Source organism: Taudactylus pleione, unplaced genomic scaffold, assembly GCF_031769625.1.
Source record: "Taudactylus pleione unplaced genomic scaffold, aTauple2 ptg000674l, whole genome shotgun sequence".
NCBI lineage: Eukaryota > Metazoa > Chordata > Amphibia > Anura > Myobatrachidae > Taudactylus > Taudactylus pleione.
Window position 1 is genome coordinate 494,807 of NW_028285076.1, and position 70,194 is coordinate 565,000.

At 46.7% G+C, this 70,194-nt stretch overlaps 1 pseudogene; it reads right to left on the bottom strand.

The window, feature by feature from the left end:
* Positions 1-50,509: 50,509 nt before the first annotated feature.
* LOC148478155 (forkhead box protein L2-like) lies at positions 50,510-51,337 on the bottom strand (annotated as a pseudogene).
* Between the last annotated feature and the right edge of the window lie 18,857 nt (positions 51,338-70,194).

A 70,194-nucleotide genomic window follows, 5' to 3' on the forward strand; every position in this document is an offset into this window, starting at 1 on the left:
CACTCCAAACAAAATAAAAAAATATATTTTTTGTGTTTGTGAATTGTGTGCGCAGTAGCCGCACGTGCATCAACAAAGTAGTGCCAAGTGTGCGCCTGTGTCCCATAAATAAAGGGCCGGCTGGATTGACCGCTAAAGGGTGCTGTAACCCCCAAAGGGCACTCCAAACAAAATAAAAAAATATATTTTTTTGTGTTTGTGAATTGTGTGCGCAGTAGCCGCACGTGCATCAACAAAGTAGGGCCAAGCGTGCGCCTATGTCCCATAAATAAAGGGCCGGCTCAATTGACCACTAAAGGGTGCTGTAACCCCCAAAGGGCACTCCAAACAAAATAAAAAAATATTTTCTGTGTTTGTGAATTGTGTGGGCTGTAGCTGCATGTGCATCAACAAAGGAGCAGCGCCAAGCGTGCGCCTGTGTCCCATAAGTAAAGGGCCGGCTGGCTCATTTCTTAAAGGGTGGTGTAACCCACAAAGTGCACTAGTCTCCAACAAAAAAAATATATATTTTCTGTGTTTGTGTGCGCCTTAGCCGCAATCAATATAACATAAATGGAGGAGCAAACTATCTCCGATAAAAATAAAATAGGGAAAGATCAAGAACCACTTCCTCTTAGTGCTGAAGCTGCTGCCACTAGTCATGACATAGACGATAACATGCCATCATCGTCGTTTGCCAAGGCCGATGCCCAATGTCATAGTAGAGGGCACATACAATCCCAAATGACAAAGTTCAGGAAAATGACCTTGAAAAAAACATTTAAATCATCTGAAGAGAAACGTAAACTTGCCAATATGCCATTTACGACACGGAGTGGCAAGGAATGGCTAAGGTCTTTCCCTATGTTCATGACTAGTAAAGGGCCGGCTGGCTTGACCGTTAAAGGGTGCTGTAACCCCCAAAGTACACTCCAAACCAAATAAAAAAATATTTTCTGTGTTTGTGAATTGTGTGCGCAGTAGCCGCACGTGCATCAACAAAGTAGTGCCAAGCGTGCGCCTGTGTCATAAGTAAAGGGCCGGCTGGCTTGACCGTTAAAGGGTGCTGTAACCCCCAAAGTACACTCCAAACCAAATAAAAAAAAAATTTCTGTGTTTGTGAATTGTGTGCGCAGTAGCCGCACGTGCATCAACAAAGTAGTGCCAAGCGTGCGCCTGTGTCATAAGTAAAGGGCCGGCTGGCTTGACCGTTAAAGGGTGCTGTAACCCCCAAAGTACACTCCAAACCAAATTAAAAAATATTTTCTGTGTTTGTGAATTGTGTGCGCAGTAGCCGCACGTGCATCAACAAAGTAGTGCCAAGCGTGCGCCTGTGTCATAAGTAAAGGGCCGGCTGGCTTGACCGTTAAAATGTGCTGTAACCCCCAAAGTACACTCCAAACCAAATAAAATTTTTTTTTCTGTGTTTGTGAATTGTGTGCGCAGTAGCCACACGTGCATCAACAAAGTAGTGCCAAGCGTGCGCCTGTGTCCCATAAATAAAGGGCCGGCTGGATTGACCGCTAAAGGGTGCTGTAACCCCCAAAGGGCACTCCAAACAAAATAAAAAAAAAATTTCTGTGTTTGTGAATTGTGTGCACTATGGCTGCACGTGCATCAATGAAGGAGCAGCGCCAAGCGTGCGCCTGTGTCCCATAAGTAAAAGGCCGGCTGGCTTGTCCATTAAAGGGTGCTTTAACCCCCAAAGGGCACTCCAAACAAAATAAAAAAATTAATTTTTTTGTGTTTGTGAATTGTGTGCGCAGTAGCCGCACGTGCATCAACAAAGTAGTGCCAAACGTGCACCTGTGTCCCATAAATAAAGGGCCGGCTGGATTGACCGCTAAAGGGTGCTGTAACCCCCAAAGGGCACTCCAAACAAAATAAAAAAAAAATTTCTGTGTTTGTGAATTGTGTGCACTATGGCTGCACGTGCATCAATGAAGGAGCAGCGCCAAGCGTGCGCCTGTGTCCCATAAGTAAAAGGCCGGCTGGCTTGTCCATTAAAGGGTGCTTTAACCCCCAAAGGGCACTCCAAACAAAATAAAAAAATTAATTTTTTTGTGTTTGTGAATTGTGTGCGCAGTAGCCGCACGTGCATCAACAAAGTAGTGCCAAACGTGCACCTGTGTCCCATAAATAAAGGGCCGGCTGGATTGACCGCTAAAGGGTGCTGTAACCCACAAAGGGCACTCCAAACAAAATAAAAAAAAAATTTCTGTGTTTGTGAATTGTGTGCACTGTGGCTGCACGTGCATCAACGAAGGAGTAGCGCCAAGCGTGCGCCTGTGTCCCATAAGTAAAAGGCCGGCTGGCTTGTCCGTTAAAGGGTGCTGTAACCCTCAAAGGGCACTCCAAACAAAATAAAAATATATATTTTTTTGTGTTTGTGAATTGTGTGCGCAGTAGCTGCACGTGCATCAACAAAGTAGTGCCAAGCGTGCGCCTGTGTCATAAGTAAAGGGCCGGCTGGCTTGACCGTTAAAGGGTGCTGTAACCCCTAAAGTACACTCCAAACCAAATAAAAAAATATATTTTTTTGTGTTGGTGAATTGTGTGCACTGTGGCTGCACGTGCATCAACAAAGGAGCAGCGCCAAGCGTGCGCCTGTGTCCCATAAGTAAAGGGCCGGCTGGCTCATTTCTTAAAGCGTGGTGTAACCCACAAAGTGCACTAGTCTCCAACAAAAATAAAAAATTATTTTCTGTGTTTGTGTGCGCCTTAGCCGCACGTATATATCAATATAACATAAATGGAGGACCAAACTTTCTCCGATAAAAATAAAATAGGGAAAGATCAAGAACCACTTCCTCCTAGTGCTGAAGCTGCTGCCACTAGTCATGACATAGACGATAACATGCCATCAACGTCGTCTGCCAAGGCCGATGCCCAATGTCATAGTAGAGGGCACATACAATCCCAAATGACAAAGTTCAGGAAAATGACCTTGAAAAAAACATTTAAATCATCTGAAGAGAAACGTAAACTTGCCAATATGCCATTTACGACACGGAGTGGCAAGGAATGGCTAAGGTCTTTCCCTATGTTCATGACTAGTGGCTCAGCTTCACATGACGATGGAAGCCCTCCTCCCACTAAAAAAATCAAACGAGTTAAGCTGGCAAAAGCACAGCGAAGAACTGTGCGTTCTAAGAAGATATCACAAATCCCCAAGGAGAGTCCAAGTGTGGTGGCGGTTGCGATGCCTGACCTTCCCAGCACTGGACACGAAGAGGTGGCTCTTTCCACCATTTGCACGCCCCCTGCAAGTGCTGAAAGGAGCACCCACAGTCCACTTGCTGATATGCAAATTGAAGATGTCACTGTTGAAGTACAACAGGATGAGGATACTGGTGTAGCTGGCGCTGAGGAGGAAGTTGGCAAGGAGGATGGTGATGTGGTTTGTTTAAATCAGGCTCCGGGGGAGACAGTTGTTGTCCGGGGGATGAAAAAGCCCATCACGGTCATGCCTAGGCAGAAGACCAAACATTCCACCTCTTTGGTCTGGCAATATTTCTATCCAAATCCGGACAACAACTGTCTTGCCATATGTACCATATGTAAAGGTGAAATAAGTAGGGGTAGGGACGTTAACCACCTAGGAACATCCTCCCTTATACGGCACCTGCAGCGCATTCATAAAGAGTTACTGTCAAGTTCAGAAACTTTGGCTAAGACCGTAAGCAGTCCAGGGACACCTAAATCCCGTTGTCCTGTTGTATCCAAGCGCCTGCAAACCACACCATCAACTCTGTCCTCGTCAATTTCCTCCTTAGTCAGGATCGGAAGTAGTCCTGCAGGCCATGTCACTGGCATGACTTACTCTCCTATCCGGAATTCCTCCGGAGGATCCTGCATTGCTATGCCTACTGCTGCCACTGCTGCTGTTGCTGCTGGGAGTCGTTCATCATCCCAGAGAGGAAGTAGGAACACCACTACTTTTACTAAACAATTGACCCTCCAACAGTCCTTAGCGAGGAGGATGAAGTACGACAGCAGTCATCCTGAAGCAAAACGTATAACTGAGGCCTTGACTGCTATGATGGTGTTAGACGTGCGTCCGGTATCCGCCATTTGTGCAGAGGGATTTAGACAATTGATGGAGGTAGTGTGTCCCCGGTTTCAAATTCCATCTAGATTCCACTTCACTAGGCAGGCGATACCGAGACTGTACAGAAACGTCAGAAAAAGTGTCCTCAGTGTCCTGAAAAATGCCGTTGTACCCAATGTCCACTTAACCACTGACATGTGGACAAGTGGAACAGGGCAGACTAAGGACTATATGACTGTGACAGCCCACTGGGTAGATGTATCACCTTACGCAGCAACAGCAGCAGCATCACCAGTAGCAGCATCTCAGAAACGCCAGCTCGTTCCAAGGCAGGCTACGCTGTGTATCACCGGTTTCAGTAAGATGCACACCGCCGACAACCTCTTAGAGAAACTGAGGGAAATCATCGCCCAATGGCTTACCCCACTTACCCCACTTAGACTCTCCTGGGGATTTGTGATATCTGACAACACCACCAATATTGTGCGGGCATTACATCTGGGCAAATTCCAGCACGTCCCATGTTTTGCTCACACAATAAACTTGGTGGTGCAGAATTTTCTGAAAAGCGACAGGGGCGTGTAGGAGACACTTTGGGTGGCCTGAAAAATTTCTGCCCACTTTCGCCATTCAGCGACTGCGTGCCGAAGACTGGAGCACCAGCAAACACTCTTGAACCTGCCCCGCCAACACCTGAAGCAAGAGGTTGTGACGCGGTGGAACTCAACCCTCTATATGCTTCAGAGGATGGAGGAGCAGCAAAAAGCCATTCAAGCCTATACATCCACCTATGACATAGGCAAAGGAGGGGGTATGCACCTGACTCAAGCGCAGTGGAGAATGATTTCCGTGTTGTGCAAGGTTCTCCAGCCCTTCGAACTTGCCACACGTGAAGTCAGTTCAGACACTGCCAGCTTGAGTCAGGTCATTCCCCATATCAGGCTTTTCCAGAAGCAGCTGGAGAAAGTGAAGGAGGAGCTAGGACAGAGCGATTCCGCTCGGCATGTGGGACTTGTGGGTGAAGCCCTTCATTCGCTTTGCCAGGATTCCAGGGTGGTCATTCTGTTGAAATCAGACCACTACATTTTGGCCACCGTGCTCGATCCTAGGTTTAAAGCCTATGTGGTGTCTCTCTTTCCGGCTGACACAAGCCTGCAGAGGTGCAAAGACCTGCTGGTGAACACACTGTCAGCTGAAGCGGAACGTGACACGTCAACAGCTCTTTCTTCATTTTCTCCCGCTACTGGGGCTGCCAGGAAAAAACTTAGGTATCCTAAGCAACCCGCTGGCGGTGATGCAGGTCAGGCAGGACCAAGTTTGGACATCTGGTCCGGACTGAAGGACCTGGCAACAATTTCTGACATGTCTACTGTCACTACATATGATACTGTCACCATTGACAGAATGGAGGAGGATTACATCGGTGACAGCATCCAAGTAGGCATGTCAGACAGTCCATACCTGTACTGGCAGGAAAAAGAGGCAATTTGGAGGCCCCTGTACAAACTGGCTCTATTTTACCTGAGTTGCCCCCTCTCCAGTGTGTACTCCGAAAGAGTGTTTAGTGCAGCCGGGAACCTTGTCAGCGAAAGGCGTAGGAGGTTGCTTCCACAAAATGTGGAGAAGATGATGTTCATAAAAATGAATTATCAACTCTTCCAGGGAGACCAGCCTCCAGAACGTACAGAGGGACCTGTGGTTGTGGATTACAGTGGGGAAGAGTTAATACTCTGTGAGGATGAGGATGTACACAACACTGAAGAGGGTGAGGAATCGGTGGATGAGGAGGATGAGGACGACATCTTGCCTCCGTAGAGCCAGTTTGTGCAGGGACAGATTAATTGCCAGCTTGTTTTGTGGGGGCCCAAATGAACCAATCATTTCAGCCACAGTTGTGTGGCAGACCCTGGCGCTGAAATGATTGCTTTGTTAAAGTGTGCATGTCCTGTTTATACAACATAAGGGTGGGTGGGAGGGCCCAAGGACAATTCCATCTTGCACCTCTTTTTTTTCTTTGCATTATGTACAGTTTGGGGCCTAGTTTTTCAAGCTGTCATCCTGTCTGCCACTGCAGTATCACTCCTAGATGGGTCACGTGTTTGTGCCGCCCACTCGTGTCGCTTAGCATAGTCATCCAGCTACCTCGGTGCAACCTTTTGGACATAAAAACACTATTGTGAGATGTGAAGTGTTCAGAATAGACTGGAAATTAGTGGAAATTAAGGTTATTGAGGTTAATAATAGCATAGGAGCAGAAAAACCAACACATTCTGTGATTTTAGCTGTTTTTATGCTTTTTAAAAAAAAAAATACAGATCCAAAACACAAAACCCAGAACCCAAAACATGGAAGGGTGGTTTTGGCAAAACCAATCCAGATCCAAAACACGAAGAAAGATCCAGATCCAAAACCAAAACATAAAACACGAAAAGTGGCCGGTGCACACCCCTAGTGCCAACCTATTAAATCCTTAGTGGGAGGAGTGGGACAGAGCTTATTTAAGGCCAGGCTTACAAGCCTGTGGCCTCTTTCCTGTATCGTTTGGGTCAGGTACTGTGTGCACAAACATACTATTCTTCTTTTACACTTCCACCTTGCAAAAGTCTTTATTTTCATCTTCCCTAATTCTGTCTCTGTCCCTCTCTCTCTGTATCTCATCTAGCTGCTCTTCTCTCCCTGTGTCCCTGCGCCTGAGCCAGCTCCCCTGTGCGGCTTCCCCGTGTCACTAGTGCTGTGACCAAGCTTCTCCATGGACCGCCCGCGCCGTTCCACTCACCCTCCTGCCCGTTTCTCTCCTGCTCCAGCGGCTGCTGGTCTGGACCCCTCCGTATTGGTGAGCCCTGCGTCTGCTCCTGCCGGACGGCGGGCATCATGGGGCTCACTTAGCCGCGCCCGTAGTGCGCGCGTTACCCGGCGCCGGACCCGGCGCTCTGTGAGTGGGAGCAGTGCCTCCTCATGTGTGGTCTCCCCCCGTGCTGCCGGATGTTCCCGGGCTGCTAGCGGAGGTAGCGCGGATGACGCTGCCTCCTCTGTTAGCGGCCGCCATGTTGGGACTCGGCGGGGGGCGGGGCTTATGTTGGCTAATGCTGCAGCCCCACATGTAATGCCTGGGGCTGCTGCTAGGCTTGATGGGCCCTCTATGTCTGCCACTGTCCCTGGCCCTCTGCCTATTGCTGGCATGGTGGCTCCCTCCCCTCTGCTATCAGCTGGCCAGCATGCATTTGACCCCACTGCTATGATGGGGCTTTTTGTTAGTATGGCCACCACCTTGGCTCCAACGTTTGCAGCCTTGCTGCCTTCTACTGCGCAAACAGGGCCAAGCACCCCGGTTGCGCCCCCCGCTGCTGCATCCACGTCGCAAGATGCGTCGCGGATAAATTACGCTTCAGATATCCGCATGCCTTACAGCGTTTCAGGGTCGGGTCCTCCTGGTGGGCCTCTGGCAGTTGGGGTCCCACAACCTTCCCTGGCCCCGGACGGCCTTTCTACATCTCTTGCAGGTTCCATGGACTCCTCCCGGGATGCTGGTGACGAGGCGGCTTCTGGTTCTCATCAATCCGGTAGCCGTGCTGATCCCACAGCGGGGACGGTTGGTGAGTGTTCATCTAGTTCCTATTCTACGTTTAGCGACGTCAGTTATTCTACCTCTGACGACTCCAGTGATAATAGCCCCTCCCAGAAAGCTCGCAAGGTACGCAAGCATGCAGCTAAGTTCGCTAGAATTGAGGCTGACAGGCGCTTGCATAAGCCTCGCCATAAGCGCCACGCCCCGTGTGATGACAAGGCGTCCGCGGACAGTGCTGACGCCGGGGTGGTACATTGCGCAAACACCGCTGTTCTGCGGGGCCTCAGCCCGTGCGTTAAAGACAGGATAAGGAAGGGTCGTTATGTGGATATATTCTTCCTTACAGATAACATGCGCAAGGAGTTGCGAGCCGCTAAGCGTAAGGGCGGTATTGGCTTGGAAGCTTTCCAGACTTATTCTAATTGGCAGGCTGGGATATTCGTCTTCTCGGCATGCTATTTGGAAACCCGCCCTGCAGAACACCCCAATATCATTCGGTACTTTCACCTTATTCATAATATGCAGAGGTCCGGCCGAGGGGCTGTTTGGCGCGTTTACGATGAAGAATTTCGTCGTAAGCAGGATCGGCTGCACATTATTGATTTTGGCTGCAAGGATGTCAAGGTCTGGCTCGATGTCACACAGGGACCCAAATCTTCCCCGGCTGCAGTTGGCCAACGGAGAAAATTCGGTGCTAGCCGGCCGGGCCCAGCCAACCATAGTAAGGGTAAGTGCTTCGCATTTAACTCGACGCAGTGTTCATTTGGTCAGCGATGTCGTTTTCGCCACCTCTGTAGCAAATGCGGCGATGCCCACCCAGCTTCTGGCTGCTCGAAACCTATTGCCTCCCCAGCTCCCAGAAAGCCTGCCGGCCCCGGGCCTGCTAGTTAAAGCTTTCTCCCCTGTTAACCTTGATGCCATGGCAAAACGGCTCACTTGGTACCCTGACACAGTTGCGGCGCAGTTTTTAAGTGAAGGTTTTAAGTTTGGTTTTCGTTTGCCGGTAGCTTCAGTGGTGCCTGCGGGTTCTCCACGGAACCTTCGATCTGCACTAGAGCTGCCGCACATCGTTAGGGACAAAGGGCCTGATTCAGAGCTGCTCGTAAGCGGCCGCTCGTTCGCTCCGAGCGATGTTTGCCCAACTGCGCATGCGTACGGATCGTTATACGCATGCGCAAACCAGTCAGTGCGGTCGAAATTCATGTGCTCGCAAAATAGCGAATACCTGATAATTTGAGTGACAGATTGAGGCGTATGTGGGTGGTAACAGGGGAAGGTGCTTGAAAATGGGGAGTGGAGATCCGAACGCAGGCGTGCTTAAAGGTCAAAACGGGCGTTTTATGGGTGTGCATAATTTTTTTTTTATTTTATAGCCAGAACTGCTCGCAAAATTGTGGTAGCAAAAACCAACCCGAAGAATAGCGAGCAGTTCATACCCTGGTCGATGTACTCGATTAATCTAATAAATAGTGGACATGACGTAGGATGCGAGCGGCAAGGGGGCATAGTTTACCAAAAAATGACCGCAAGTTTTGTTCGCTTGTTCAGACCTAGAGGCGTGAACAAACCGCAAAGAGCGAACGGTTGATTTGAATAGCCACCCCTATTTTCTGGACGAGCGAGCGCTAATTGCGTCCGGCTCTCAATCAGGCCCAAAGTCCTTAAGGAGGTGCGGCTTGGTCGCATCATTGGTCCTTTTCTCGTGCCACCTATAGCTGACTTGGTGTTGTCCCCTGTAGGGGTGGTCCCTAAGAAGACGCCCGGTGCTTTTAGGCTCATTCAGCATCTATCTTTCCCATCTGGCCGATCGGTTAATGAAGCCATTCTGCAGGAGCTTTGCTCGGTCTCTTATCAGTCTTTTGATGAGGCGCTTGAGCTAGTCAGGGCTCACGGACCCGGCGCATTGATGGGAAAGGTGGATGTGGAATCGGCTTTTCGCTTGTTGCCCCTGCACCCGGACTCGTTCAGGTACATGGGTTTTCGTTTGGACGACGGATACTACATAGACAAGTGCTTGCCTATGGGGTGTTCCGTGTCCTGTGCCTATTTCAAAGGTTCAGCACCTTTCTGCATTGGTGCGTCGAGGCTGGTACCGGTGGGCAGGGCGTGGCCCATTACCTGGACGACTTTCTGTGCGTCGGCCCTGCTGATTCCCCCCTTTGCCGATTTTTGTTAGAGTCCATTCAGGCACTTTTTTCCTTTTTTGGGGTTCCTATTGCCAGCGATAAAACCTTGGGCCCGGTCTCCCGGCTGTCCTATCTGGGCATCGAAATTGATACCTTGGATGGCTGCTGCAGGCTTCCAGCTGATAAAATTCTCAAATTAAAACATGCCATTCAGGGTTGCCTGGCTGCGGGTAAGGTGACATTGCGGCAAGCTCAGTCTCTCCTGGGTTTGCTCAATTTCTTGTGCCGGGTGATCCCCATGGGTAGGGTATTTTCTAGGAAACTACAGCGAGCCACCGCAGGTGTTCGCCGGGCGCACCATTTTATTCGGCTCTCTGCCGAAATAAAAAGGGATTTAGCTATTTGGCTCTCGTTTTTAGCCGACTTTAATGGTGATCGCTTGTGGCTGCCTCCTCCTGTTCCCAGCTATCAGTTGCAGTCGTTCACTGACACAGCCGGCTCGTCGGGTTTTGGTTGTTACCTCCGAGGGTCATGGTGCGCTGCCCCCTGGCCTGCGGAGTGGTTTTCAAGGGGTTTAACTAAAGACCTAATCCTCCTGGAATTGTTTCCCATTATGGTGGCGCTGGAACTTTGGGCTCCTGAGTTGCGTGATAGGAATATTGTTTTTAGATGCAACAACCTAGGCATTGTTCACGCTGTTAATGGACAGCGCGCCTCTTCCTTGCCGGCTTTGTGCTTGCTCGCGCAGCTAGTGCTGCGTTGTTTACAATGTAACATCTTGTTCAAGGCAATTCACATTTCAGGCTCGGACAATAACATTGCTGTCGTGCTCTCCCGTTTTCAGTGGGATCGGTTTAGGTCGCTTGCTCCGGAGTCTTGTTTAGTTGGTGAGCCTTGCCCCCCCTATGTTTGGCAGGTCATCGAGCCGGCATGGAGGGTCTAGCAGATCAATCCCTTGCCCTGACTACGTTGCGGGCCTATCAGAAGGCTTGGTCCGAATGGGAAAGCTACCTACATCATCGCGGAAGCCAAGGTGAGAGCATGCATTGCTCAATGCTTTCTTTTGTTTGGAGCATGTATGTCTCTGGTCGGTCCCGCGCGGTCGTTTCGCGCATGCTGGCTGGCATTTCTTTCTTTTCAAGACTGAAAGGGTGCACAGACCTTACGAAGAGTTTTGCAGTTATCAAGGCCCTTAAGGGTTGGGCTCGTGCCTCACCTCGGCCAGTCGATAAGCGAAGACCGATTGATATTTCCCTATTGATTAAGTTGCTAGCTGCGGTTCCTCATGTGGTGATTTCTCCTTTTGAGGCTAATCTTTTTTGTTTAGCATTTTCGATGGCATTTCATGGTGCCTTCCGTATTTCAGAACTAGTTGCCCTTTCTAGATTAGCGGTTTCACCCATGTCCCGTATTAGTATTGGGGAGGGGGCTTTGTTGTGCAAAATACGGCGATCTAAAACTGATCAAATGGGTCGCGGATGTTGGGTCTCCCTAAGGGCCTGCGTGGATGACCATGTTTGCCCGGTACATCTGGCTAAGCTTTTCATGGCATTACGGCCTGTAGTTGGCGGCGCATGGTTGCTTCATGCTGACGGTTCGCCTCTTACTAAATATCAGTTCCAATTCATTTTTAGACGCTGTTTGCTTCACATTGGCCTCTCCCCTGGGGATTTCGGTAACCATTCATTTAGAATTGGCGCAGCTACTTCGGCCGCCGCGGCTGGCTTGTCGGGTCCGCAGATCATGGCTCTGGGGCGTTGGAAATCGGCTTGCTATAAGCGTTACGTTAGGCCGGGGGCCACTGTCTAAATTGCTGTTACGTTTTCTGTTGATGGTATGTCTGCCTCTGTCTCATGTGTTCGTTCATTTTGTTCTTCGTGTTCGTTACGTTTGTCTTGTTTTTGTCTCCCCTGTCCATCCTACTTGGGTAATACTTGCCACTTGTTGTTTTAAATAAGTGGGGGTCTTGAGGGATTTTATTTTACCTGGCTAGACGGACTAATTCGGCCAAACATACAGTCCCTCAGCAGGTTTTTGGTTTACCTCTCGTCGAGTTGTTTTATTTTTTCCTGTTTCCACCCAACCCCCCCCCTTCCCTTCCCTCCCTGGTTTACCCCTATCGTTCTCTATTGTTGTCCAATGCTAATTTAGATTCAAAACTTAAACTTAAACTTTGTTTGTTCAATGTTTTCTTAGGCAGCCAAACTTAATATGGTTATAAAATTAGTTAATGTAAATTTAAGTTAAAGTTTGTTATTTTGATTAGTCTATTCAAACTAAACATTGTTGTGCTTAGTTTACAATCTAGTTATAATCAGTTTCTCACGGCTGCTAAAATATTTGTGTTACGTCCCTGTCTGTCTCTCTCCTGTTACTCTATTTTAATTTACTAATTTTTCTTTTACATTCTTTTCCTGCCCATTATAGGTCCGATGTTTGATGTTAGGGATGTTTGGATCGTGGGCCACTCATTTGTGTTTTGGGCTGCTAGGGCCTCCCATGCCAGGGACCAACTGTTACGGCCTGAGTCCGCGACGATTCGCTGGTTAGGTTTTAGTGGTTTGCATTGGGAGTCTCTTAACCCAAGATTGGTAGCCGCACTACGGCAATTTGGTGTCCCCAAAGTGCTGGTAATACATCTTGGTGGGAACGACATTGGTTACAGGATTGCCCTTGATTTACGGCTTGACATAGTGTCAGACCTCCTCCTCATTATGGGTGCTTGGCCTTTCTGTAAGGTGATTTGGTCCTGCATCGTCCCTAGGCTGCAGTGGCATGGCGCTCGTTCTCCTAAAGCTTTGGACGAGGCTCGTAAGAAGATCAATGCTGCTTTAGGGAAATTTATGCTGTCTCAGGGAGGTCTTGTAATTCAACATCCTTTAATTAGGTTTCGTGATAAACATCTTTATAGGCCTGATGGGGTGCATTTGACGGAGGCCGGTTTGGTCTTGTTTGTGGGAAGTTTGTTTGATGGTATAGGTCAGGTGGTTTAGTGTATGGTGGCGGGCTGCGGTTCTCTGAGGTAGATCCTTGCTTTGGCGAGAAGTACGGCTTATCATCAGCCCGGGTGTAGTGTGTGTGCATTGGGTGTGCTTACCTTCTATTAAGTCTTGAGAAGTACTGTACCACCTCTACGGGGGCAGTACAGCCATCTAAGGATGGTGTTGTGTTTGGTAGAAGGTCTATGATTAATACTCATGTGCAGGTTTTGACATCCATAGGGCAGATATACGCCCGCAATGCTGTGTTTTGTTGAGTTAGCATTGTTGGGCTGCTCTGTGTAAGTGCCGTCCTTCCAGCCACCATACAATATTTAAAATATTTAAATAAATAAATTAACTTTCTTAAATAAATAGCTGACCTTTTTTAAATCCATTACTGTCTCCATGTCTTTATTATTAGATAAGTTTGAAGTGTTTATATTGTTATGGTTAATGATCACATACACTGGGCAAAACATCAGCCGTTACTAGGTTTAGAATAACGGAGGGCTTGAATAAGACAGAAGTGTCTTAAACCAGGAGGCTGGGCTTTGGCCTGGGGTAGTGATCATGGGGTTGGGTGCCAACCTATTAAATCCTTAGTGGGAGGAGTGGGACAGAGCTTATTTAAGGCCAGGCTTACAAGCCTGTGGCCTCTTTCCTGTATCGTTTGCCCGCCCTCCCTTGCCCTAGGGTTGTTTGTTAGCTATAGTCTGTGTGGCGAGAAGTACGGCTTATCATCAGCCCGGGTGTAGTGTGTGTGCATTGGGTGTGCTTACCTTCTATTAAGTCTTGAGAAGTACTGTACCACCTCTACGGGGGCAGTACAGCCATCTAAGGATGGTGTTGTGTTTGGTAGAAGGTCTATGATTAATACTCATGTGCAGGTTTTGACATCCATAGGGCGGATATACGCCCGCAATGCTGTGTTTTGTTGAGTTAGCATTGTTGGGCTGCTCTGTGTAAGTGCCGTCCTTCCAGCCACCATACAATATTTAAAATATTTAAATAAATAAATTAACTTTCTTAAATAAATAGCTGACCTTTTTTAAATCCATTACTGTCTCCGTGTCTTTATTATTAGATAAGTTTGAAGTGTTTATATTGTTATGGTTAATGATCACATACACTGGGCAAAACATCAGCCGTTACTAGGTTTATAGTTCACTCCAACAGTAGAAATCCAAAAAGAGACCAAGAAAACAATCTTTACCCCATGGATCAAATAAAAATATTTAGAGGATTTATCTCGTTAAGTCCTTTAGGGGCCACAGTGTCCAATTGATGGATCCATCTTGCTTCTCGAGTCAAAGATGGAATCCAGTCTATAATCATGTATCTCAGAGTACTCAATTGATGATGTTCCTTTAAAAAATGTAACGCCACTGGCTTATCTGTGGTACCTGTGGCATAAGCCAAACGTACGGAAGAGCGATGTTGCGTCATTCGCTCCTTAAAAGTACGTATCGTTTTCCCCACATACATTAGCCCACAGGGGCAAATGAGGAAATACACAACATGATCCAAATTGCACGTCAATCGGTGCTTCAGATAAATTTTTTGTCCACTTTGAGGATGGCAAAAGAATCGTCCAGTTATAAGGGATCTGCACGTCATGCACCCCAAACATTCATGACAGCCTTTACTCATGGACAACCAATTGTCTCTACTGGATTTGTTAGGACGTAAATCTGGTCTAAGCAATATGTCCTTTAAGTTCCTTGGTTGTCTTGGTTGAATGGCCTCCGTTGTCTGACGAGGCTATTTCAATAGTCTTAAGATTGGCGACCAATGAGTTCGCCACAGTGTTAGTTTGACTATCTCGGGATCCATACATGCATATGGTCACTTCCGGTTTGCGTTCCAGCTGGTGACACGCACGCCGGAGAGCCGTTTAGACACATGGGGCCAAATGTAATAGGTAGTCTGTTTTGGTAAATGGCGAGTTTGGTGCTAAACTAAGTGGACGTAATCTACGCATAGGAGAGGTGAGTATGGATTTTTTTTTTCAGGTAGACCCCTATGGATTACTTTGGATACTAGGTGAGTATGTGTGAGCGTGCATGTATGTTTTATTAAAAATATACTTTCACGGTGTATGTTTGTTTATTTACGTATTTCTTTAGTTGTGGAACTACAAGTGCCAGCGGGCCCGTAATGCCCCGCATGCTGGTATTTGTGGTTCTCCAAATACCAGCATGCAGGGGAGGCTTGCTGGTACTTGTGGTTCTACAAATATAGACAATATGGAAAATTTAATTTTACACTTTACACTTTACGCTATCAACCCGGCACCCACCGCCCTAGGGTGCCGGGATAGCCCCGGGCTATCAGTCTAGGCCTGGGGTGCCCTGGAGAGGGGTACCCCTTTATTTGGGGGGTACCCAACTCCCCAGGGATCCCCGGCCTGGACTGACTAGCAGTCAGGGATAATGCTTTGGCCGGGGAAACCGGTGAAAGGTTTTCCCTGGCTGTGGCATTATCCCCCTGCTAGAAAGAGTTCGGTGCTGGTTCTGGAATATTCAGGGGACCCCTACTCGTTTTGTCCCCTGATTTTCCAGAACCAGGACCAGCTCAACAAAGCCCTGTGCTGGTTCTTAATATACAGCAGTCCCCTACGCATTTTGGCCCCTGTATTTTTAGAACCAGAACAGGCTTTATAAAGCCCGGGGCTGGTTATGCTTTTGGGGAGGGGGTGCACGTTTTTTTTTTTTAACACACACAGAAGCCATCACGGATCTCACTGATCTGTGATGGCTTCTCTAAAACTCGCACCTTTTAATGCTACTCGCATTAAAAGGTGTCAGTTTACATAGTCCTAAACTCGCCTGCACTCGCAAATGCAGTAGCCTCGAGCTGAAAAGTTCGCAGGCTATTGAATTTGCGAGTTTCAGTACAAACTCGAACTTTTTAAAAGTGCGAGAAAGTGCGAGTTTGTACTGTTACTAAAACTGACTACCTATTACATTTGGCCCATGGAGTCCGTACATCATGAAGTTTGTTTCATCGGACTATGCCCATGTTGGTGTGACTTTGGCTACCAGGTAAAAGCTTATGTATCAGCTGCATGATTGCCTGTGAAGGTTATTTTTGGACATCTCACTTTAGCGGTGTTATTTCATTTATTTAATTGGGGGTGTGTCTATCTAAGGGGCCTCTGGGGTATTTATAGACTCATTTGCTCTGGTGGTGGGACTTGCTACCTGGACGATTGGGGATGTGATATTCTGGTCTTGACAAAGGGCCCTGAGTGGCCACAAAACGTCGACTTTTTTTGTATTTTCTCATGTGATATTGTGAATTATTAAAGTTGTCTACCCACTGTATGAAGATTGGTGAGTGCTCTCTCTTCCTTTGCATATATATATATATATATATATATATATTGTGATAGGATCACTGGTAAAGTGGTCTGTGTCCCAGATTCCTGTCTTTTGTGTTTTAAACCCCCAGGAGAAAGTCTGCAATGTAGCAGGCTTGAGTTTCGGCTTTTTGAAAAGCCGGTTTGGGACCTGGGGGTTGTGGGTGAGATGAGAGGGAGGGGAGCACCCACGGCCACTCCAGGTTTTGGTTCTCGCAGCCTGGTAACAGGCTTGTTAGTTTTCCACCTGAGAGTGGCCAATATAAGCCTAGTGTGTTTAGGGCTGATTGTCTCACCTGGGAGAGCAGACAGGGAGTTTGCTCAGAGACACTTGAAAACCTAACTGTAAGTGTTGTGCTGTGCTTTTGTTGCTGGTGAGGGCATTAGGCCCTGCCAGGTTCTGGTAGTGAGGGAACTACCTGTGAAGTTAGTGCCCCGACAGGGCTAGGATTTACATTTATGTTTTCTTTGTGTTATTTCTGACATTGCACAATAAAGACTGGCGCCGACCAGCTTGTACTTGCATCCAGTCTGGCGTACTGTTTCCCAGCTGCTGTGTGTGAAAGGAAGGAGTCCTCTACCCAGGAGAGGGACCCCCTAACCTAACTGTGTCACAATATATATATATATATATATATATATATGAACTTGCCAAAGTGTTAACCAGAATTATATACCTTTTAAATCATTTGGATAATAACATTGCACACAAGATGTGTTAAAGTAAAGTGTTTTTATATTCATCAAATCAATTCTCATAAAACAGTATTAATTAAATCAATGCTTGTTAAAATACAATATAAATGATACAAAGATGAGAGAGAAATAGGGGAGAGAGAATAAGAGAGAAAAGTGTATGGGAATGTGGATGCGTGGGGGTGGGATGGTGCTTTTGTCCAAACCTCATGGCACAGGGATAACCTCCATTTTGAAAACTCCCATAATACACTACATTTTGAATGTCAAAAAACTCACATAATGTTGTAACTCTGTAAATCATATATCCATTAATGTTCATAATTATAATTACTATAACAAACCTATTTGAACTTTACAACATCAAAACTGGGTAGAATTATAACTATGATCACAAGACTAGTAATCTACAACTTCCATTGAATTAAGCACATGGTTCAATGGGGGGAGGGGTAGGGGAGTATCACATGTAATTCCATTGTCTAACCCACATGCTGGCAGCCATATTGACTGCAGACTCCTTTACACACGGTTATTATTACTTATAAAAAACCTATTTGCACTATACAATCCCAAACTATGATAGTATATAACCTCACAATATTATCACAATGCGGCTAGCAGTCCACAACTCCCATAGAACCACAACCACTAGCCGATTTCAACCTGGAATATACACATTCCATAGACTACAATATTTCAACCAGATTCCATTATATAATATTACAGAAAGTATAAACTACTAAACAGTGTACATTACTTATAGGCTTATTACAATATAATTGACCACTACAGAATTACAAATTCCTTCATCACCTGAAATCTACACCATGTTACAAAACTGTAGCTTCCACTAAACACATGGGAATAGAGAGACTACACCATATCATCCACTGTATGCATTGCTAACACCAATCAATTACAAATACCATAGTTCTGTTTTGCCCATTAAACAATAATACAACAAGTAAAAACTAGGGGTGTGCGCCGGCCACTTTTCGTGTTTTGTGTTATGATTTTAGATCTGGATCTTTCTTTGTGTTTTGGATCTGGATTGGTTTTGCCAAAACCACCCTTCCATGTTTTTGGTTCTGGGTTTTGTGTTTTGGATCTGTATTTTTTTGGGATAAAAGCTTAAAAACAGCTAAAATCACAGCATTTGTGGGTTGTTCTGTTCCTATACTATTATTAACCTCAATAACATTTATTTCCACTCATTTCCAGTCTATTCTGAACACCTCACAACTCACAATATTGTTTTTAGGCCGAAAGGTTGCACCGAGGTAGTTGGATGACTATGCTAAGCGACACAAGTGGGCGCCACAAACACGTGGCCCATCTATTAGTGACACTGCAGTGGCACACAGGATGGCAGTTTGAAAAACTAGGCCCCAAACAGTACATAATGCAAAGAAAAACAAGAGGTGCAAGATGGAATTGTCCTTGGACCCTCCCACACACCCTTATGTTGTATAAACAGGACATGCACACTTTAAGAAAATCAATAACTTCAGCGCCAGAGTCTGCCACCCGACTGTGGCTGAAATGATTGGTTCTTTTGGGCCCCCACAAAACAAGCTGCCAATTAATCTGTCCTTGCACAGACTGGCTCTACGGAGGCAAGATGTCATCCTCATCCACCAAATCCTCAACCTCTTCAGTGTTGTGTACATCCTCATCTTCACAGAGTATTAATTCGTCCCCACTGGAATCCACCACCACAGGTCCCTCTGTACGTTCTGGAGGCTGGTCTCCCTGGAAGAATTGATAATTAATTTTGATGAACATCATCTTCTCCACATTTTGTGGAAGCAACCTTCTACGCCTTTCGCTGACAAGGTTCCCGGCTGCACTAAACACTCTTTTGGAGTACACCCTGGAGGGGGGGGCAACTTAGGTAAAATAGAGCCAGTTTGTACAGGGGCATCCAAATTGCCTCTTTTTTCTGCCAGTACAGGTAGGGACTGTCTGACACGCCTACTTGGATGCTGTCACCGATGTAATCCTCCAATATTCTGTCAATGGTGACAGTATCATATGCAGTGACAGTAGACATGTCAGAAATTGTTGGCAGGTCCTTCAGTCCGGGCCAGATGTCCAAACTTGGTCCTGCCTGCCCTGCATCACCGCCAGTGGGTTTCTTAGGATACCTAAGTTGTTTCCTGGCAGCCCCAGGTGCGGGAGAAAATGATGAAGGAGCTGTTGACATGTCACATTCTAATTCAGCTGACAGTGTTTTCACCAGCAGGTCTTTGCACCTCTGCAGGCTTGTGTCGTCCGGAAAGAGAGACACCACATAGGCTTTAAACCTAGGATCGAGCACGGTTGCCAAAATGTAGTTGTCTGATTTCAACAGATTGACCACCCTTGAATCCTGGCAAAGCGAATGAAGGGCTTCATCCACAAGTCCCACATGCCAAGCCGAATCACTCCATCTTAGCTCCTCCTTCACTTTCTCAAGCTGCTTCTACAAAAGCCTAATGAGGGGAATGACCTGACTCAAGCTGGCAGTGTCTGAACTGACTTTACTTGTGGCAAGTTTGAAGGTATGGAGAACCTTGCACAACACAGAAATCATTCTCCACTGCGCTTGAGTCAGGTGCATACCCCCTCCTTTGCCTATGTCATAGGTGGATGTATAGGCTTGAATAGCCTTTTGCTACTCCTCCATCCTCTGAAGCATATAGAGGGTTAAGTTCCACCGTGTAACAACCTTTTGCTTCAGGTGATGGTAGGGCAGGTTCAAGACTATTTGCTCATGCTCCAGTCATTGGCACGCAGTCGCTGAATGGCGAAAGTGGCCAGGAATTTTTCAGGGCACCCAAAGCATCTCATGCACGTCCTTGTTGTGTTTCAGAAAATTTTCCACCACCAAATTTATTGTGTGAACAAAACATGGGACGTGCTGGAATTTGCCCAGATGTAATGCCCGCACAATATTGGTGGCGTTGTTAGATATCACAAATCCCCAGGAGAGTCTAAGTGGGGTAAGCCATTGGGTGATGATTTCCCTCAGTTTCTCTCAGAGGTTGTCGGTGGTGTGCCTCTTACTGAAACCGGTGATACACAGCATAGCCTGCCTTGGAACTAGCTGGCGTTTCTGAGCTGCTGCTACTGGTGACGCTGCTGTTATTGCTGCGTAAGGCGATACATCTACCCAGTGGGCTGTCACAGTCATATAGTCCTTAGTCTGCCCTGTTCCACTTGTCCACATGTCCATGGTTAAGTGGACATTGGGTACAACTGCATTTTTTAGGACACTGAGGACACTTTTTTTTACTTCTCTGTACATTCTCGGTATCGCTGCCAAGTGAAGTGGAATCTAGACGGGATTTTGTAACGGGGACACACTACCTCCATCAATTGTCTAAATCCCACTGCACAAATGGCGGATACCAGACGAACGTCTATCACCAACATAGCTGTCAAGGCCTCAGTTATCCGCTTTGCTTCAGGATGACTGCTGTCGTACTTCATCCTCCTCGCTAAGGACTGTTGGAGGGTCAATTGCTTAGTAAAAGAAGTATTGGTGTTCCTACTTCCTCTCAGGGATGATGAACGACTCCAAGCAGCAACAGCAGCAGTGGCAGCAGCAGGCGTAGCAATGCAGGATCCTCCGTAGGAATCCCGGATAGGGGAGTCAGTCATACCAGTGACATGGCCTGCAGGACTACTTCCGATTCTGACTAAGGAGGAAATTGATGAGGAGGGAGTTGACGGTGTGGTTTGCAGGTGCTTGGATACAACAGGACAAAGGGATTTAGGTGCCCCTGGACTGCTTACGGTCTTAGCCAAAGTTTCTGAACTTGACAGTAACTTTTTATGAATGCGCTGCAGGTGCCGTATAAGGGAGGATGTTCCTAGGTGGTTAACGTCCTTACCCCTACTTATTCCACCTTTACATATGGTACATATGGCAAGACAGTTGTTGTCCAGATTTGGATAGAAATATTGCCAGACCAAAGAGGTGGAATGTTTGGTCTTCTGCCCAGGCATGATCGTGATGGGCTTTTTCATCCCACGGACAACAACTGTCTACCCCGGTGCCTGATTTAAACAAACCACATCACCATCAGAATCCTCCTCGCCAACTTCCTCATCAGCGCTAGCTACACCAATATCCTCTTCCTGTTGTACTTCAACAGTAACATCTTCAATTTGAATATCAGCAAGTGGACTGTGGGTGCTCCTTCCAGCACTTGCAGAGGGCGTGCAAATGGTGGAATGAGCCACCTCTTTCCATGCAGTGTTGGGAAGGTCAGGCATCACAACCGCCGCCACACTTGAACTCTCCTTGGGGATTTGTGATATCTTCTTAGAATTAGAAAGCACAGTACTTTGCTGTGCTTTTGCCAACTTAACTCGTTTGATTTTTGTAGCGGGAGGAGGGCTTCCATCGTCATGTGAAGCTGAACCACTAGTCATTACCATAGGGAAAGACCTTAGCAGTTCCTTGCCACTCCGTGTCATAAATGGCATATTGGCAAGTTTACGTTTCTCCTCAGATGATTTAAATGTATTTTTTAAGGTCATTTTCCTGAACCTTGTCATTTGGGATTTTATATGCCCTCTACTATGATATTGGGCATCGGCCTTGGCAGACGACGTTGATGGCATTTTATCGTCTATGTCATGACTAGTGGCAGCAGCTTCAGTACTAGGAGGAAGTGGTTCTTGATCTTTCCCTATTTTATTTTTATCAGACAAATTTTTGTCCTCCATTTATGTGATATTGATATATACGTGTGGCTAAGGCTCACACAAACACAGAAAAATATTTTTATATTTTTTTTGGGATGGAACGCACTTTGGGGGTTACAGCACTCTTTAACAGATGAGCCAGCCGGCCCTTGATTTATGACACAGGCACACGCTTGGTGCTACTACTTTATTGATGCACGTGCGGCTACTGCGCGCACACTATTCACAAACACAGAATAAAATATATATATTTTTTTGGAGTGCACTTTGGGGGTTACAGCACCCTTTAACAGACAAGCCAGCCGGCCCTTGATTTATGACACAGGCGCACGCTTGGCGCTACTTTGTTGATGCACGTGCGGCTACAGCGCACACAGGGCCTGATTCAGAGTCGGGCGCTCTGACAAAGCGCTCGCTCTGAATCAGGGCCGTCCCTCTGCTTTTTAGAGCGGCCTCCTGGCCACTCGCATAGCTGTGGTTGACCACCCACAGCTATAGCGAGCGTGCAGGAAGATGGTCGCAATGGCCAAGACCATCACGACCATCGGGCTTGCTACGAGACCCTTGTGGTAGGGTCTCATTGCCGCAAGCCCTAGAGTACTTTGTGCTCGCGAGCGGATATGAATCAGGCAAACAATTCACAAACACAGAAAAAAAGAATGTTTTTTTATTGCACTTGGGGGGGAGCACCCCTGATGGACAGATCACCCCCTGGACAACACTACAGCACCCTTTTAGGACTACAGCCTTAATGGGACACTGCACAACACAGCCCAGCCAGCCCCTATAGACTTTGGAGTGGACACAGCCCCTATGGACAACAGCAGCACAACACAGCCCAGACAGCCCCTATCGACAACAGCAGCACAACACAGCCCAGCCAGCCCCTATGGACAACAGCAGCACAACACAGCCCAGCCAGCCCCTATGGACAACAGCAGCACAACACAGCCCAGCCAGCCCATATGGACAACAGCAGCACAACACAGCCCACCAGCCTCTATGGACAACAGCAGCACAACACAGCCCACCAGCCCCTATGGACAACAGCAGCACAACACAGCCCAGCCAGCCCATATGGACAACAGCAGCACAACACAGCCCACCAGCCCCTATGGATAACAGCAGCACAACACAGCCCAGCCAGCTGCTATGGACAATAGCAGCACAACACAGCCCACCAGCCCCTATGAACAACAGCAGCACAACACAGCCCACCAGCCCCTATGGACAACAGCAGCACAACACAGCCCATCAGCCCCTATGGACAACAGCAGCACAACACAGCCCACCAGCCCCTATGGACAACAGCAGCACAACACAGCCCAGCCAGCTGCTATGGACAACAGCAGCACAACACAGCCCACCAGCCCCTATGGACAACAGCAGCACAACACAGCCCAGCCAGCCCCTATGGACAACAGCAGCACAAAACAGCCCAGACAGCCCCTATGGACAACAGCAGCACAACACAGCCCAGCCAGCCCCTATGGACAACAGCAGCACAACACAGCCCACCAGCCCCTATGGACAACAGCAGCACAACACAGCCCAGCCAGCCCCTATGAACAACACAGCCCACCAGCCCCTATGGACAACAGCAGCACAACACAGCCCAGCCAGCCCCTATGAACAACACAGCCCACCAGCCCCTATGGACAACAGCAGCACAACACAGCCCAGCCAGCCCCTATGAACAACAGCAGCACAACACAGCCCAGCCAGCCCCTATGGACAACAGCAGCACAACACAGCCCAGCCAGCCCCTATGGACAACAGCAGCACAACACAGCCCAGCCAGCCCCTATGGACTTTGAAGTAGTGGACACAGCCCCTATGGACAACAGCAGCACAGCACAACACAGCCCAGCCAGCCCTAACTCTCACCCTCCCCCTTCACTGTCCACAGCCGGAGTGAAAAATGGCGCCGACATGGGGACCTTTATAGAATCCAATAGATCCGACAGCGGGATGATGACATTTTGCCTCAATTTCAGATCCGAGTCAGGCGGGAAAACCCGAGCCTGACTCGGATCCGACTTGGATCGGGGGGGCTCGGATTCCATAAATCCGAACCCGCTCATCCCTAGTATAAACAGACTATTGTACACTACAGCATATGCTACATTACTCACCCATATAGCTAACTACAGTAACAAATCACTACATTATTAACTACAACCTTGTTACAGATTCACTACTTGAACAGACATTATTAACACAGACTTACACCTATTTAACCAATGCTTAATTAACCCTTAAAAAACATGATGTCAACATCTTCCCTGTAAGCCATATGTGGTTGGAGAGACATATAATTATCCTCCAGGTAGATAAGCGGCTAGCTTCTCCATGCCTCCAAGAGATTGAGGTTGCATCTTGGCAGCCTTCTGGGGGGAAGTCTGCTCTGCCAGTGTTCCTGCTCCAAGTGTTCAGCTATATGTTTCTGTGAGAGACCCTTTTTCTGATCTGTGTGAGACTCCAACCGTTTTGCTATTACCTGATAGGTGTGTTCAAAAAGGAGTATCCTATCGGTCAATTGAAACTACTGCTCACTTTAAACTTGTGGGCTATTGTTTAAAGTCTTCATGTATTTAGACTGTGGGCCTGATTCAGAGCCGGACGCTCTGACCAGAGCGCTCGCTCTGAATCAGGGCCCTCCTACCTCTTATTGGAGCGGCTACCCCGTCGTTATTCGGGTCTCGCGCATGCACACGACGGAGCTCCCTCCGTCATGCGTATGCGCACTAGGGCACCATCGACCCGCTTGCGAGCGGGTCTGAATCAGGCCCTGTGTGAACTGTGGCTCTAGCGAGGGTAAACAAATGCTAATTATGTTTTATTGTGAGCTGGTTTTGTCTATTCATAAACTGGTTTCTGTGTTCCCTCTGATAAACTTATTCCTAAGCTCTCTCTAAATATGTGATTACATATATTTATTTTGGTTTTAATATATTCTACATACATGGTGATATTTTAATATACATACCGTCACAGGGATGATGACGTTTTGCCTCATTTTGAGATCCGAGTCAGGCGGGAAAACCAAAGCTGACTTGGATCACCTAAGTTCGGGTGGGTACGGATCTCTGAAATCTGAACCCGCTCATCTCTAATATAAATGAGTATAAATTCTCATTACTTGCGTGAGAATGTATGAGCGTATGTCTGACCTCTATGATATAGAGGGATAAAGAATTACTGTGACATCTATTAGACCACATGTCACACTAACTAGCCTGTGCGGTTACCATTGTAGGGGAGCAGGCTGCAGTACAGGAGACTACTGTGGAGATGACCATGCCGGAAGTTACTGCTAACATGTATGCAATGTTTCAACACGTATGTAATGTTCCTCTATTCTCAGTCTGTGACCCAGGCACAATATTAATGTAACGTCCCCAATAATTAAGAACTTGCCAGATTTGTTGTCTGTCTAAGGCTGTTTCTAACCCACTTTAAATGGGTGTGGTATGATATGTCGGGATACACAGATTTCACCATGGGCCAAATGTCAACATTTTACATATGGATACTCAGAATGTCGATATATAGCTTTTTGCATATTTAACCCTATCCCTAAATATAACAGTAAAATGTCAATAATTTAATTTCCATCATGTGCTTAATTATTAAATAAAATTGACATTATACTGCATTCCTGGGACTGTAGTGTAGAAGCCATTTTGGAATAAGAATCCATTTTGTATGCCATGTATGCATGAAGGGTGGGTGCACAGGACTGGATGGAGTTAATTCATTGTACAGACCCTGTTATAAGTGCACAGAAGAGCATATGTACATATATGGTAAGGTATGCGATTCCAATGTTTAAACAGAGCCATAGTCTCACTGCAGATAATGCATACCATGTGTTAGACGGAATCTATAAATGTGGGCTGTTCTGTTAAAAATAAAGCAGAGATGGAGATGCGTGTGGTGCATACAGCTGTGTCCCGTGTCTTCTTCTCTACACACATGATCATATGTAGCCTTTAGCAAACAAGACTCTGAGGGTGACCAATAAAGAACTAATTCGCTGGCCATAGCTAGTGAGGAGAATTGACAGTAGTACATTCACTGCAGTGCACTGTTGTAATCAATCAGGTATATTATCATGCATGCACTATCAGTATTTATTATATATATTTATAAAGGGACCCAGACCATGCACTCTCTAATAGTTAGCCACGCCTCTTTGTTGGCTGGCCACGCCTCTGTGTTGGCTAGCCACACCCTTTAAGCATGGGACGCTACATCTGCATTCCCCCTGGTGGGCCCTCCATGCCCCAGTCCAACACTGATGGGTGTAGACCTGATACGATTGTGTGTAGTTAGTGTATTTTGATATTAGCAATACCAAGGATTTTTTGGGCTCATACGTCTCCCTGGATTCCTTCATGTAGTGCTGAATTTGGGGGTATAGGTAGGGCCATCTTAACATATGGTCACACAAAGCAGCTGCCTAGGGGACCATGATTCTAGGGGTCTTCAAGCAGGGGCAGGCTGGGCCTGGGGGCATTTAGATGGAGTGTGCGGCCAATCGCTCTGTGCATAGGGCAACCGGCTGAGAGCCAGGTAGAGAAATACGCTCCCAGGCTGCTCTGATTGTGATTTACACAAAGCATCCAGGCACCATTCCCTACCTGCCTCCCAACCTCCAGCTACTTAGCCAGATTAGGGTAAAGGGGTACACCCCCCAAGCCCCCCTCACTCACAGGCACCCACATTTTAATCACAGCTGCAGTGCAGAGCAGGAACTGCACTGTGAGCTGGAGAAGAGAAGAGGGAGGTGAATTCTATAATCCTCACTTTACATCTTGTTTCTTATGTTTAAACATTGATTTAGTTGAAAATACCAATAAATCTAAAGATTTTATTTTGTTGAATGTTTACATCTTTATTCCCGTAAATTGGTGGGTAGGTGCCCCAGTGCATTGCTTTGTCTAGAGCCTGCAATGCTGTTAAGACAGCCCTGGGTATAGGGTAAACCCCCGTGTTTTGGTTTTGGATCTGTATCTCCTCGTTGTTTTGGATCTGGATTTGGTTTTGGCAAAACCACCCTTGCGTGTTTTGGATCTGGATTTTTTTCTAATCCTAAAAACAGCTAAAATCACATAATTTGTGCCTTTTTTTTGTTCTTACAGTAATTTTAACCTCAATAACATATATTTCCAGTAATTTCTAGGCAATTTTAACCAAATCATAGCTCACAATATTGATTTCATCCAATTAAGGCCAAAAGGTTGCATCCAACTAGCTGGCTGACTAGGCTATGTGACAGCAGTGGACGACAATAACATGTGGCAGTTCAGCTTTCAACATGTCACAGAGTGGCATTGTAGTGGTCGACAGGATAGCAGTTTCAGAAACTACACAATTAAAAATATCAGGCAGAATTGCCCAAAACAGCACATAATGCAAAGAAAAGAGGTGCAAGATGTAATTGTCCTTGGGATAAGTATACAAGACATGCACAATTTAACAAACCAATCAGTTCAGTGACAGGGACTGCCACTTGTGACTGAAATGATTGGTTTGTTTGGGCCCCCACAAAACAAGCTGCCTATACTTCATCGTCTTCCTAACATCTTTTTAAAGGTGAATTCACCTTGAAAAATACGTCAGGAGGAAGTTGAAACATGTAGGTGCATTTCTCAAGCTTCACCATGTCCTGTGAGAACCAACTGTAAGCATTTACACTCCACCCAGAGAGATCGAGACAGAGACACTATCCCTCATTACCAGGGTCTCTGAATGGCTTCACTAACAGCCTATACTAGCCTTACAATCCACCTGTGGGCTAAACCTCTTGAGACTCTCTGGCTCCTCCCAGCTACACCAAACCCCCAAAGCGGCTACTTACATCACCACCAGTGTGCTCCCCGCAGGTCGGATCAAGCAACGGAGCTAGCCATCCATGGACGCGGTCTGCCACCACCACTACTGCCGTACTCTCATTCAGCTTATTATGGGGCATTTCTACTAGGGATGAGCGGGTTCGGATTTTCGAAATCCGAACCCCCCTGGGCCCCCCTGATCCGGGGCCATATCCGAGCCGACTCAGGTTTTCCTGCCTAGCTCGGATCTGAAATCGAGGCAAAACGTCATCCTCCCGCTGTCAGATTCTCAGGGGTTTTGTATTCTATAAAAGGTCCCGTAATTGCCGGCATTTTTCATTCTGGCTGTGGTGATTGAAGAGGGAGGGAGCTGGAAGCTGTGCTAAGGGAGCTGGGAGCTATTAGCTGTTCTGTGCTCAGTCAGGATCAGAAGTAGTCCTGCAGGCCATGTCACTGGCGTGACTGACTCCTCTCCTATCCGGGATTCCTCCGGAGGATCCTGCATTGCTACGCCTACTGCTGCCACTGCTGCTGCTGGGAGTCGTTCATCATCCCAGAGAGGAAGTAGGTACACCACTACTTCTTTTACTAAGCAACTGACTCTTCAACAGTCCTTAGCGAGGAGGATGAAGTACGACAGCAGTCATCCTGTTGCAAAGCGGATAACTGAGGCCTTGACTGCTATGTTGGTGTTAGACGTGCGTCTGGTATCCGCCATTAGTGCAGTGGGATTTAGACAATTGATGAAGGCCGTGTGTTCTCAGTACCAAATCCCGTCTAGATTCCACTTCACTTGGCAGACGATACCGAGAATGTACAGAGACATCAGAATAAGTGTCCTCAGTGCCTAAAAAATGCTGTTGTACCCAATGTCCACTTAACCACGGACTTGTGGACAAGTGGAACAGGGCAGACTAAGGACTATATGACTGTGACAGCCCACTGGGTAGATGCATCGCCTTACACAGCAACAACAGCAGCGTCACCAGTAGGAGCATCTCAGAAATGCCAGCTCGTTCCAAGGCAGGCTATGCTGTGTATCACTGGTTTCAGTAAGAGGCACACTGCCGACAACCTCTTTTAGAAACTGAGGGAAATCATTGCCCAATGGCTTACCCCACTTAGACTTTCCTGGGGATTTGTGATATCTGACAACGCCACCAATATTGTGCGGGCTATACATCTGGGCAAATTCCAGCACGTCCCATGTTTTGCTCACACAATAAATTTGGTGGTGCAGAATTTTCTGAAAAACGACAAGGGCATGCAGGAGACTCTTTTGGTGGGCCGAAAAATTTCTGTCCACTTCGCCATTCAGCCACTGCATGCCGAAGACTGGAGCGCCAGCAAACACTCTTGAACCTGCCCTGCCATCACCTGAAGCAAGAGGTTGTGATGCGGTGGAACTCAACCCTCTATATGCTTCAGAGGATGGAGGAGCAGCAAAAGGCCATTCAAGCCTATACATCCACCTATGACATAAGTAAGGGGTATGCACCTGACTCAAGCGCAGTGGAGAATGATTTCCGTGTTGTGCAAGGTTCTCCAGCCCTTCAAACTTGCCACACGTGAAGTGAGTTTAGACACTGCCAGCTTGAGTCAGGTCATTCCCCTCATAAGGCTTTTGCAGAAGTAGCTGGAGAAAGTGAAGGAGGAGCTAAGATGGAGCGATTCCGCTCGGTATGTGGGACTTGTGGAAGAAGCCCTTCATGCGCTTTGCCAGGATTCGAGGGTGGTCAATCTGTTGAAATCAAACACTACATTTTGGCCACCGTGATCGATCCTAGGTTTAAAGCCTACGTGGTGTCTCTCTTTCCGGCGGACACAAGCCTGCAGAGGTGCAAAGACCTGCTGGTGAAAACACTGTCAGTTAAAGCAGAACATGACATGTCAACAGCTCCTTCTTCATTTTCTCCCGCAACTGGGGCTGCCAGGAAACAACTTAGATATCCTAAGCTACCCGCTGGCGGTGATGCAGGTCAGACAGGACCAAGTTTGGACATCTGGTCCGGACTGAAGGACCTGCCAACAATTTCTGACATGTCTGCTGTCACTGCATATGATACTGTCACCATTGACAGAATGGTGGAGGATTATCGGTGGCAGCATCCAAGTAGGCATGTCAGTCAGTCCCTACCTGTACTGGCAGAAAAAAGAGTCAATTTGGAGGCCCCTGTACAAACAGGCTCTATTTTACCTAAGTTGCCCCCCCTCCAGTGTGTACTCCGAAGGAGTTTTTAGTGCAGCCGGGAACCTTGTCAGCGAAAGGCGTAGGAGGTTGCTTCCACAAAATGTGCAGAAGATGATGTTCTTCAAAATGAATTATCAATTCTTCCAGGAAGACCAGCCTCCAGAAAGTACAGAGGGACCTGTGGTGGTGGGTTCCAGTGGGGACGAATTAATACTCTGTGAGGATGAGGACAACACTGAAGAGGGTGAGGAATCGGTGGATGAGGAGGATGAGGACGACAACTTGTCTCTGTAGAGCCAGTTTGTGCAGGGACAGATTATTTGCCAGCTTGTTTTGTGGGGGCCCAAACAAACCAATCATTTCAGCCACAGTCATGTGGCAGACCCTGGCGCTGAAATTATTGGTTTGTTAAAGTGTGCATGTCCTGTTTATACAACATAAGGGTGGGTGGGAGAACCCAAGGACAATTCCATCTTGAATCTCTTTTTTTTCTTTGCAGTTTGTACTCTTTGGGACCTAGTTTTTAAAACTGCCATCCTGTCTGCCACTGCAGTGCCACTCCTAGATGGGCCATGTGTTTGTGCTGCCCACTTGTGTTGCTTAGCATAGTCATCCAGCTACCTCGGTGCAACCTTTTGGCCTAAAAACAATATTGTGAGGTGTGAGGTGTTCAGAATAGACTGGAAATTAACGTCATTGAGGTTAATAATAGCGTAGGACAAAAAAAAACAAATTCTGTGATTTTAGCTGTTTTTATGCTTTTTTCCCAAAAAATACAGATCCAAAATACAAAACACAGAACCCAAAACACGGAAGGGTGGTTTTGGCAAAACCAATCCAGATCTAAAACACGAAGAAAGATCCAGATACAAAACCAAAACACGAAAAGTGGCCGGTGCACACCGCTAATTTGTACCCGATTTGCAGGTAAAGCCTATACCACTATAAAATGTCCACACAATACAACTGAAATACTGCAGTTTAAGTACATGTACTACCGCTAATGTACTTCTAGCTTGGAACTGCCTCCTATTTTACACTGGGGGAGTGCACCACTGAATGAGGCAGCAGCCCCTTGATAAACGATACAGGCAGCAACCCTGCACAGCTACGTTGCTGATAAGTATGGCTAATGCGCACACACACAGAAAACAAAGCACTTTTTGTTTTTTGCACTGGGGGGGTAAAGCACCCCTGAACAAGGCAGCAGCCCCTTGATAAATGATACAGCCAGCACCCCTGGCGCAGCCACATTGCTGATTGGTGTGGCTAACACGCACACACACAGAAAACAAAACACCTATTAATATATTTTTGTTTTTGCACTTGGGGGGAAGAGCACCCTAAAAAAGGCAGCAGCCCCTTGATTAACGACACAGGCAGCATGTTTGGTGCAGCTACGTTGTTGTTAAGTGCGACTAACGTGCACACACAGAAAAAAAAAACACACTTTTTTATTTTTCCCACACTGGGGGTGAAGAGCACCCTTAATGGACAGAGTACCCCCTGGACAACACAGCAGAACCCCTTTATGGACTGCAGTGATAGAGAAGCCACTGATGCCCCCCTCTTCTGCTGTTTGCAGCACAGCTCCTATAGACAACAGCATAGCACAGCACAGCCAGCCCCTATGGACATTAGCCAGTACCTATAGACAACAGCACAGCACAGCCAGCCCCTATGGACAACAGCCAGCACCTATAGACAACAGCTGCCATCCCCTATGACAACAGCAGCCAGCCACTATGCACAGCAACAGCACAGTCACTATGGACAACAACAGCACAGCCCCTCCCTAGCTTCCACTTCACTCTCCACAGCCGGAATGAAAATGGCAGCGAGAGCAGGGACCTTTATAGGATCCAAAACCCTGCGAGAATCTGACAGCGGGAGATGATGTTTTGCCTCATTTTGAGATCTCAGTCTGTAGGGAAAACCTGAACCGGACTCATTTCTCGCCCCGGATACCAAAGTTCGGGTGGGTCTGGTTCTCGGGGAACCAGTATCCGCTTAACTCTAGTATAGGGTGATATAAATTGGTGTAATAATCTTGTATTTGGGTCATGAATTCAGGCAATATTATGTGTATTCAGTTAGTAAGAGGGTTTTTGATTGCCGTGATGAATGTGCCCATTTTCCAAAGTTTAGCCACAAAGGCTAGGAGCTTGCTGGTTTTATTACCCCCCATTAGAAGTGTTAGAAAGGTCTCTAGAGGTTGCTTAGAGTGACAGTCAGCTGTGAGATTAGTTTGCTGGTTACAATAATCTGTAGCTGCTGAGGAAAATTCTCCTATACTGAATGACAGTGTTGTTTTACCTCTTTCATTTTCTTTTTTTCAACATAGTTAATTATATGGCCCCTTATCAGCGGCTTTGATGCTTCCCAGAACAAGACCCAGTCATCCCATTGTTTTACTGTTCAAGGTTTTGTGCCTATTTGTCTTGCAGATTTGTTTTGAAGAATTGTTACAATACAGATAGTCATGTAATCGCCAAAGGGGCCCGATGTTACTGCTATGATAATGTATCCCAGGGATGGTCATTTTATAACCGGGTCACCAATTTTGTTTTTGCAGATCTGGGAGCTGATCAAATTTATAGATTATGGTCAACTGAAGATGACCTGCATAGAGAGGCTTAGGGATTGTATTTGTCTCCAGATATTACAATGTGGTCTGTAGATCGAGAGCCATCGGAACTGCATGCAGCCCTTGAGGTAGACCCCTACCCCGCCGCAAGCACTGCAATCACTACAGGCTGAAATACAACCAGGTGACATGCACAATGACGCTGCCATGCTAATTATGCACACCCAAAGAATGGCGTTTTGACGCTTAGACACGCCTGCACTCCCTCGTTTTCCAGCACCTTCCCCTGTTACCACCCACAAATGGCACTATCTGTCACTCAAAGTAGCACAGACTGGTTCGTGCATGCGTATTTTGCCGTATACGCATGCGCAGACGGGCGACAATCGCCTATAGCGAGTGATCGCGGCTTAACGTCCGGGTCTGAATCAAGCCCTAAGCCTCCCATTTGTCACGTGGCAACATGAGTAGCGACACATAAGGAACAGACGTGAGAGCTGATATCGCATGTTGCTTACACCGTCTGGCCCAGAGCCGGCCCTAGGCATAGGCATAATAAGCAAATGCCTAGGGGTGACTGGAATGCCCAGGGGCATCCGATGGCTCTGCTGCTGCCCCCCCGCCTGCCGCTGCTCTCCCCCCTTCCCCGCCTGCCGCTGTCGCTATTGGAGCTCAGCTCCGATCGGCAGCTCAGCACAAGGCCAGGTCAGAATGAGCTTCTGTACAGAAGCTCATTCTGGCTAATTTAGCCAGATCCAGGGGGAGCGATAAGGGTGATCACCCCCCGTAATACTTATCCTACAGGCAGCAGAAGCTGGGGTCAGCTGCGGGTACCAGCCGGGACCTGGCCGCGCTATCCATATACAGTTAGGGGTGGGCACTGGACAGCTGAGACGAGTCAGCTGTCAGACCATGCACCCGACCGGCCAGAGAAGAAAGTGGAGTGATATGGGATTTGAAGTTTTTTTTTTACAGCTCAGAGTCTCAGCAGTAAAAGAGAAACTAGAAATACCATGAGTCATTGCGTCCCTCTCAAAGATGGCCGCCGCTGGAGTAGCCCAGTATGTGAATTGTGAATAGGGGCCAGGGAATAAAGTAACTTAGGCGAGTGACATCCTGACTGGACTGGGACCGGGACTGGGACAGAGTGGAACACATGAAGACTTAGAACTTGAAGAGGGAGGACCCTCTGCCACCAGGTAGGACCATCCAGTGGCTGATCCTAGGGGGGGCATGGGGAGGAGGAGTCCCCTATAAGTTTGCAGACAGACACTGGACACTGACTGGGGGTAAACATGTATATAATACAATGTATGTGTATATATATATATATACGTGTGTGTGTAATATATAAAATATGTGTGTGTATATATACATATATATATATATGTGTGTGTGTGTATATATATATATATATATATACACAGTATGTGTCAATTTGAAAAAGACGGGCACTCACCAGAGTTAATATAAACAGCTACAGGTTTTTATTTCTTACATATCTAGTTTGTCAAACTTTGACAATCTGGATATGTAAGCAATAAAAACCTGTAGCTGTTTATATTTACTCTGGTGAGTGCCCGTCTTTTTCAAATTGACTGTGTTTATCTGGACCTGGATTGGTGCCAGCGAATTCTGATTATCTTGTGAAGATGTGAGTGCGGATTGATTTTGCTATATATATATGTGTGTGTAGGGGGCACCAGTCAAAATTTTGCCTAGAGCACCAAATTGGCTAGGGCCGGCTCTGGTCTGGCCTGTCAGAGAGCAAAAATTAATAATAAAAAAACAAGATTCTACAGTTAGCGGCCGCTGATTGGCTGGCGGGACGTGCAAACCCTGTGCAGTCCTATCAGCTGGCATTTGCGAGCTCTGTATGTGTGGCAACACATATACAGATAGTGGGTCCATGGCTCAGGTAAGTCGTTTTGTTTTTTTGACAAGTCCTGGGGAAGGTGCGGAGACCAGCGCCAGGATGAAGGGGAGTATAGATTCTTTATTTGCAAGGCCAGTCATTATGGATTCTACATGGGAAAAGTGGACAGATTTGCTGGTACAGGTAAGTTTGTGTGAATGGTTAGGTGTATGCAATAAACTTTTACTTTTCATGGTGTGTGTGTTTTGTCTTTATATAACTATTTATTATACAATTGGAGATACAGGTGCTGCCCGACTGCTGGCACTTGTATTTCCACAAGTGCCAAAGGGCAGGCATGATGGCACCTGTAGTCCCACTGTAAAATACAGTAGTTTCATTCTATTCTTTATATTATTACCCCCGTATTCAACGCTCCAGGGGTGCGGGGAAAAGCCCCGGGCTTCAGTTCAAACCTGGGGTTTTGGGGGGTGGAACCCCTTCTTGGGGGGTCCCCACCTCCCCTGAGATCCCCAGCTATGCCTGACCAGCTTGGGCTGATAATGCTTTGACTCTGGAGCCCCAGCGAAAGGGTCTCCGGGCTGTGGCATTACAGCACAGTCATTTTGGGTCTGGTGCTGGATTTAAAAATAGGGGGGACCCTATGCAATTTTTCCCCCCTATATTTAAAACCAGGACTGGCCCTACAGCCTGGTGTTGGTTTCTAAATTACAGTGGAGCCTTACACATTTTGTTCCCCATAATTTTAGAAACCAGGACTGGCTGGCAAGCCTGGGGCTGGTTAAGCTTTTGGGGGGGGGGGACCCTATGTCATTATTTTTCTGATATTTCATTTTTTTCTACATTTACATGCAGAAACATTTTCTGCAAAACTCTCAGATCACAGGCAGGTGTATTTATTTCAAAAATTTTATAGGAGAGTTTTCCCACCTCATGAGATTTTAGAAACTCTCTGCTTGGTAAATTCCAGAATCCTATCTTCACTAGTGAAAAGGTTCTCGAGTTTTACCGATGGTGAATTGAAGAGAGTTTGCTAACTCTCCAGTATTTTCCTGTAGCAAAGGAAATCTCTCTCCTGAGTTTGACATTAGTAAATTTGAGAGTGGGAAAAAATGCCCAAACTCTCCAGAGTTTGCAAACTCTCCCAAACTCTCAGCTTAGTAAATTTACCCCTTAGAATTTCCACACCCATCAGGAAACAAGGTAAATCTAACCCCCTACACTAACCCTCCCTCCTTGGTGCCTAAACCTAACCCCCCCCCCCAGTGCCTAAGCCTAGCCTCCCCCACCTAACCTACCCTCCAGTGTCTAAGCCTAACCTCCCCCTCTCTGCACCCTAACTCTCTCTCCCCGGTGCCTAAACCTAACCTCCCCCCAGTGCCTAAGCCTAGCCTCCACCTCTCTGCACCTTAAACCTAACTCTCTCTCCCCGATGCCTAAACCTAACCTCCCCCAAGTGCCTAAGCCTAGCCTCCCTCTCCCTGCATCCTAACCCAACTCTCTCTCCCCGATGCCTAAACCTAACCTCCTGCCCAGTGCCTAAACCTAACCTCCCCTCTCCACACCCTAAACCTAACCCTCCCTCCCCAGTGCCAAACCTAACCCTGCACCCTAAACCTAAGCCTCCCTCTAGTCCCTAACCCCGCACCCTAACCCTCCCCTAACTTGTGATACTTACATTCGGGATGCCATCAGTAGGGATACTGTCAGGATTTTGGCGCCGGTATTCAGACTGATGGCATTCCGCGCGCCGGGATGTTGACTACATCCTGTCTTTTCTTATGGCGCACTGATTCTTAACTAAAATATAACTTTTATTTCCTTTTTAATAAACAATATATATGGACACATACAGTGAAATATTTAAAAGAAACAAGTTGTTTCTGGACACAAACATACAGATATTGTGTTGACATACAAATAAAGAGTGAGTCCCACTGTGTGTTTTTTGTGGATATTATTATCAAATATGCCTTAATTATGTATCCAGGTGCACTCTGCCATATTAATAATAATTAGTATCAAAGCTTTATATTGTAAAGTATGAAATTGGATAATAATCAATAACCATAATCATTCACTGGGTGGTACAGGGTAAATCAAGCATTGATGTTCACTCTAAAAATAAACATAAACCAAGGAACAAATATTCATATGCATCCTATTCATCATTAGGGGCACAGATCCAAATACCTAATATTTATTGAGTGGATTAGTGTGGGAGAACTAGTCAAACAATGTATCCCAGGATTATACCTGGGGGATAAAGTAGTCTTTGTTTCTTACACCTCTAATTAGTCCACTAGCACATGGACAAAAATATATATTGAGGTCCAAGATAATTCTTTTCCATACGGATAATCCTCCACTCTACCTGTACCAGTATCTTGTCCTATCCAAATATTCCAATCTGGTTCCCACACACACTAAAGTGTGCTTATAGATGGCTGACTTAGGATTTGCTATTAGACCTCCAGAATGTAGTCAGGTAGCCGAAATTCAAAATGCCGACCGCCGGCTTCCCGACTGTGCAATCATTATAGGGGACTAATGATAGGCATCAAAATCCCGACGCCTGTCATTATCCCCGCGCCGGGAGCCTGGCATACCGAACAAAGGTAGGGGAGGGTTAGGTTAGGGGAAGGGGGAGTTAGGCACCCCTGGGGGGAGGTCAGGCTTAGGCACTAGGGGGGAGGTTAGGGTTAGGCATCCCTAAGGGAGGGTTAGGGGAGGGAGAGGGTTAGGTATAGTTACTTTACTTGCCTGTCGGGATCTTCACTGCTGCCGGTCTCACGGCGTCGGTCATTCATACCGATCCCTAGACCTCCCAGTGAACTCCCGAATCCGATATCATGAATAGTATCAGTTTGGATAATTAATAATTTATAATCCCTTATTTCCTGTATTTCCAAGTGTACTATGTTCAAAACATCAGGTGAATTACTGAGTGTACATGACATACTGCACTGCTTAGTATTAGTTTCAGATTAATTTCTATAGTAATAAATGTACAGAACGGATATGGAATAAATGAATATATAGTTCTATATATTTCTCACAAATTTCTGTAAGATATTATAGTTTATAAGCAACCTATGGAATTAAGGCCCTCATTCAGAGCCGCTCGTTAGCGGCAGTACGCTCGTTCCGAGCGATGTTTGCACATCTGCGCATGCGTACGCTTTTTAGTACGCATGCGCGAACCAGTCAGTGCGGCCGAAAATCGTTTGTTCGTTATATAGCGAGTGCCTGCTACTTTGAGTGACAGAATGAGGCGTATGTGGGTGGTAACAGGGGAAGGTGCTTGAAAATGGGGAGTGGAGATCCGAACGCAGGCGTGCTTAAAGGTCAAAGCGGGCGTTTTATGGGTGTGTATATTTAAAACAGCAGCGTCATTGACCACGTCACTGGGTTATTTTATAGCCAGAACTGCACGCAAATTTGTGGTAGCAAACACCAACCACAAGAATAGCGAGCAGTTCATACGCTGGTCGATGTACTCGATTAATCAAATAAATAGCGGACATGACGTAGGATGCGTGCGGCCAGGGGGCGTTTTTAACAAATAAACGAGCGTATGTTTTGCTCGTTCGTTCAGACTTAGAGGTGTGAACAGACTGCAATGTGCGTACGGATCATTTGAATAGCCACCCCTTGTTTTTAAACGAACGACCGCAAATAGCGTACGGCTCTGAATGAGGGCCTAAGGCATTAAATTACTCCACAATGTTGCAATATCTTTGTAACATTTAATTTCTAATAAACTCAATAAACAGGCTGTCTGTGTCTGCTCAGACTGTCAGATGGACTTGTAAGCTTTACGTGTATTCGTTTAATGTCTGGCTACTACAATGTGCCGCTAACTGATATGATTTAATATATTTGAAACAATCTGTCCTTTCTAACAAGACAGATGTATATTCGTTAGGGGTGTGCATCGGCCACTTTTCGTGTTTTGTATCTGGATCTTTCTTCGTGTTTTGGATCTGGATTGGTTTTGCCAAAACCACCCTTCCGTGTTTTGGGTTCTGGGTTTTGTGTTTTGGATCTGTATTTTTTTTAAAAAAAGCATAAAAACAGCTAAAATCACAGAATGTGTTGGTTTTTCTGCTCCTATGCTATTATTAACCTCAATAACCTTAATTTCCACTAATTTCCAGTCTATTCTGAACACCTCACACCTCACAATAGTGTTTTTATGTCCAAAAGGTTGCACCGAGGTAGCTGGATGACTATGCTAAGCGACACGAGTGGGCGGCACAAACACGTGACCCATCTAGGAGTGGCAGACAGGATGGCAGTTTGAAAAACTAGGCCCCAAACTGTACATAATGCAAAGAAAAAAAAGAGGTGCAAGATGGAATGGTCCTTGGCCTCCTCCCACCCACCCTTATGTTGTATAAACAGGACATGCACACTTTAACAAAGCAATCATTTCAGCGCCAGGGTCTGCCACACAACTGTGGCTGAAATGATTGGTTCATTTGGGCCCCCACAAAACAAGCTGGCAATTAATCTGTCCCTGCACAAACTGGCTCTACAGAGGCAAGATGTCGTCCTCATCCTCCTCATCCACCGATTCCTCACCCTCTTCAGTGTTGTGTACATCCTCATCCTCACAGAGTATTAACTCGTCCCCACTGTAATCCACAACCACAGGTCCCTCTGTACGTTCTGGAGGCTGGTCTCCCTGGAAGAGTTGATAATTATTTTTTATGAACATCATCTTCTCCACATTTTGTGGAAGCAACCTCCTACGCCTTTCGCTGACAAGGTTCCCGGCTGCACTAAACACTCTTTCGGAGTACACACTGGAGAGGGGGCAACTCAGGTAAAATAGAGCCAGTTTGTACAGGGGCCTCCAAATTGCCTCTTTTTCCTGCCAGTACAGGTATGGACTGTCTGACATGCCTACTTGGATGCTGTCACCGATGTAATCCTCCACCATTCTGTCAATGGTGACAGTATCATATGTAGTGACAGTAGACATGTCAGAAATTGTTGCCAGGTCCTTCAGTCCGGACCAGATGTCCAAACTTGGTCCTGCCTGACCTGCATCACCGCCAGCGGGTTGCTTAGGATACCTAAGTTTTTTCCTGGCAGCCCCATTAGCGGGAGAAAATGAAGAAGGAGCTGTTGACTTGTCACGTTCCGCTTCAGCTGACAGTGTGTTCACCAGCAGGTCTTTGCACCTCTGCAGGCTTGTGTCAGCCGGAAAGAGAGACACCACATAGGCTTTAAACCTAGGATCGAGCACGGTGGCCAAAATGTAGTGGTCTGATTTCAACAGATTGACCACCCTGGAATCCTGGCAAAGCGAATAAAGGGCTTCATCCACAAGTCCCACATGCCGAGTGGAATCGCTCCGTCTTAGCTCCTCCTTCACTTTCTCCAGCTGCTTCTGCAAAAGCCTGATGAGGGGAATGACCTGACTCAAGCTGGCAGTGTCTGAACTGACTTCACGTGTGGCAAGTTTGAAGGTATGGAGAACCTTGCACAACACGGAAATCATTCTCAACTGCGCTTGAGTCAGGTGCATACCCCCTCCTTTGCCTATGTCATAGGTGGATGTATAGGCTTGAATGGCCTTTTGCTGCTCCTCCATCCTCTGAAGCATATAGAGGGTTGAGTTTCACCGTGTCACAACCTCTTGCTTTAGGTGATGGCGGGGCAGGTTCAAGAGTGTTTGCTAGCACTCCAGTCTTCGGCACGCAGTGGCTGAATGGCGAAAGTGACCAGAAATTTTTCGGGTCACCCAAAGCTTCTCCTGCACGCCCCTGTCGCTTTTCAGAAAATTCTGCACCACCAAGTTTATTGTGTGAGCAAAACATGGGACGTGCTGGAATTTGCCCAGATGTAATGCCCGCACAATATTGGTGGCGTTGTCAGATATCACAAATCCCCAGGAGAGTCTAAGTGGGGTAAGCCACTGGGTGATGATTTCCCTCAGTTTCTCTAAGAGGTTGTCGGCGGTGTGCCTCTTACTGAAACCGGTGATACACAGCGCAGCCTGCCTTGGAACGAGCTGGCGTTTCTGAGATGCTGCTACTGGTGACGCTGCTGCTGTTGCTGCGTAAGGTGATACATCTACCCAGTGGGCTGTCACAGTCATATAGTCCTTAGTCTGCCCTGTTCCACTTGTCCACATGTCAGTGGTTAAGTGGACATTGGGTACAACGGCATTTTTCAGGACACTGAGGACACTTTTTCTGACGTTTCTGTACAGTCTCGGTATCGCCTGCCTAGTGAAGTGGAATCTAGACGGGATTTGGAACTGGGGTCACACTACCTCCATCAATTGTCTAAATCCCACTGCACTAATGGCGGATATCGGATGCACGTCTAACAGCAACATAGCAGTCAAGGCCTCAGTTATACGTTTTGCTTCAGGATGACTGCTGTCGTACTTCATCCTCCTCGCTAAGGACTGTTGGAGGGTCAATTGCTTAGTAAAAGTAGTGGTGTTCCTACTTCCTCTCTGGGATGATGAACGACTCCCAGCAGCAGCAACAGCAGGAGGAGTAGCAATGCAGGATCCTCCGGAGGAATCCCGGATAGGAGAGTCAGTCATGCCAGAGACATGGCCTGCAGGACTACTTCCGATCCTGACAAAGGAGGAAATTGACGAGGAGGGAGTTGATGGTGTGGTTTGCAGGCGCTTGGATACAAGAGGACAACGGGATTTAGGTGTCCCTAGACTGCTTATGGTCTTAGCCAAAGTTTCTGAACTTGACAGTAACTTTTTATGAACGCGCTGCAGGTGCCGTATAAGGGAGGATGTTCCTAGGTTGTTAACGTCCCTACCCCTACTTATTCCACCTTTACATATGGTACATATGGCAAGACAGTTGTTGTCCGGATTTGGATAGAAATATTGCCAGACCAAAGAGGTGGAATGTTTGGTCTTCTGCCTAGGCATGACCGTGATGGGCTTTTTCATCCCCCGGACAACAACTGTCTCCCCCGGAGCCTGATTTAAACAAACCACATCACCATCCTCCTTGCCAACTTCCTCCTCAGCGCCAGCTACACCAGTATCCTCATCCTGTTGTACTTCAACAGTGACATCTTCAATTTGCATATCAGCAAGTGGACTGTGGGTGCTCCTTTCAGCACTTGCAGGGGGCGTTCAAATGGTGGAAAGAGCCACCTCTTCGTGTCCAGTGCTGGGAAGGTCAGGCATCGCAACCGCCACCACACTTGGACTCTCCTTGGGGATTTGTGATATCTTCTTAGAACGCACAGTTCTTCGCTGTGCTTTTGCCAGCTTAACTCGTTTGATTTTTTTAGTGGGAGGAGGGCTTCCATCGTCATGTGAAGCTGAACCACTAGTCATGAACATAGGGAAAGACCTTAGCCATTCCTTGCCACTCCGTGTCGTAAATGGCATATTGGCAAGTTTACGTTTCTCATTCTTCAGATGATTTAAATGTTTTTTTCAAGGTAATTTTCCTGAACTTTGTCATTTGGGATTGTATGTGCCCTCTACTATGACATTGGGCATCGGCCTTGGCAGACGACGTTGATGGCATGTTATCGTCTATGTCATGACTAGTGGCAGCAGCTTCAGCACTAGGAGGAAGTGGTTCTTGATCTTTCCCTATTTTATTTTTATCGGAGAAAGTTTGGTCCTCCATTTATGTTATATTGATATATACGTGCGGCTAAGGCGCACACAAACACAGAAAATAATTTTTTATTTTTGTTGGAGACTAGTGCACTTTGTGGGTTACACCACGCTTTAAGAAATGAGCCAGCCGGCCCTTTACTTATGGGACACAGGCGCACGCTTGGCGCTGCTCCTTTGTTGATGCACGTGCAGCCACAGTGCACACAATTCACCAACACAAAAAAATATATATTTTTATTTGGTTTGGAGTGTACTTTGGGGGTTACAGCACCCTTTAACGGTCAAGCCAGCCGGCCCTTTACTTATGACACAGGCGCACGCTTGGCACTACTTTGTTGATGCACGTGCAGCTACTGCGCACACAATTCACAAACACAAAAAAATATATATTTTTATTTTGTTTGGAGTGCCCTTTGGGGGTTACAGCACCCTTTAACGGACAAGCCAGCCGGCCTTTTACTTATGGGACACAGGCGCACGCTTGGCGCTACTCCTTCGTTGATGCACGTGCAGCCACAGTGCACACAATTCACAAACACAGAAAACATTTTTTTATTTTGTTTGGAGTGCCCTTTGGGGGTTACAGCACCCTTTAGCGGTCAATCCAGCCGGCCCTTTATTTATGGGACACAGGTGCACGTTTGGCACTACTTTGTTGATGCACGTGCGGCTACTGCGCACACAATTCACAAACACAAAAAAATAAATTTTTTTATTTTGTTTGGAGTGCCCTTTGGGGGTTAAAGCACCCTTTAATGGACAAGCCAGCCGGCCTTTTACTTATGGGACACAGGCGCACGCTTGGCGCTGCTCCTTCATTGATGCACGTGCAGCCATAGTGCACACAATTCACAAACACAGAAATTTTTTTTTATTTTGTTTGGAGTGCCCTTTGGGGGTTACAGCACCCTTTAGCGGTCAATCCAGCCGGCCCTTTATTTATGGGACACAGGCACACGCTTGGCACTACTTTGTTGATGCACGTGTGGCTACTGCGCACACAATTCACAAACACAGAAAATATTTTTTTATTTGGTTTGGAGTGTACTTTGGGGGTTACAGCACCCTTTAACGGTCAAGCCAGCCGGCCCTTTACTTATGACACAGGCGCACGCTTGGCACTACTTTGTTGATGCACGTGCGGCTACTGCGCACACAATTCACAAACACAGAATTTTTTTTTTAATTTGGTTTGGAGTGTACTTTGGGGGTTACAGCACCCTTTACAGGTCAAGCCAGCCGGCCCTTTACTTATGACACAGGCGCACGCTTGGCACTACTTTGTTGATGCACGTGTGGCTACTGCGCACACAATTCACAAACACAAAAAAATATATTTTTTTATTTTGTTTGGAGTGCCCTTTGGGGGTTACAGCACCCTTTAACGGACAAGCCAGCCGGCCTTTTACTTATGGGACACAGGCGCACGCTTGGCACTACTTTGTTGATGCACGTGCGGCTACTGCGCACACAATTCACAAACATTGAAAATATTTTTTTATTTGGTTTGGAGTATACTTTGGGGGTTACAGCACCCTTTAACGGTCAAGCCAGCCGGCCCTTTACTTATGACACAGGCGCACGCTTGGCACTACTTTGTTGATGCACGTGCGGCTACTGCGCACACAATTCACAAACACAGAAAATATTTTTTTATTTGGTTTGGAGTGTACTTTGGGGGTTACAGCACCCTATAACTGTCAAGCCAGCCGGCCCTTTACTTATGACACAGGCGCACGCTTGGCACTACTTTGTTGATGCATGTGCGGCTACTGCGCACACAATTCACAAATGAAAGAAAATTTTTTTTTATTTGGTTTGGAGTGTACTTTGGGGGTTACAGCACCCTTTAACGGTCAAGCCAGCCGGCCCTTTACTTATGACACAGGCGCACGCTTGGCACTACTTTGTTGATGCACGTGCGGCTACTGTGCACACAATTCACAAACACAGAAAATATTTTTTTATTTGGTTTGGAGTGTACTTTGGGGGTTACAGCACCCTTTAACGGTCAAGCCAGCCTGCCCTTTACTTATGACACAGGCGCACGCTTGGCACTACTTTGTTGATGCACGTGCGGCTACTGCGCACACAATTCACAAACACAGAAAAAATATATTTTTTTTAGCACTTGGGGGGAGCACCCCTGACGGACAGAGCACCCCCTGGACAACACTACAGCACCCCTTTAGGACTGGGACACTGCACAGGACTTTGGAGTGGACACAGCCCCTATGGACAACTGACTGCACAACACAGTCCAGCCAGCCCCTATGGACTTTGAAGTAGTGGACACAGCCCCTATGGACAACAGCAGCACAGCACAACACAGCCAGCCCCTATGGACTTTGAAGTAGTGGACACAGCCCCTATGGACAACAGCAGCACAGCGCAGCACAGCACAACACTACTCTGCACTACACTACACAGCCCAGCCAGCCCTAACTCCCATCCTCCCTCTTCACTGTCCACAGCCGAGTGAGAAAATGGCGCCGACGCGGGTTCCTTATATAGTATCCAAAACCCGCGAGACCCGGAAGGCGGGATGATGACATTTTGCCTCGATTTCAGATCCGAGTCAGGCGGGAAAAGTTGAGCCTGACTCGGATCGGCCTCGGATCGGGGGTGCTCGGGGGGGTTCGGATTCAGAAATCCGAACCCGCTCACCCCTAATATTCGTACACTGGGCATGATTCAGAGGCGCTCGCAAAAAGCGAGCGCTCGCTCTGAATCAGGACGGGCCAGTGCTTTTTTACACCGGCCTCTTAGTCGCTCGCTAAGCTGTGGGTGACCACCCACAGCTTTTGCGAGCGGCTAGGTGATGGTCACGATGGTCGCGACCATCGGGGCTTGCGATGAGACCCTTGTGGTAGGGCCTCGTTCCCGCAAGCCCCAGAGAGCTTCCTGCTCTAGCAGAGCAGGAAGCTCTCCACTGACATCACTGGTGATGTCAGTGGTGCCTCCCACAAACGGCAGGCGTTCCTTCTGGAACGCCTCCGTTTGTGTAGCCACCCCCGTTCCCCACCTACAAAACGGGGCGAGCTGTCGATCAAGATCGACAGCCACCCCATTTGTAGTGAGTCCCGGAGTGAGAGAATTTCTCTCTCGCTCTGGGGCTTGCGCACGCGCAGTGCACATGCCGCGTGTGCGCACTGCCTAACAATCGACCCGCTTGCGAGCGGGTCTGGATCAGGCCCACTGTTACCTGGTCATATTGAAAGTTTGGATAGTTTGTTTCTATACAGCATTACATTTGTATCTTCATCATGCAGCACCGTGTGCATGCTGAGCAGACACTCTCTTCGTGTTTGCTAGGACCCTCGTGCAAATATATTGTGCACATTCATATGTATAATCTAATTACTGTCCGTATCACTAAGCAAACAACACTGGTTATTTCACAAGGAATGCTTTTATCATATATTAGAATCCACGTATAAAGTGGGGACTGCCGCAGACGCGCGTTTTGCTGATACTAGCTTTCTCAAGGCTAACCCGATTGCCTTGTTCTATAGAGTAATAATCAATGATTTGACCAATTCACGATGGTTATGGTGGTCACACGTTTATTTTCACCAGTCCTATTGTAGATCCTCTACATCAGTCTTCTCCTCTGTTCCCAGTGATGTCATGGAACAGGTAAATACAAATTGAGCCAATCAGAACAGCTATAGATAATATGTAAACTCTGTTGCTTCGCTACCTTGTACAAGGAATAAACCCACTAGGCCTGGGGTGTCCAACCTTTCACCTTCCCTGGGCCACATTAGAAGATGAAAACTTGGTTTGGGCCGCACATAAAATAAAATAACAGTAACGTAGTAGTAGTCCCCCCCTTGTAGTGCCCCCAGTAGTAGTAGTCCCCCACCTTGTAGTGCCCCCATAGTAATCCACCCCCCTGGTAGTGCCCCCAGTAGTAATCCCCCCCTGGTAGTGCCACCATAGAAATCCCCCCCTGGTACTGCCCCCATAGTAATCCCCCCCCTGGTAGTGCCCCATAGTAATCCCCCCCTGGTAGTGCCCCCATAGTAATCCCCCCCCTTGGTAGTGCCCCCATAGTAACCCCCCCCTTGGTAGTGCCCCCACAGTAATCCCCCCCTTGGTAGTGCCCCCATAGTAATCCCCCCCTTGGTAGTGCCCCCATAGTAATCCCCCCCCTTGGTAGTGCCCCCATAGTAATCCCCCCCCTAGTAGAGAGAGACTTAATTAAAAAAAAAAAAAACACTTACCTGAAACTCCCGCTCCTGGTCCCGACGCTTCCACCGGCTCCTCTGGCCGCTTTGCATTATGGGAGAGACGTCGTCATGACGACTTGCTCTCCCATTACCCACTGCGGGAGCCGGAAGATGGCTCCCGCAGTGGGAGCAGCGGCAGCCGCTGAGAGTCTGACAGACTCTCAGCGGCTGCTGATTACAGCAAACACAAAGCTGCCGGCTCCGGCGGCTGTGTGTTTGTGCTGTGTAGCGCTGACCGGACTCCGTCCGGTCAGCGTTACACACGCGGTGCAGTCTGTGTCACAGTGACACAGACTGCACCGGCCCGCGGCCCGCATGACGCTGCGGCCCGGGGGGCACATGGCACCCTGCCCCCCGGCCCAGCCCGCCACTGGTGATTACGCTGGCGGCACAGTGAATGAAGGAGAGCGTGGTCTGGGGGCGCCGGGAATACAGTGAGCAATCCCGGAACAGCGGGACATATCGTGAATGTCCCGCTGAATCCGGGACACTTGAGAGGTATGCGGGCCGCATTACGAGCCGACCTGGGCCGCATGCGGCCCGCGGGCCGCGGGTTGGACAAGCCTGCACTAGGCATTGTTATCTTCTAATTCTATTACCTATGGTATTACATACCTATACTAATTTTGAAAGGACTCCTAATATATACGTAGCAATGTTTACCTTTTCAGGTAATGTAATCTAATTCTTCAGATGGAAGTAGATAATAGTGGTCTGGATAGCCACCTAACCTAGTAGTTGTTTATTCTATTATTATCTTCAATAAAATATTCTGAATATAATGTTTAAGGTAAGTATTACTTTGTGAATGTGATTCATTCTGAAATCCCCATGATCATATAAATATATGTGTCTAGACATTATTCTAAATAATAATTTAATATAAACATTCAGACAATTTGGTAACATAACCCATCTTATAGTGCAAATAATATTTAAATAGTGCCATAAAGTGAATTATGGCCCTCATTCAGAGCCGTACGCTCTGAGCAGAGCGCACGCTCTGAATGAGGGCCGGCCTCCATTTTCATGGAGCGTCCTCCTGGACACTCGTATAGCTGTGGGTCACCACCCACAGGCTATACGAGCGTGCATTGTGATGGTCGCGATGGTCGAGACCATCGAATTTGCGAGCCGGAGCCTGCGGCTGAGGTTTTCAACCGCAAGCTCCGGAGTGATTTTGGCTCTATCAGAGCCAAAATCACTCCCACTGACATCACTAGTGATGTCAGTGGGCCGGCTTCTGACGGGAGGCGTTCCCGTGGGAACGCCCCCGTCAGGGAGGCACGCCCCCGGCACGCCCACCAAAGGGGGCGTGCTGTCAATCAACATTGACAGCACGCCCCCTTTGATCGGATACAACGAGCGAAGGACTTTCCTTCGCTCGTCGCGTCTGGCGCATGCGCACGACGGAGCTCCCTCCGTCGTGCGCATGCTCAGTCCATAATATCGACCCACTTGCGAGCGGACAGCCGCTCGCGAGTGGGTCTGAATCAGGCCCTATATCTTTAATATATATATATATATTCCATATTTAGGGCCAAATGTAATAGGGTGAGAGTTTTGAAAAGTGAGAGTTTCTGACACTTTTTAAACTTTGCCAATGCAATAGAGTCCAAAAACAAAGTAACAGAGCGAACTTGCATGTTTTTTTAGACTTAAAAACCTCTCACGATTTAAAATCTTATTCAGATGTTTTCCTATTTTGAAGATAAAACTCAACCAATGTGAGAGATTACTGCTAAACTCTCACATTTTCTAAACTCTCACCCTATTCCATTTGGCCCTTAGTGTTTGTTTGAAAGTGATAACAATTACTTACTTTAAAAAGTGAACAAAGGTCTTGTGTGTTAGTGTATATTATTATTATCCTTTATTTATATGGCGCCACAAGGGTTCCGCAGCGCCATACACAGTACATAAACAAATAAGCACACAAGAAAACAGTTATTAACAGTACAAACAATGCAGGACAGATACATGATTAATACATTGCTGCATAACACTTAAATAAGCAGTATAGTGTCAGCAACCAAGGGTTGAGTGCTGTTGTAAATTAAAGTATAATTAAGTGAAGGAGAAGCACATGAGGGAAGAGGGCCCTGCTCGTGAGAGCTTACATTCTAAAGGGGAGGGGGGCAGACAAACAGGGCTGACACAGATGGGATGGATACAAGGGTCACAGTAATATAACATCTATGGAAAGGTTTGTTTAAACTTAAGAGGAAAGACAATGAGTTGAGCAAAATTACACCAAGCCTCAAGATTTGGGGGCCGCAACCATGGTCCATTTGAGGGGTCATCTTGTTGCGTCACTCGGTATGGCATAGTTGGAGTGGATAAGCAGATTGCATGGGGAGATCAGGAGGGATGCGGGCAGCGTTGGGGATCCAGGTGCAGGCACAATCCATAGGCATGGTGGAAATGTGGTGGTAGTTAAAGACAGTCCTTAATAGCAGGAATTGTTGATTTGTTAATTTCTCCTACTGTTCTTATCCTGTATAACTCCTGAATAACTTCGGCTTCAATTTAAAAATTCTAATTACACTTTAAACTAAGCACTTAAAAGCTATGCACTCTTGCAAACGCAGCCTCGGCTATAGCAGCCTTGTATATGAAATGATATAAATTAATAATACAAATAAATTACTAATACAGTGAGTGACAAAACATACATAAAATAATTGTGAAATTTGTGTCACGTGGCATGTGTGGTACCACAAATATAATTCCACATCCATGTAAATCTTATAATATAGCATCCCAATCCTAGAATAATAAAATTTAGAGTTCCTCAATCTCCACATATATTATCAAATCAATGGATCCTATTAAATTGAAGAAATGCATCTTATGTTTGGAGTTCATTATATTTGTAGATGCCTATCATTAATCATCAATTGAGTGTTGTCCACTCCATCTTATTTAATACAGGGACCATTTACTTCCCAATTATATTATACTTGTTTCCCATACCTCAACATTATATAATATATCTAATGATTATAATTATCACTCCTAATTTCTTATTCACACCACTGCTATAATGAGCACCTATTTTCTCTCATGTAACTGAATAAATAATAGAGCATTCCAACATGTTTTCATAGGAAAGATACAGTTCATGAGGAAGATCATTTTAGCTTCCCATTTGAGGAGCTCACGATCTAAGGGCCTGATTCAGAGCCGCACACGAGCGCATAGCGCTCGCAAGCGGGTCGATGTTTGGCCCCTGCGCAAGCGCCACCTCCGGGATACGCATGCTTGAGCCCCAGAGAGCGATTGCAGCTCCGTTGCTCCGGGGCTCACTACAAGACGGGGCGGCTGTCGATGTTGATCGACAGCTCACCCCGTTTTGTAGGCGGGGAGGGGGGGTGACTGTACAAATGGAGGCATTCCCGAAGGAACACCTGCCGTTTGTGGGCGGCCCTACTGACATCAGGGAGGGTTAGGCTACAGGAAGAGGGGGTTAGGGTTAGGCACCACCAGGGGTAGGTCAGGGTTTGGCAACCCCGTGGGAGGTTAGGTGCTTACCTGCGCCTGTCGGGAATCTGCACCATTTGGCCTTCCACCGTCAGTATTTGAACCGACAGTGGAAGGCCATCGGCATTTCATACCGATTCCATTGCAGGTAAGTGGGCACTACTACTATGTAAAACACTATTGGTTACTGTGCTTTTTCTGTAGATGTCTGTGGATATCACACCATCATCTCCTACCCTTATTGTAAGGTCTAGAATATTTATCTCAGTTTGGCTTATCTCCAGAGTAAGTCTTCAGTTCCGATCATTGGTATTCAGTATGTTCATTAATTCCTCACATAGATGTTGTTCCCCATCCCAAAGTATGAATACATAATCTATGTACCTTAGGTACAACAGAATATGTTTAGTGTATTTTCCATGGAACGCGTTGAACATAATCTTTCTCACACCAACCCAGGTAGAGGATGGCGTAAGTCGGGGCACGAGCTGTCCCTCTCACCTGGAGGTAGAAATGTTCATTAGGGATTAAATAGTTTTTCTTCAATGCAAAATCCAGTAATGTTATCAAAAATGCATTAAAGTCACTGTGAGTTTCCATGTCCAGAAAATACTTGGCTGCTCTTATGCCTTCATCATGTATAATGCTGGTATACAGGCTTTCACCATCACATGACACAAGCCATGTTCCTGGACTCACTAACAGATTGTGCCATTTTATCAATACATCCATAGTATCCTTAGTGTATAATGGTAACGTCAAGACATGTTTGTGGAGGTATTGAGCAATATACATACACGCTTTCTCTGTTAGGCTGTTACCACCAGAGACAATGGGTCTACCTGGTGGGATTTTATCATTTTTAAGTATCTTGGGGAGTAGATACAGTGTCGGAATTTGTTTGCCATCGTATATGTGTATAAGTTGCACTGCACGTGCGCAGTGATTGCATTGCGATTACGGACAGACAAAGGAAGCTATCGCAAAGTGACAGGCTGTCAGTGTTGGGGGGTGATCTGAAAAACGCAGGCGTGTCTATATGTTTGAATGCTGTTTAATGAGCATAAATTTGCCACTGTGATCGCATATGCAAAATGAAAGCTCTCTGCATGCATCAAGACATGCAGTATCTTATGGGAGACACATTTATGAAGTAATAAAGTGTATGAAATAATTCCTGGTAAACCTGAGGGGTGGGTAAGTGAAACTATGCGCTGTGCTTGGTTTATTGGTCCAAATAGGAGCAGTGTAACATTGACAGCTCTGAGGACTGCATGGCACAGATAAACTGCACCCCATTGGAGGATGCTGAAGGTGGGGGAGCAGGGCTGACCGGGCTCAGCTGCTGGGGGTGGTGGACATGAGGGTGGTGGTGATGGTGGCTCATCCCATTATAGGAGTTGACCATACTGGGTAATGACATGCTCTGGACCCTAGAATAAGGATTGTAAGAGGATGATGCAGACAGTCCCATCACATTAACTGGCCTGATATTACCCCCAGCCATCTGGCAGGAGGTGGGGGGCTGGCCCAGGTGCCAGGAGTTGTTCATGAAGTTGGATTGCAGGTAGCCATAGGTGTCACAGCTGAATAGACTCTTCCCTGTCTGGAAGTGGGTAGAAGTGGGCTGGAATGGCCTCTTCATCCGCCATCTTCTTCTGTAGTTGCCTTCCTTGAACATATCCCCATAGGCTAGGTCCAGGGTCCAGTAGTTGCCTTTCCTTTCACCACCACCCTCCCGGGGCACCTTGATGAAACACTTGTTGAGGTTGAGATTGTGGCGGATGCTATTCTGCCAGCTTTTCTTGTTCTTCTTATAGAATGGGAACTTGCTGATTATGAACTGGTATATGGCACACAGGGTCAGTCTATTCTCCGGGCTCTCCCTGATGGCCATGGTGATCAGAGCCACACGGGAATAAGGGGGCTTCTGGGAGGGATCCGATATCTCCTGCCCTTTTTTCCTTTCCAGCTATTGGGCATTATATACCATCAGTGCCATGCTGTTCTGGTCAGGCGATAGGTAATTAGCCATGGTGGCACACCTCGGGCTGAATCTGGTTTCGAGGAAGGCAAAGATGGTTAAGTAGTATAGTCTCTGGACAATTCATATCTCCTGGCACTGGACAAGTGATTGCGCCGGTACCTTGCAGCGGGTCAGTTAGTGCCTGTGGGTCACTTGCACCAGAACAGTGCTGTAACAGCTGAGCAGTGCAGCCCCTGGTCGTGGATGCCCAAATTGTGGCAGAATTGCTCTTGGACTGTTCCCCTCCTGTCTTTCACTCTCTGCAGGAGACTGAAACTTGTGAGGATCCATATTAGACACTGACATCCAACCTGACAGCTGAGAAATCGCTGACATAGAGTAGACAAAAGATGAGTAGGTTAGTTGCACTTGAGGATTTTATAATTAAGTTTAACCTTCCTCAGTAATAGTATATCACTTGTCAGTTCATTTCTCTTTTTATTAACAGAAAACGATCCCTATTATGCATTACAAGCTAACATTTATTAAATATGCTTTATAAAACTGGTTTAAACCACATTTATTTATTCTTAGCAAAATATATAACAAATTAGGATAAAAATGAGTGTACGTTCAAGTTGGAAATAGTGTAGAAAAAAAAAAAGCTTACCGCATGTGGTGATCATAGTTTGCCAATGTTTGGAATAATAGTTACACATTGGGAGTATACTGTAATATATTAAATATGTGCTGCAAAGGGCTTGTATGCAGACTTGTATGCTATGCCAATATGTTTGCAGTTAAGCAATTTTTTGCTACTGCACATGTGCAAAACGCAGAGAAAAGTCTAAATACGTGTGCATGAACTAACGTTGGAGGTGGCTTACGTAATGTCTCCATAATCGCAAGGTTCTGTGCAGACCACTGCGGTCTATGGATGTTTCTGGGTGGAGACAGGAAGGTGGCTGAAAGTGGTCACAAATAGAGGCCAGTCCATGGTCATGTTATGGGAGTTCCATGGGCGTGTCTGTAATTGTGGCTGTACTCCAATCGCAGAACCACAAACTCAGAAGCCATTTTTAGAGAGAAAGCTGACCTGGAATTTGCGCAACCCAGGACTTACTCAATGATGTGCATCTGATGTTGCATTAATGGTTTTGTGTTAACCACCTCTGTCAGATCTGCACACAATGCAGATAGGGGAAGTGGGTGTAGCTGCATTTGCTCAGTCCATCGAACACTGGGCCCGATTCAGACCCGTTTGCTAGGCTGCGATCGCACGCAGCCTTAAGGAAAGAAAATATGCAAATGATGTGATCTCACGCTAAGGCATGAGGACACCTCCTATGTCTTAATGTGCGATCACCGGGTGAAGTTAGACACCCACCAGCCTTGAGTAAAGACACCCACTTTCAGACGTCATCTCCAGGAAGTGTATGAAAACATTGGTACCATCGGGCGACATCGAACCAGCATGCAGTGCTTGAGGTAGACCCTAGGCTACCACAAGTACTGCAAACACCACTGTGTGTAAAACAGCTCAGTGACGTGTATGCTGATGCTGTGATTTAATTATGGACGCCTTTATATTGGTGTAAAACGCCTAGCCATGTCTGCGCTAGTGCAAGCACACCCCATTTACACAAACCAGACCCAGCCTCCACCCGCAGACGCCCCGTTCTGTCACTCAAACTAGCACTCGGGAAGTATGCAGAGAGCGATCATCTCCCGAACGAGTCAGGCCGAAAGTCTCTACTTTGGAAGTTATTCCCTTTAATCTTGCAGAGGATATAGTAATCCTAACAGTATGTTATTCCAGTCACCCCCTATAATCATACCTTAGTGTATTAGGGAGAAAGTAATATGAATCAGAATTGTATTATTTCATTTATTCCCTTACTATGATGAAATATGAATACAGATAGAGTGGTTATTCCCCCCCATATCCCTGATTTCTGAGGTTTATGCAACTGATAGTATCTGAATAATTTATTTCACACAAATACATCCCAGTTGTTTCTAAAATGTATTGATAATTTACTATATTTATATATACACACACCAGTGGTTCCAGGGGCGTAACTATAATGGGTGCATGGTGTGCGGTGCACACGGGTCCCCGGGTCCAGGGGGGGCCCGCACCACACACTCTGCACCCATATTGTTTAAAACTTACCTCTCCAAGGTCCCACGCCGGCTGACCTTGTCAGCGCTGTACAAAAAGCCAGAAAAATGGCCGCCACAGCCATTTTTCCGGCGTCATGCACGGTAGACTCCAGGCACACTCTAGTCTACTAATGCTCCGGTGGCCGGCCAGCCACGTCAGTCAGCTGCCGGCAAGAGAAGAGGGGGCCCCGGACGGGTAATGGACACGGGCCCACTCCTCTCTAAAGACGCCCCTGAGTGGTTCACAAACTTTTTTGAATCACAGCGCCCTAGAGCATCAGCATTGTTTTCACCGCACCCCTAAGTTTTAGTTTGTTATTGTGAAATACAGAAAATAATTTAGTAAAGTAGTAAAGTGAAGTAAATTGTGCTCCTGTCATCCTTAGGGTCAGTTATCTGGTGATGGACAGGTTTGCACTTCTGTTTATTCACATATTTACATTACATTGACCATTAATAATTTGATTTAGTTCTGGACCACCACCCTAAGGCACCCCTGCTAGTGTCCCGAGGCACCCCAGGGTGACACGTCGCACAGTTTGGGTACCACTGATATATACTATAAATATAAAAGAAGAAGTATGTTTCTTTGTTGGTGAATATCTTCCACAGCTCTCAAGGCAAAGTTGGCAAATCTTGCATAGCTTACTTTTTTCGATACGAAATAACTATTAGACCACATAGCGAAACTGCGACAGAGCGACAAATCTTATACATAAAACTCATTGGTCTGTTTGTTTGTCTGTCCTGTTATGCATTCGGATACACTGTTGGTGTATGCTGGGAAAAACTTTGACCAACAGATACTGAGCAGAACTTTGACCCGGGGAGCCTGTTCTGGGCCTTCAACTGGATGGATGGAATTGGATTAAAACTTCATAAAGTGGTAATATTGGATCCCTGAAGACATACTAGGGGGTTGAGGTCCCATTCGGACCTACTGTTGGTGTATGCTGAGCAGAACTTTGACCCACAGACACTGAGCAGAACTTTGACCCGGGGAGCCTGTTCAGACCTGGGGGACTGTTGTGAGCTGGAGGGGAATTAGCAATTTTTGTGTTATACAGCTGGGCAGGGGGGTGTTTTGGGGTTGTCTGGGGGTACACTGTGGTGCTAGGTCTTTTACTGTCAACCTCATGTAATAGTTTAATTGGGTCTGTCCGTGTGGTGCCAGAAGTGGCATTATGTAATTAGCATAGCCGCACCCACTTCAGTAAAGTCACCTAGAACAGTGGTTTTCATACTTGGTCCTCAGGACCCCGTACAGGTCATATTTTGCAGGTCACCCAGCAGGTGCACAGGTGTATTCATTACTCATTGACACATTTTAAAAGATCAACAGGTGGAGCTAATTATTTCACTTGTGATTCTGTGAGGAGACCTGGAAAACATGCACTGTTTGAGGTCCTGAGGACCGAGTTTGAGAACCTGTGACCTAGAAGCAGGAAATTTAATAGTGTTTTGTGCAAACATTATGATAATAAAATAGGCTGTGACACTGGTTTAACTCAGTTGATCCAGCATGGATAAGTAACCAACCTCTGCGGGCACCAGGAACTACACTAGAATTACCTGTCCCACTTACCCACTCCATATTTAAGAGGGTTTCTCCTCTTGAGCTTTCCCGACATTGTCAGTATGGACTCAGGACAAGAGCACCCAAGCACACCAAAGTTAAGTGGTGTGCCGGCCATTATCACTATACACCAGCAGCCCCATCATGGACTGCAGCAACAGACCTTATAGAGCCATAAAGCCAGACCTCTCATCAGCACAACTGCATGCATATCGGATCCGGGCTACAGGCCCAAAGCACACCACAGTCTCACTACGAACCAGGACAGCAGGCAAAAGGGATAGCCAGATTTCTAACAAGGGAGACCATCACAAGCAAGGAAATTCTGAAGCAATATAGGGACACACATGTATAAAACTGGTATGGGGTGCGTGAGCTAAGATGCACTTTATTGGAGCCCCCAGTGGTGGTTCTAGGGGCAGGCAAGCAGAGCTATTGCCCAGGGTGCTTGTGGTCTGAGGGCACTACCAGTGTCATCCCGCCAGCACCATCTAATTAGATGGTGCCCACCAGCTCTAGCCTGCCGCAGCAATGCCATGATCTTCAGTTGCTCCCTCCCAGCTCCCACTGTAACCCAGAATACCGTGTGATATTGTCACAGTCACACATAGCATTCTGGGACTGGGAGCGGCTGCAGGGGAGAGGAGCAGGTCACAGAGGAGCAGTCTGAGCCTGGAGGGACACAAGAGGTGAGTCACGGGGGGTGAGGTAACTCGCTGGGGTGTAGGTAAGTCATGTGGGAGTGGGGCATAATGTGTAAATGACATTACAGTGTGGCACAATGTGTAAAGGGCATGACTTAGTGTGGCATAATTTGTAAGGGGCATTACTGCATGGCAAAATGTGTAAGAGGCTTTACTGCATGGTATAATGTGTAAGTATAAGGAGTACTACTGTGTGTCATAACAAGAATGGGCTCTGTGTGGAATAATGTACAAACTCCAGCGGCGCCATATTCACAAACTGTGCTGCTGTTCCCAATCCCTCCCAGTCTCCCGGTGGTACCAGGTGTAACATCGCACATGGTATTGTGGGAGCGGGGGAGGATGGGGCAGCAGCATACTGCAGCAGAGCATCCACTTTCTGCTGGGCATGCTCCCTTCAGTGATGAACACGAGGCGTGACACAAAACCACACCCCCCTTTCGAGAGCATGCACCAAAAAATGTCCCATTTGATTTTTTAGCTTTTCTTTTTTTTGGGGGGGGAAACTTTTGTCCTAAGCACCACAAGGTGTAGAACCGGCCCTGGGCCCCCCTACCCCCACCACTAGCTCCAGTCCCAGCAAACCAATAGTAATGAGTAGCTGTCAAGTGCCTGCCACACACAGAGACAGCTTGCCTATGTGGTAGTAGTGGAGGACATAGGCAAAGACACCAGGATGTCGGTCAATGAAGAACTCATTTTCCGATAGCGGTATCAGTGAAATTCAGAGCAGACCAAATTCCAGAATGCCGGACCGGACCAGCTCCCTGCAGCGACCTCTTCTGCTGAGGAGCTGTGTAATGTGTGTCCCTGTCCTGGGGATGTGTCCATGACAAGCTGCCTTAGATATGACCATCGGTGGGGTGTCCATTGATGGCACAAAAACAATCTATGGTAAACCATTGAAGGTTGCACCCCCTCCATGGCCTCCACTGCTGGAGGCACAGCGGCCCGCGGGCCAGTCAAAAATGGGGGGCAGGGCTAAGCTCCGTCCTGTCAATTAAAACAAAGTTGTTTCTACTAATTCATCGATGGTGCAGAACCATTGGTTCTCTGCCATTGATGGCAAAAGTAGTTAACATCGGCTGGTCACCATCAATGTTTTGAAAACATTGATGGGCGATGGCCATCCCTAAGCTGCCTGTCACCAGGCAGACGGGGAGGTAGAGATTACCGCTGGCTCCCCGCACCCTGCCGCTGCTACTGGACTGACCAACAACTGTCATCTCTGCACAGTGAAAGAGTCTGTGCACTGATGACACCTGGGGGACACTGTGCAGGGAGACATTACAGCCTCCTACCTACCCCGCTGCTGTCGTCAGACAGAGGGTAGATGGATGCTATTGTTATAAATAATCTATATAACACTTTATGCATATGGTGAGTGGGAGGGCAGATGTTTTGAATGCACTTTTAATATAATAAGGAATTAATCCTTGCCCACTGTTAATGTTGGGAGGGTAGCGGGTATAACCCTACACTGAGTGACTGGGAATGCCATTGCCTATCAGTTTATTGAATAAAAAAAAACCCTTCTCCATTTGTTGTGCAGAATGTTCCACAATTGAACATTTGACTATTTAAAGCATCAATACTGCCAGCCAAAATGGGGTACAGACCACCTTACACAGCCTTTCTGGGTGCACAACTGGGCACAGAACACCTTATCCAGCTGTTCCAGGTGCTGGAACAGGTCACAGATCACCTTAGATAGCTGTTCTGGGTGCCGAAATGGGGAGCAGTCCACCAAAAATAACCGTAGGCCACCTTAGATAGCAGTTCCAGGTGTTGGTACATGGTGCAGAACACCAGTCAGCCATTTTGGGTGCCACAAGGAGGAGCATAACATTGTATCCAGCCATTCAGCATGTCAGAAAATGTCACTGACTACCTTAGATGGGCAGAACAGGTACCAGAACGGGGCACTGACTACCTTAGCCAGCCATTCCAAGGTCCCGGAAAGGAGTGTAGCCCACCTTAACCAGCCATTCAGTGTTCTGGAATGGGGAGCTGACTACCCTAGATAGCCGTTCTGGGTGCCGGAATAGAGAGATGTCCACCAAAGATAGCCGCAGACCGCCTTAGATAGCCATTCCAAGTGCCAGAAAAGTTCCCATACCACCTTAGATAGTCTTTCCAGGTGCTGGAATGGGGTGCAGACCAATTAAGTTAGCCGTTCCGGGTGCCAGAAGATGTTGCAGACCATCTTAAATAGCCATTCCTGGTACCAGAAATAGGCATTGACCACCTCAGCCAGCCGTCCCGGGTGCTAGAAGGGGTCACAGACCACCTTAGTTAGTCAATTTGGGTGCCAGAATGGGGAGCTGACTACCTTATATAGCCGTTCTGTCACAGCGCAGCTGAACTCCGGTGGTCATGCTGACAGCGGGTGCTTAGGGCTTCCCGCCTGCTGTCCTTTGCCGGCCAGGACCCCAGCACCCACTGTCAGCGTCTCTACCTCCTCTCCTCCAGCGACTTTTGCATACAGGCAGCCATGGCTCCCATAGGGGCACACTGCTCTATTTAAGATTTAAAGGGATAGGCACGGGTTAACAGAAAATCTGATTGGTGCTGTAATTGAACCTGAACCTATTTAAGAAAGTTCTTGGGAGCACTCCAGTGCCAGAGTATAGGCTCATACCTTGCTCCAATGTACATTGACCTTGTGCTATTGTCCACCTGTTCCTGACCTTGGCTATTCATTGTGACCTGTTTCCGTTTGATCCTCTGGTACTGCGTTTGGTGATTTCTGTTTCGACTTTAGCTTCTGTGCGACCTAATTCTGTCTTCTCTTGGTACTTCGCTGTCCGAGTTGTTCTGACTCGGCTTGTTGACTACACTTCATATGCCTGAATACATACTTCCAGTGGCACTCCCACGCATGCCAGCACCTGTATGAGGGAACCACGACCACGACCTGTATGTCAGGTGCAGCTAAGTGCAGGAGTGCCTGGGGAATATCACCAGCATGTTAGACTCCGCGCCTCTATTCTGGGTCTAAGATAATCCCGAGTACAGGGTAACATCTATTACCCATCCGCAAGTATTTGAGGTCGTGAATCAGCGAGAGAGGAAAATAAGTCAGAGAGCAGATGATAAAAAGGCAAAAAAGTTAGAAATAGGTGGGCCATGGGTGAGTAAATATTACATTAATCAAGAAGAGAGATGATGATAAGAAAGTGCCTAATCCTGGAAATATTGCAGAGAAATAAACTACATTATGGGGAGAGAGAGATTGACTAAAAGGAGAAGGTGGAAGAAATTATGACACCTAGGCATTAGACTTGGGGAACAGAGGAAAGGGAGATATTGTTAATGGAGATGGAATGCTGGAGGGATACAGGAGAGGACAGGAGGGGAGCAGTACATTTTGATGTCACTGTCATACAGATGACATTGCATGCATTGCAAGAAGCTGAGGCCTACCAAGGAAAGAGGTGTAGAGATAAAAGAAGGGACCAAGGACAGAGTTTTGAGGGCCAGTAATAGTTAAGGGAAAAAGAGAGGTCATTGCTTGAGCTGTGGAGACACAGGAACAGTGCTTGGGCAGGTAGTAAGAGAGCAATGTAATGGAAGTTAACAGAGTGGAGGATTTCATGGAGGAGTGGGTGGACTACTGTGCTAAGAGCCCCCATTAGGTCAAGAAGGTTCAGTAGAGACAATTGACCCTTGTATTTAGCAGATAGGCTGTGAATACTGACTTTGGTTAGTGTAGTTTTGGTAGAATGGTGAGGTCTACGATCAGATTTGAGAGGCTCAAGGAGAGTTTGGGTGTAGAGGAATGAGGGGAGTCTGTTGTAAACAAGGAATTTGGAGGCCTAGGGGTGAAGAGAGATGGGGAGGTAGTTGGAGAGGGAATAAGTCAGAGGTTAGTTTATTAAGACTGGGGAGACCATGGCATATCAGAAGAAAGAGGGGGATGTACCTGAGGAGAGGGCTAGGTTGAATAGGAGGCATGGTAGAGGCACCAGTGAAAGTGAGAAAGTCAAGGACGCAGAGGAGAGAAGGTTATGGACTTCAACACCTGACAGGGAAAGAAGACAAAGTCGGCAGGCTGGGTGTGTGTATTGGGGGAGGGAAGGATTCTGCAAGGTGGAAATGTCATGGCAGATCTAATTGATTTTGGAGAAAAAGTGGTCGAAAAAATTAAGGGCCTGATTCAGACACGGTCGCAAGCGCTGAGCACTCGCAACCGGGTCGATGGTGGCCTACAGCGCATGCGCACGACGGAGCCGGCTCTGTCGTGCACATGCGCAAGACCCGGCTAGCGACGGGCAATCCGTCGCTCCTGGTCTCGCACCAAAGGGGGCGAGCTGTCGATGTTGAGTGACAGCTCGCCCCGTTTGGTGGTCACCCACAGCTATGCGAGCGGCCAGGAGGCTGCTCCTAAAAAAACCAGCACCCGCCCTGATTCAGAGCGAGCACTCGCTTTTTGCGAGCGCCTCTGAATCAGGCCCTAAGGGCCTAATTCAGACCCGGTCGCAAGCGCTGAGCGCTCGCAACCGGGTGGATGGTGGCCCACAGCGAATGCACACGACAGAGCCGGCTCCGTCGTAAAAATGCGCGAGACCCTACCACAAGGGTCTCGTTGCAAGCCCGATGGTCGCGATGGTCTTGACCATCGCGACCATCATCATGGCCGCTTGCTATAGCTGTGGGTAGTAACCCACAGCTATGCGAGCGGCCAGGAGGCCGCTCCAAAAAAATAAATACGCCCTGATTCAGAGCGAGCGCTCTTTCAGAGCATCCGGCTCTGAATCAGGCCCTAAGTGCGGAGAGGGATTAGGGCAGGAGTAGATGGGAAAGGGAGACAAGGGAGTTAAATAAATGTGATGAAGAGATGCGTTGGAGCATTGGGAGGAGATGAGCGTTTTAAACATAGACTGCTTGGCACATTAATAAGCAGAGCTATAGGAGGAGAAAATGAATATAAAGTGGAGGAAGTCAGCATGAGAGCGCAATATCCTTCACAGGGGCTCAGGAGAAAGTGAGTATTTTAAGAGAAAGAGAGTCAGAGTGAGTGATGAAGGCTGAGGAGAGGATCATCATGCATTAATAGTGATAGCCGTTGCTGTAGAGTCAAGGACAGAGGAGAGGGCTTGGCCATAGAGGGTGGACAGCTTGGTCTGATAGAAGGTAGTGGATATTGTGGAGACTAAGGATAAGGTGAAACTAGAATGATCAAGGTCATCAAGGTTGCTGCCAATTACATTAACCTTAGATGAGGTGTAGGGGGGGGGCAAATGTGGACGAAGAGGAGGTGGTGGTCAGAGTAAGGGAGAGGATGTTGTAGATAGCACAAAGGTGAGTGAAAACCAAGTACATGGATTGGCCGTTGTTATGGGAGGGTAGAAATCCATTGAGAGAGGCCAAATGAGGAAGGGAGGTATCAGTTTTGGGGGATCATCAATTGAAATATTAAAGACACCTATGGGTAGCTTTACTGAAGTGCAGGTTTTTAGAAGTGGAGATATTGCCATTCTACATTTATCTAGAACCTTATAGAAGATAATAGCTAGAATCTGATTGGTTGCTATGGGCAACATCTCCACTTCTTAAAACCTGCGCTTTAGTAATATACCCCCTAGAATGAGGTAGGGGAGATCAGAAGAGAGAAAGTGGAGAGCTAGCTATCAAGAAAATGGGAGACAGAAAAAGGACAGTGGCAAACGCAGGATTTCCAGAGGGGGGTTTCCAAATAGAGCGAGTGTGACCTGTCAATGAAGAGGTCAGAATTAGTACTTAACCAGCTTTAATAAGCGTCATACAAAGTGTATTGTGTGTAATAATTCCAGCATAAACAGGACCAGTGATCACAGTAAGCCATTAGATGCGCCAGTAGGCCATCCTGCCTGAGCTGAACGTATTTATTTTAGATGTGGGCACTGAGCCCCATTCCAGACTATTGGACCAAGTTTGGGAGCCTGGAGGAGCAGCAGAAGAACCTAGCACTGCCCTGGACATACTGTATATGTACATATTGGGCTCTATAGCAGTGCATCTATAACAGTGCATGTTTTCCAGATCTTCTATTTGGTGCACAGGTTATTTATTACTGGCTAAAACATGTTAAAAGATCCACAGGTGGTGCTAATTATTTCATTTGTGATACTGAGAAGAACATGCAGCATAGTAACAATCTATTATATTAATATTTCTATTGTGGGCATAGTGTGGGCTGGGGAGGGGGGTTTCCAGGCAGACGGAACCCCCCCCCCTGCGTGTGCCTATGCAGGGGTAAGACAGATGGTGGCTACACAGAGATGGGCAGATGGAAGAGGTAGATGGTGAACATAACCATAGGTATTATACTTTGTGCAAATAAATAAATATAGTCACACATATTTCATACCACTTTACTTATATGTAAAAATTGCATTTGCTATATGAAATCACTTAAATATCTAAAACCTCTATTATACAACAAAAAAACATCTCTGTCTTGTGTACACTAAGAGACCCCCCAAAATGGATTTGCTTAAATACACTCTCAAAAACATATTCTGTGCCCAACTGGTGAAAGAACCGCCAGTCACTGTCAGCTGAGTGTTCACAAACAGCCAATCATCATTGGGCATTTGCAGTTACCATGAATGTCCACAAATTATACCGTTTTTTCAAGCATATTCCGCCTCTTTTGCAGGGGCAGAAGTATGGGAGACAATGGAGGCATCTGCCGCCGGGCGCCAGCACTGAAGGGGCACCTCCTCCATCACCCACAATATATTCACCCCATTCAGGGCTGTAAATATGGGGGATAGGGTGGCACTAAATGATAACTTGCCTCCCGGCATCTGGGATGAACTTACGCCACTGCTCTTTTGTATAGACTGACTCTGAAGACGTTGGCGTATCTATAATGGGCACACTGCACACCCTGCACCCATAATTATACTTACCTCTCCGCAGTCCCGTGCTGGTCGGCAATGCAGTACAGCCGAATTTGCTGGGAAAATGGCGCAGTGGCTATTTTCCCATTGTTTTGCGTATGCATGATAGAGAAGTATCTGAGAACATGGCACACACGCCAAGCTCCCGGAGACCTGCATTAAGTCAGAGTGTACTGGGCTGCTAGAGATGAGGGGGCTCGCACAGAGCATACACATGGGTACTCTACTCTCTTAAACTGCCTCTGTCTAAAGAGGAAGGGGTAAATATAGATGGACAGGTATACAGTATACAGCATTTTTGTGTGTTAAAAAAAATAATGTGTATTTACTAACCGTCGGATTTCAGTTTCAATTGAAACCCAATGTTGGTTGGTTTGTTAATAAACAAGACCGTAAATTAATCTATAAATATAAATCTACTATACAGATCCACTATTCAAACATGCCAGCAGAACGGGGTCTAGGTTCCCGATCCACCTTGCTATCTCCTCAATTGGGTCAATAACTTTGAATTTCCTCTTTAAAAATGTAAAAATCAAATAAAAAATTTAAAAACTAAGAATTTAAATATCTAAAATTGACTTGGAGATCGTGTTCACTATATTAACTTCCCCTTTTTTTAAACTACTACAGCATCAATTCTGTTAATTGAATATATAACATATAGTGCAGATATAGTGAAGATCACTATCATTTTTTAATTTCTGATTAAGGTTAACATGGTTTTAACTTAAAATGTGGTCACCATTTATTCTTTTTATTATTTCTCCACCTGGACGTTATACTTCTGCTACTTGCACACCCTGCCAGATGTAACCTATGCAGTGCGCCCCAGATGGCTGCCTCAGATGGTTCATTCTTGGGCAGGATGAACAAACACGTGGATCTATTCATTCAGTGCATTTCATATTTCAAATGTTTCAGTCACCCATAAATCTCATGCCCGAACTGCAGCACTGTTTGCTGTATTTACTATTCCCTGTTTTGTAAAATGTACTTCCACCCTACTGTATGATATACTGGTGTGCTATACCTCCACTGTATGATATACTGGTGTGCTATACCTCCACTGTATGATATACTGGTGTGCTATACCTCCACTGTATGATATACTGGTGTGCTATACCTCCACTGTATGATATACTGGTGTGCTATACGTCCACTGTATGATATACTGGTGTGCTATACCTCCACTGTATGATATACTGGTGTGCTATACCTCCACTGTATGATATACTGGTGTGCTATACATCCACTGAAGTGCATCCTCCATGGGCAGGATGTACTTCATGTGGATCTATTCACACAGGGTATATCATACTGCCACACGTGTCAGTTTTCCCATATATGCCTTGGCTCCTTGTATGGTTTATCACCCACATTGCAACCTTCGTAGTGCGCCCACCATGGCTTCCTCAACTGGAACACTCGTGGATGGGATGAAAAATACATGGACCTGACTATTATGTTGGGACCCTACTCCTAGCATCAGGACTGTCACGATCCGGTGAAAGTGATCATCTGTGGAGGACGGTGAGCCGGGGGGTTCAGGTGACTATCAGAGTGACTGTGGCTAGGTCTATTATTTGCGACCGAACCCAGGTTTGGCTAGACCTGCCCAGAGGCGCAGAGTCTAACTCACTTGGTGGTTTTCTCCAGTGACCCCTCCAATTGGGATTTGGTTTTCCGCTGCACCAAGTGAGCAGGTCGCAGCCCTCTGGACAGGTACCTGGGAATGGCAGAAGACCGGAAACTATATTACGTTAAGTTATTGCTAGAACACTGGAGATACACTGGAACACAATTAGAAATCCTGATCACCGGCTTGCATGAGATTACTGAGAATGTACTAAGAATCATTAAGAAATCCAGGAGCTGACTAGCTCAGCAGCTCAGGGAGATGTGGACACAGGCAGGTACTGGAGTTTGCTAAATATGCAGGAAAACACAAACATATACTAGGGATTGCACATACAAGAGTAGAGTGGACTCAAGGAATATATTGGGAATGCTAGAAATGTGGTACTGGACAAAGGCCAAATACTGGGAGAGCTAGAAATGCTGGTACTGGGCAAAGGCAAATACTGGGAGAGCTAGAAATGCTGGTACTGGGCAAAGGCAAAATGCTGGGAATAATTATATATGCAGGTGCAGATTGCACAGACAAGACATATAGAGAAGATAGGCATACACTGGGAGAGTGCTAACTGCAAGTGCAGATTTGCACTGACAAGACACAGAGCAGATTGACACAGACATGTGCTGGGAAGTCCAGCTGTGAGCTAATTAATACCAGTAGGTAATCTGACACTTCAGTGATACAGGGTAATAGCCACAGGAAAGCTGCAATAGAATTAGCAGCACATATACAAAGACACACAGGGAAGGGACATGAAACACTGAAGTACTGAGAGAAAGCTAAAGTCTCAGAGTAAGGTTTAGCATGGAAGCTAATACAGGAAACTGGGAAACTGTGAGCAGGCTGAAGCAACACGCTGAAGGATTTAGCACAGGTCAACAGTGGGAGTAACACAGGCACTTGGAATAACAAAGTTGAACAGCGTCTTCCTGGAGTTCTGGAGGCGGTTTTATACCCAGGGGTAGCAGATTACTGGAGCACAGCATCAGCTGACTGAAATCATGCTACCATAGGTTAGGAGTACTGTCACATGAGAGGAACTGTCATGGCGGCGCCCATGATGGGAACTCCGATCCCCAGCACACACAGCTGACCATGGAAGCTCGCAAAAAGCACCTAAGGCAGAATACTCAGCCCACATCCATCACTGCACCAGACGTCTGACCGCAAGGAAGTCAGGGGAAGCCGGCAAGGAGGTGAGAGAGGCCGATCCTAGGCTGAACCCTGACAAGGACACTGCAACCACCCATTTTGTGTCATCTCTTCTAGGCGTAACCTATTCCACCCAGGGTAATCCTACGTAGTGCGCCCAAGACGGCTGCCTCATTTGGTACCTTTGTGGGTGGAATATATAACCCATGGAAGTAATTTCCCAAAATGTCTGCACCAACCCCGCAATATGCTTATTGTGCTCTCTAGGTTTCGGTTGATTTTAATTATCTCGGTGTGGTTTTCTATTTTTTGGCAACACCAAATCCTTGTACAATGTACCATGTTTTCTGATGTCTGTAAAGCGACTTTGAATCCTATGGGAGAAAAGCGCTATATAAATAAAATTATTATTATTATTATTATAGGTGATTACTTTGCACCAGTGGTGTAACTAAGGGGGGTCGAGCAGGGTTCGTGCCCTGGGCGCAGCCGGCCGCGGTCCAGGACACTGGTCAGTGTAGTGCGGACCATGCGGTCCGCACTACACAGTAACAAGCACCGCCCGCGCCAACTAGTACACTCATACTACCCGGCGGCAGTGTATTTGTTTTTGCAGCCAATGACAGTCAGACAGACTCTCATTGGCTGCTGCGCCCACTGCCGGAGCCGGACTGGAGGTTACTCATGAGCTCCATTTTCCAGCTCCCACAGTGGGTCATGAAAGAGATGTCATGACGTCTCTCCCATAATGCAGAGCGGGCCGGCCCTGGAGGACAGAGGAGCGGACAGCTGCGGGTGCAGGAGCAGGAATGGGGATTCAGGTAAGGGTTTATTTTTTTCATGTGTGTCTTTGGCACTGCTCGGGGGGAGACTACTGCTGGGAGCACTACTGGGGGCACTGCATCAGAGGGACTACTACTGGGGACACTGCATATTTGGGGGATTACTAATGTGGGCACTGCATAGGGGGGACTACTTCTGGGGGCACTGCTGGGGGGACTACTACTGGGGGCACTATATAAGGGGCAGTACTGGGGGCACTGCATTGGGGCACCACTACTGGGGGAACTTCAAAGGGGGGACTACTACTGGGGGTATTATATAAGGGGCACTGCATAGGGAGGACCACTACTGTGGGCACTGTATAGGGGGGGATTACTACAGGGGACACTATATTTAGGGCACTACTGTGGGAACTTCATAGGGTGGACTACTACTGGGGGTGTTATATAAGGAGCTCTGCATAGGGGGACCACTACTGGGAGCACTGTATAAGGGGCATTACTAATGGGACTGTATAAGTGGTACTACTGGGGGCACTGTATAAGAGGCACTGTATAAGTGGCACTACTGGGGGCACTGCATAAGGGTGCACTACTGGGTGCAATGTATAATGATGCACTACTGAGGGCACTGTGGAAGGGGGTACTACTGGCGGCACTGCATAGGGGGACTATTACTGGGGGCACTGCATAGGGGGGACCACTACTGGGGGCACCGTATAAGGGGCATTACTAATGGCACTGTATAAGTGGTACTACTGGGGGCACTGTATAAGAGGCCTTCAATAAGTGGCACTACTGGGGGCACTGCATAAGGGGGACTACTACAGGGGACATTGCATAAAGGGCACTGCTACAGTGGGTATTGCAAGAGGGACACTTCTACTTGGGGCATTAAGGTGCATATGGAATGGAAAGGAATGTTCCCAGTGTGACGAGAAACGATGGTGTGTCATGTTGCCACGCCCCCATTTTCCAGTGGCCACGCTCCTTGTGACATATGACCACGCCCACTTGTTGCTGCATGCACCTACTTGGTAGGAAGGGGGGGGGGGGCTCTGTTTTTTAACTTGCCCTGGGCTTTAAATACCCTAGTTATGCCACTGCTTTGCACACTAATGTTTTACCCCTATGTGGTAAAGTGCTATTTATATGTTCTCATGTACTGTAGCCATTAAGTTGGCTGTTTAGCTGACTTGCATGTACCATTGTTTCAGTATGGACGCTCTCACCTTAATAATACATTGTTATTTGTATTTGAATATAAGAATGTAAATTGATGCACCATTGCCATATTGGCGGTCAGCCATTATCAAAATCCTGAGAACATTTTCCTATTAGGGCCATCTCAAAATAGGGCCACAAAAATGCTTGTGGTTAAAATGTATGTATACACACACACATTATATATATATATATATATATATATATACACACACACACAGTATATGATCCTGCATTATGGATTTATATACGGTTATTCACTCCTCATTTATCAATTATCATTTGGTATTGTACCGTTTATGTCTACACTGCACAACAATGAAAATGTTTCCGATGTGAAAATAGTTACTTCTAATTGATGTCAGCATGCAAAGAATGAATATGACATTTAACACTCTCAGTTAGCTCTGAGTTCCGAGATATAGCCCATTTATGACGATGTAGGGTTATTCCTAGTGAAGTGGGCAGAATGGAGAGAATCTTACCAGCAATCTGCGTTCCGTATAGAGGGGGCGGGGCCTAATGACCCAATTAAATGAATCCATTATTTGTCCCCTCCCCTATTCAAATATATGAGATTCACGGGATTACCCACACAAGATAACTGTGGTGCACTGAGTGACAAGCATAGTGAGCGATTCCACCAAGACATTTCAGCAATGGAACAAAGCTATCAGGGTAGGTGATCACTACTGTTGGACAGTGACAAGAGATTCCCCAGAAGAGGAGTACAAGCGACAAGCAAAGAGAAAGCACCCCCATGAATAGGCCACTATATTACATAGTACTTTCGTATGCTGTATGTTTGTGTCATTTTGTGTTCTTATTTGTGATTGATTGAATTAAAACAACTGTTATTTATTTTCTATCAAGAAAATATCAGATTATTTTAAAATAGCTTTTCTCTATGACTATATTACTAATGTACATACAGTATAGTGCAAGTAGTGTAGCTCAAAAAATAGAGCTAGTATAAACATTCTGAAATCATTTTAGTTTTTCTTGACCTCAAATTAGTAATGTATGACTATTTTTAGAAAGGAAACAAATTAAAAGTATTAATTTGTTGCACAGTGTTATTTGTAATTTTGACGATTCTTTATTCCAGCCAACAAGTCTAATTGGTGTTAAATTGTTTCCATTGTAAATGATAAGAATAATTAGAGCATTGCCAGCACTTCTATTTGCCTCTAGGAACACCCAAATAATGACCTGATATGCTTAAATTATGATAGCAGTTTCAATTACATGGGGACCACCCCTTACTCCTATTTAAAAAGCAACTGGAAGGAATTCACTATATGCTCCTGATGAAGGTGCCAGGTGCACTGAAACACGTTGAGCCTTATTTTAAAATATCTCTAATGAGACATCACCAGCTACAGAGAACCATTGCTTACACAAGGCTTTATTTCCATGTGACTTCACTTGGACGGCTTGTATACTAACGAGCACCTAGACTCAGTGCAGGATCAATACTCAGACCGCACTTTCCAGAGGCCGGCTGGCACTTCCGTCTGATTACATGTGATATGCAGGTTCATGACTCCGGAGTCTATTCAGCACACAGGACTCCTTTGCCTACACGACACTATTGCCATCTGGTCCCAATTGCTACGTACCGATACGCTTGCTTTCACCATTAGACACCGTGATCATTTCAAACGCGGTACTGAGCATTCTTTGCTATGGACACTACTGGATCATTCTGTCCCGGAATAAGCTCTCCTGGACTGTGATTTGTCTGTTTCTGTGCCTGCAATAACTCTCAACAGGTAGCACCTCCTATTATATATATTCAGGGTGTGCAGTCCAGGAATCTTTCCTATACACTCCATTTAATGTGCATTATTGCACACCTGAAAGAAAGGAGACACCTTCAGCCTGGACTAGCACCCCTCTGTCGAAGCCGGATAATTGGCTGAGACAGGATCAGTTAAAAATTAGATCGGAGCGACGCCATCTTGTGAATGGCGACAAGACTCCATCTTAAAAATGAGATCTGCACGACGCCATTTTGCGAATGGCCACCCAGCGCCATTTTAGCGAAACTCACTCTTAAATACATATGGCCGATGCTATTATTAGCATCGTGCGATCGCTTATCGCACCATACCTCAGACACACATTAAATACGCACATTAGTGACTGCATAGTACCCCGCGTACGAACACTGTTTATTAGCTTCATGTGTACGCAACTGCCCCAAGTTAAAAGTCCTCAATACATAAATCTAACTAGCGTCTTTTCCCAAACCCCTAATACTTACACACTGCACACTTACATAAAAGGTTCCATAGCTCCAAAGTGTAATATTCAAGGTTTATTCATTTATTACTAATGCTGTGAAATAAAGATTCTTTGATATCTAAGGTTTAGTACATGATAAGCAGACCGTGTTTGGGGTTGTACTGATCTACTCTGTCTCAACAGCTTCCCGGTGTCATTGGTGAGAAGATCGCAACATGCGTCCGCAACTTATGGACTGTAGAGAGTTAAAACACTAAAATGTACTTTGTAATATTAGCAGCTTAGATTTGCATGCAGGGGGAAAAAGGAGACAAAAGGCTGTTGGAGGCTGACCTGTGTCCATTTGAATTGACCTGCTAAATGTCCTGTAACAGAAGCATCGTGACGGAGAACCAATGGAATCATGCCAAACTTGCCTATTGTATTGCCTATCCCTGTAAGGGTATATATATGTGCTCTCTGACCCCAATCGGGAGTCTTCTTAGTGATGCTGTTGACAGAGGTTTCTTGCTGATGCCGGTATCTGGTCCCAGAACGCGTGCA